Source organism: Neopsephotus bourkii, unplaced genomic scaffold (assembly GCF_033783945.1).
Source record: "Neopsephotus bourkii isolate Nb327-2 ecotype Australia unplaced genomic scaffold, CSIRO-AGI_Nbou_v1 NB_360, whole genome shotgun sequence".
NCBI lineage: Eukaryota > Metazoa > Chordata > Aves > Psittaciformes > Psittacidae > Neopsephotus > Neopsephotus bourkii.
The window spans coordinates 965509-1033439 of record NW_026900866.1 but is presented as its reverse complement, the minus strand read 5'-3'; the positions used below and the strand labels follow the sequence as shown (position 1 = coordinate 1033439).

General features: G+C 42.3%; 1 protein-coding gene and 1 long non-coding RNA gene across 2 annotated transcripts; one reads left to right on the top strand and one right to left on the bottom strand.

The window, feature by feature from the left end:
- Positions 1–17644: 17644 nt before the first annotated feature.
- LOC133209767 (uncharacterized) lies at positions 17645–48364 on the bottom strand. Its single transcript, XR_009724758.1, has 3 exons — positions 48224–48364; positions 25694–25854; positions 17645–18006 (listed from the first exon to the last, which is right to left on the bottom strand). It is a non-coding gene; the product is annotated as an uncharacterized LOC133209767 (long non-coding RNA).
- On the top strand, positions 47466–52355 carry ZFP36L2 (ZFP36 ring finger protein like 2). The gene is made up of 2 exons (XM_061348543.1): positions 47466–47709; positions 48203–52355. Exons 1-2 carry the CDS (start codon positions 47659–47661, stop codon positions 49577–49579), a joined length of 1428 nt encoding a protein of 475 aa, XP_061204527.1. The 5' UTR covers positions 47466–47658; the 3' UTR covers positions 49580–52355.
- Positions 52356–67931: the final 15576 nt, after the last annotated feature.

Genomic DNA, 67931 nt, shown 5'->3' with positions numbered 1-67931 from the left:
TATGTGTAGTAATATGAATATTTTTTGATATCCATATTTGTATTTCTGTGTGGAAGAGCCTTAAATATGAGATTCCTAGCCACCTTTAGCTCTAACCTGTTCAGAGCTGCATACAGTTTATCATCTGCAGTGAGGTTATTTTTCCCATTGATATTCAGGTTGGAAGGGAAATGAACTAAATCTGGGGTGTTGAACAAAAAAGGGAACACTGTTCCAGATGCTCTCCAGAGATGGAGCTCTCACCCTTTCTACTGCTGCGACTTTCTTGTTTGGAGACAGATTTCCCCAAAACTTGTTTATGAGAACATCACTTTATCTGTCTTACAAAAAAGACGTGTCGTACTCTTCATTGTTAAAGTTCTGTACAGATCATCTTAAATACTGTGCAGTAAATAATTTGAAATGTTCAGCATGTGATTTTTGGCTGTCAGGTCTGTTATGCAAATCACAGTTTGATTTTCTATGCAAATCACAGTTTGATTGTCTTGAAGACAGAGCTTTCTGCTACAGTCTGAATAACACTGAAATCTCTTGGTTTTGGAAAACTGCATTTCCTGTTATGTCTGCCTTGCACATAGAGCTGAGAATTCATGAGCATCATCAGTGCAATGGAGCCAGCCAAGAACAAATTTGGCATGTTTTATGCTAGAAAAGCCTCATTACAAAAGGAAAACATTCATATGCTCATACTCATAATGAAGAGGGAAATGCTTAAAAGCTGGACCAGAATATTGTCAGTATTGCTGTCACTTCTTCAAGGCACGGTTTGTATACCAGATATCTTGTTTTCAGTGAAATGACTGAATAGTAAGTGGGTCTTCCATTTTTTAAGGGAGCTTAAGTGCAGTCTGCCCATTATGTTCCTCATCTTCATTGAAATTTCTCATGGCTATTTCCATTCATTCCATGAGTACTTGTGAGATTTCTCTTGTTTTCTTTGTCTTCTAATTCTTTGGTTGACATGTTGCTCTGTTTTCTCATGGATTGAGCTCCTTACCTTATGTGTGTTTCTTGCTGAGGTTTTCACATAGGCTTGTGAAGAACAACTTGGGCAACAACTGTGGGCCAAGGATACCGAAGGGAGGCATGCTTAGGGTGGATAGAAATAAGTATTCCTAAAACAGCTTTTCAGAAATAGACTGAATTATCATAGAATCATCATAGAATCATAGAATACTTAGGGTTGGAAAGGACCTTATGATCATAGAATTGTTAGGGTTGGAAAGGACCTTAAGACCATCTAGTTCCAATGCCGCTGCCATGGGCAGTGACATCTCACACTAAACCATGTCACCCTATACTCTGTCCAACCTGGCCTTGAACACTGCCAGGGATGGAGCATTCCCAAATTCCTTGGGCAGCCCATTCCAGTGCTTCACTGCCATCACAGTAAAGAACTTTTTCCTTATATTTAATCTAAACTTCTCCTGTTTAACTTTGAACCCATCACTTCTTGTCCTATTGCTACAGTCCCTAATGAAGAGTCCCTTTCCAGCATCCTTACAGGCCTCCTTCAGATACTGGAAGGCTGCTCTGAGGTCTCCATGCAGCCTTCTCTTCTCCAGGCTGAACAGCCACAGTGTTCTCAGCCTGGCTCCAGACGGGAGGTGCTCCAGTCCCTTAATCATCCTCGTGTTCTCCTCTGGGCTTGCTTCAACAGCTCCATATCTTTTTTGTGTTAAGGACACCAGAACTATCAGTTCTTACTGATACACAACTCTTGAGGAAAGCTTTTAGCTCTTGTGCTTTAAGGCAAGTGGTAAGAAGCAAGCGTGGGCAAGTTTTGAGAGGTTCATTACTACTTCACTGATAAGAAAATGCCTAAAAGTCTCTGTTTATGCCAAAGGAGGAAAAAAACTTTTCAAAAGAGAGATCCTTGTAGCATGTAGTCTGCTCTATGTTATATGGGTGCCTAATATTTTAGGCTATATATGAAAGCAGAAATAATTTAGGCTTCCTACAGAATTTATTACTTGAGCATAAGAGCAATTTTTCTGGTTAAAAGTTGTCTTTTTTGACAGGACCATAGTGTAACTCTCCATAGGCAAATATAACTTCCAAAGTTCCATGCAAGCATCTCAAACCTTTCATCTTTATGTTGTGATCACGTATCTCATTTGAGCCTTTTTGTTTTAGTGCAAGTCCCATTGGACTCATCAGAATGGTTCCTGTGCTTTGAAGTGGATTACCTGTTGGTTCAGATATTTAGTTAGATTTTAGGATATTTTTTTTCCTGGCTGAAACATACAGTGATAACAATCTAAAGAAAAATGAAGATGTTAAGTTTACTTTTCTAATTGGAGAGAAAACATCAATCACTTGCTACTTGAAGAGGTACAACAGATGCAGCTTACTGCCAATCTGCATTATACTCAAAATCCCGTGTTATCTGGGGAAAAAAATACCCAGGTATGCCTCTGTGGTCATCATCAGAACAGTAAGAGAGCTGTGGCCACTAAAAAGGTGTAGTAGGTACCTTTCATGGGGAATTTTCTCTTTTAGGAACAGTAACAGTAAGACCTGAAGACTTATTTTTGTTAATGCATTTGGTTATACACATACTAATAGCCAGGGCAAGCTGACTCTTCCAATAGTAATGAAATGTAGAAACTGTGATTTGGTGGAATGGATGGAGGATGGGTGTAGCCATTCTGCTAGGGAGACTCATTCAGAATGGACCAGGAAGTGTAGCTTAGATAACAAAGCCAAATTGGTATGTATATGCAGCCTAATTTGATCTGTAGTTGATCTTCATTAATTAAGTAAAATAGACACACCAAGCTGGTGTGTTTCACTGCTGTTCCTGAGCCTGTATGTTATAAGGATTTAATCTTCAGTAATAGGATTTTTCCTGGACAAATCCTTGTTTGGTGACTAGAGCTGGCTATCTTGATGTCCTTGTGAGGCTGAGCACTCACCTGTGGAAGCTGCAAAACCAAGGTAAGGCAAATGTACTGTTCTATAAATCAGATTGAATATCTGTGGGAAAATTTATGAGCTCTGTTGAATCTGGAGAAATGACATGTACTTGTACTCCTGGTATCTACCAAATGCTGGAGATGCTTTGTATAAAAGGGCCCTTTATTCTGCCTTCTGTAGATCTAGTCCTGGTGATTGTTGATGAGAAGAATGAGGTGAATGAGGTATGGCTTCCTATCAAAGCCTGAAGTCATGAACTTGCAGTATTCCTAATCCTAAAACAGTGTAACAGCAAAAAAGATTCCCCCCCCCCCCCCCCCCCGGTATTCCAAAGTGTATTTCTGATCCAAGGTTGTAAATACAAACAAAATCCAAACCCCAGAAAGTTGCTACTTTAACCTTTCCTGAAAGCCACAGTGCTGTTCTCTCATGAGATACACATAAAATCATAGAAACATAGAATAGTTAGGTTTGGAAAAGATCTTAAGATCATCCAGTTCCAACCCCCTGCCATGGGCAGGTACATCTCACACTAAACCATGTCATCCAAGAGTCCATCCAACTAAGAGCTTCTTTAAATTTCTTTCTTTACGTTGGTTCTTTATTACTATGACCTCTTTGAAGAACCAGTAAGAACTATCAGTGGTTTTAATGGTGCAAAGTACAACAGTACAAGATATACCCTAACCCTAACCCTGTCCAACCTGGCCTTGAACACCGCCAGAAATGGAGCATTCACAAATTCCTTGGGCAACCCACTCCAGTGCTTCACCACCCTTATGGTAAACAACATCCTCTTTATATCCAATCTAAACTTCCCCATTACCCCTTGTCCTATCACTACAGTCCGTAGCGAAGAGTCCCTCTCGAAGTGAGGTCTCACGAGAGCAGACTAGAGAGGCAGGATCACCTCCTTCGACCTGGTGGTCACGCTGCTTTTGGTGCAGCCCAGGGTATGGCTGGCATTCTGGGCTGAGAGCGCACACTGCCAGCTCATGTTCATTTTCTTATCGACCAACACCCCCAAGTCCTTCTCTGCAGGGCTGCTCTGTCTGAATCTCTTCTCTGCCCATCCTGTAGCTGTGCCTGGGATTGATCCAACCCAGGTGTAGGACCTTGCACTTGGCATGGTTAAACTTCATGAGGTTGACATGAGCCCACCTCACAAGTGTGTCAAGGTCCCTCTGGATGGCATCCCTTCCTTCCAATATATCAACTGAAACCACACAGCTTGGTGTCATCAGCAAACTTGCTGAGGGTGCACTCAATCCCACTGTCCGTGTCACCGACAAAGATGTTGAACAAGACCAGTCCCAACACCGACCCCTGAGGGACACCAGTCATTACTGGTCTCCAGCCGAACATTGAGCCATTGACCACAATTCTTTGTGTGTCGCCATCCAGCCAGTTCTTTATCCACCGAGTGGTCCATCTATCAAATTGATGTCTCTGCAGTTTACAGACAAGGATGTCATGCAGGACAGCGTCAAATGTTTTGCACAAGATTAGGTAAATGACGTCAACTGCTCTATCCCTGTCCATCAGTTCCATAGCCCCATCATAGAAGGCCACCAAATTGGTCAGGCAGGATTTCCCCTTAGTGAAGCCATGCTGGCTGTCACCAAACACCTTGCTGTTTTTCATATGCTTTAGCATGCCTTCCAGGAGAATCTGCTCCACGATTTTGCCAGCCACAGAGGTGGGACTGACTGGTCTGTAGTTCCCTGGGTCATCCATTTTCCCTTCTTGAAAATGGGGGTTATATTTCCCTTTTTCCAGTTGTCGGGAACTTCACCTGACTGCCGTGATTTTTCAAATATGATGGACAGTTGCTTAGGAACTTCATTTGCCAGCTCCTTCAGGACCCCATGGATGGATTTCATCAGGTCCCATGGACCTGTGTACTTTCAGGTTCTTAAGATGATCTCGAACCAGATCCTCTCCTACAGTGGGCCTAAGGTCTTCATTCTCACAGTCCTTGTGTCTGCCTTCCAAGACTTGGGTGATGTGGTAGGAGCATTTGCCAGTGAAGCCTCCAAATCCCAGGTAGCCAGTTCTCCCGATATCTTCCAGAGGGGGCCTACATTGTCCCTAGTCTGTCTTTTATTTGCTACGTACCTGTAGAATTCCTTCCTCTTATCCTTAACTTCCCTAGCTAAGTTTAATTCTAACTGGGCCTTAGCTTTCCTAACCTGGTCCCCAGCTTTCTGGACAACATCCCTGTATTTTCTCCAGGCTGCCTTTCCTTGCTTCCACCTTTTCTAAGCCTCTTTTTTTTCTCTAAGTTTCCTCAGCAGCTCCTTATCCATCCAAGAAGGTGTCCTGGCCTCCTGCTGCACTTCCTGGGATGCAACACTCCTGAGCTTGTAGCAGGTGATCCTTGAATATCAACCAACAGCCTTTGTCCCCCCTGCCCTCTAGAACTGTATCCCACAGAACCTTACTTAGCAGTTTCCTGGAGAGGCCAAAGTCTGCTCTCTTGAAGTCCAGGGCAGTGAGCTTGTTGCACGCTCTTCCCACTGTCCCGAGGATCTCAAATCCGTCCATTTCATGATTGCTACAACCAAGGCTGCCCTGGAGCGTCAGATTTCCAACCAGCCCTTCCTTGTTGGTGAGCATGAGGTCAGGCATGGCACCTCTCCTTCTCAGCTCCTCTATTACTTGCAGAAGGAAATTGTCTTCCACACAATCGAGGAACCTCCTGGATTCCTTGTGCCAGGCTGTACTGCCCCTCCAACAGATATCAGGGTGGCTGAAATACCCCATGAGGACAAGGGCCTGTGAGCGTGAGGCTGGTCCTATCTGTCTATAGAGTGCTTCATCCACAGATTCCTCTTGGTCAGGCAGTCTGTAACAGATCCCCACAGTAATGTCTCCCATCACTGTTCTCCCTTTAACAACTCCCTTTAACAACTCTCTGTTAACTGCTCACCTGTCCCCAGACAGAGTTCCATACTCTCCAGCCTATCCCTAACATAAAGGGAAGCTTCCTCTCCCTCACTGCTGGGCCTGTCTTTTCTAAAAAGCCTGTAACCTTCCATTCCAACACTCCAGTCATAGGAGCCATCCCACCATGTTTCTGTGATGTCTGTTATGTCATACCCCCATAGACATGCACACATCTCTAATTCCTCTTGTTTGTTCCCCATACTACAGGCGTTTGTATAGAGGCATCTGAGCTGAGCTCCAAATGAATCCAGCTCATTGGCTGGAGTGGCTGAAATGTATCTACATTGCTCCGAGCATTTATTGTATGTGCTGGCAACTGACTGGGAGTGTTGGGATCGAATGATGTCCCCCTTCCCCAACACATCTAATTTAAAGCTTTCTTGACCAGCCTGGTAAACCTCCTACAAAAACCGCGCTCAAGACCAGCTCCACCAGCTTCCAGTAAGACCTGGCCTCCTAAATTGCGTCACTTCTAAATACCCAAACCCCTTGCCACCTGTAGGCCCCTTTGGCAGGGAAAATGCCCGTGCCCCGATAAGAATGTGTCCAGTCTTAAATGTGTTTCTAATTTACAAATTCATAAGTCATGATCAGCATGATTTAGAAGGACACCTCTATCAAGCTGCAGAGCTGCAGATCCATGTGTGTGTCCGAAGGTATGCGCTTTCCTCCTCACTGAGAGATGAGCTTCCCAAAAGACAGAATACCAGGCTCCAGACAAGCTATGCTGGGGTGCAGTGTTTCAGTAGATACAGTTCTTCTGTTGAATATGTGGACTTTTGACAGACCTGCCATATCCATTCTTGGCTTTCAGATCTTCTCCTGCAGAATCCTTAAGCTAAATGGTGGAAATATTACTGCAGTACTATGGTGCTGGTGATGCAGGAGCCATAGTGGTGTGCTGTAGTGAAAGCTCAGATCTGGGATGCTTTGTCTCTGTTACAGAGGAATTCCACAAGACAAAGTAGTCACATTTGCTTTCTTGCTTATGTCTCAGAACAGTTTTCTGATAGTATTTTATCAGTTCATAAAGTGGAAAATGGATGCAACTTGCTAAAACGTACTTGACTTGCTAAAACATAACGGTGTATTTTACTCTGTTATGTTCAAAACAAGAAGAGGCACTTGCTGATAAAGTGTGTGTGGAGTCCATAAAGCACATCAACATAAGCCAAAGTCGAAAGAAGATGAAAGGAAGATTGCTAAAGGTAATCATTCTGAGTTGTTCTTTTATCTTATATATATGCATGCTGTCAGTCTCTGGTCTGGTTTGGCCTTTTACTGAGTACAGTTTCTTCAAAAGTTTGATTAGAAAGAGAAACCATTTAACCAGGATGTCAAATAGGATGAGCCTGTGATTTAGAAGAAGCTGCCACTTTCATTTTTCCTTTCTGCATTTGAGGTGGAAGGATTTATGCAAGTCCTTGAGATTAATGAAACTGCACTGTTGTCATCAATGGGAAGTTACTCAGTGTTTAAATAATGAATCCTGCTCATAAATAGATTGTTTTGGTATTGGAATGGAGCAGCAAGTATCCTGTTCTCACTAAGATATTCTTTCCTTGAGTTTTGCGAAACCTGACTTTTATTTTCTTACTGTTTTTCAAGCAGCAAAAATTTTTGTAGATGGAGCTGACTGAAGATGCTTAAATTCTGCTCATGAACAAAATAAACAATACCAAAAAATACTGTACATGAGATCAGGAACACAGGCAATAATGTACAACTGTCTGCAGTTTTTTTTCTTTTTTCTTAAATATGATCAAATAATTGTGTTTTATATAACATAGATTGCAAATATAATTCTCTTATTTATATTTTTCCCTCTTAATCCAAAGTTACAAAATGTATTGGTAAAAATAGTATGCATTTATCAAACTTCTAGACGTTTTGCAATGAAAGCACTGATATTTTTTAAGTAGGAATCTCTCATATATTTTGCTTCAATTATGTGATTTGTAGGACTTCTAAGTAGTATTTGAAAGCTGTGCTCACTTTTTTTATATATATTGTACTTTCTAGTCTTTCTTATAGTGTAAAGGAGCTCATTGGTAACTATATCAAGTTTTTCTGCAGTCTAGCTTAAAAATTATAATGTTTAAATGGTAAAGATTTGACAGGAGTAACTGGGTTAATTATTTTAGCCTTACTTGAACTTTCTTTACCTCAGTCGCTAAGAAGTGTGGCGAAACAGTTATTTGAACAAAAGCACTTGCAGCTTGTCAGTGTATGTTTTAGTTAGTTGGTTATTTGGTGTAATTACCTTAGACTTAAGAAATTCCATCTGAACAAATTGAAAGCAACTTGCCTTTGTTATGTTGGAAATGACATAAACTGTGTGCCAGTTTATTGACTGTGGTTCTTGGTCATTGTTGTTATTTTGACTCAAGAAAGGTAGAGTGAAAACATTTATAGAATCATCTAAATGGCCTATACCTACTAACGTTAAATTGGACAAATCTAAAGGAATTGTAGTTGAGTACCCAATATTCTAATTCACTGGAAGCAGGAGAATTAAGAAGTTAAGATTGTTGGAGGTCCAAAAGACGGGGGGTGGCTGTGAGTTACAGACAGTAGAATGCTAGAGGCAGATCAAGTGAGGGATGTGCTATGTTAAGGTGGCCTAAAGACAGTGCAAAAGCATGAGACAGAAGGACAATGCAAATGGAATAAGGATGAAAGGAATAAATAAAATTTGGGATAAAGGAGGTGGACGTGTGAAGCACCAATGAGAGGTCAAGTAAATGCTGGAGGCAGAACTTGCAGCACAAACATGGGAGGAGGGAAGGAAAAGTGTTCAGAAAGGTCTCAGGGACACAGTGAAAGGAGGAGTGTAGTGGAGGTAGAATATGATATTGCTGGAATCCTGTGTTGAACAATGAATATAAAAAGGTTCCCTTTGCACTAGGGAAGGATGGAGTTGCTTGTGTTTATTAATGTCAGTAGTTATAACTCTGTCCCCAAGTGAAGACAGAGTCTGCTCATCCTCCTGAAATCTTGTTTCAGGTTCTCTGTAGATTCCAGCATGTAATACTGACTGACTTGCTCTGTCTCCATGGTGTTTTATGGTTCTCCATGAATGCAAATGAAGTTGAAAACTTGGTGCTGTGCCAGGGAGAAGCTGTAAGAAAACAGCAGTCTCGGTATCCAGGTCAAACACCTTTTATCTTCTCCCTTTTTTTTCCCTTTGAAAACTTGCTCTTATATTACAAAACGTGCAATGGGATGCTTCTGTCCTCAGCAATGTATCATCTGTGGATTCAGTTAATCACTCCTGTTTGTAGTTTTGAATTTTATCATGAGTATTGCTGCATAGTCTCTGATGTTGCAGATGCTGCAAATGCCTTATAATATGCCCTTTTCCTGATCATCACAAGTTCCACATTGTAGTAAAATGTGCTTTTCTGTTCTCTTTGATTTTGGAGTTTATTTTTCTTTTTTTTCCATTTACCAGTGACTTTGCCTAATCCACTTTTAATAAAAAGGGAAAATATAAAAGAAAGTACTTTTCCTTAATATTTGTCTAGGAAAATCTCTTCTTGGCACTGATTACCTTTCTCTTATATGAAATCTTCAGATATCCTTGGATAGATGGTAGTTTGTGAACGCAAAGGATTTTAACCTCTTCTCAGTCCTAAATAATTATAAGTTCTTTCAGGTTTTGGTGAATAATGATGAATATTTAGATTTCTAATGTTCAGGCTCCTTTGCCATATACATTGTACTGCAGAAGCAGTAGCACTTTGTTGCTGCTTTTAAAAGTTTTAACTGACTTTGTGGAGTGTCAGTAAGCTTTCTGATGTCGGTAATAGTTTCTCCCTTTCTCTTCTTCTTTGTTTTTCTTTTATGGAGTCTCTAGTAGGAGCATGGAAGATGGGATTGGATGCTCGAGGGGCTGCATACAGGATTTGATATCAATATTTATCTAGAAGTGTGAAAATACTTAGTTGTATCATAATCACAGATGCAGAAAAGAAGTCCCTCACACAACATACACTGGTGGTAGGGAGAGTTGTCCAATTGGCAGTAACCTAGACAGCCACTGCCAAATAGCAAGGCTAGGTTTTAAATATGGAAGGAATTCAGATGACTTCTGTCCATTTTGGACATATTGTAGAATCACTGAGATGAAAGATCAGCAAAACTGCCTATTAACTGACAGCTTAGTGATCCCTGAGCAGGGAAGTTTTACTGTCCTTACTGTATGTATCTACTTATTCTGGGAACAGGCTATAGGGTAGCACCTGCCTGCCACTGCAGAGAAGAGCAAACAGGCAGGGAATAGGTTTTGGAGCTGGCTAAGCTTGAGGGAGTTTGTAGCTAGAGAATCATTGGATCTGCTAATTCCATTCTGCTCCTTTTTCTTTCCTCTTTATTTTCAGATGATGACTGTTTAACTTCGTAAAAGTGCCTGTGAACATCAGTTGATCACAAAGGGATTAAAAAAACCTAACCCCTCAAACCTAGATGATGTAACGGAGACATATTCATATCTCGATGTAGTGGATATAAAGCAATTGAGGAAGACTGGGATGTTCGTGCACTGTGTTGAGGAGAACCAAGCTGTATATAAGACGGATCCTTTCCTAGAAGAGAGCCTTTCTGTAATCACAAATGAAGCAATCCTTAGGGGAAAAAGTAAAAATCAATTCACTTGGTTCTTGCTTGATTTTTTGCATGTGTCTGTGGTCAGAAAAATTTCTTTTTCCTTCTCACAGCAGCTGGTCATTCAAAGTGTACAATGATTTTTGTTGGTAAGTAAAAGTACGTCTTTATTGTGCCTTAACAACAGAGACAGACACTGACTTTGAGAACCAGTGTGTTGTTTTAATTTATTTGGATAAAAAAGAGTTCCTTGAAATTAAGCAGAAAAGAAAACATTTATGTGAAAGCCAGGGAAGATTTCATAATGATGAAGTTGAATAGCGGGAATATTTTCACTCATTGTAATAATACAGGGGTTTTCTTTCCTCCTGTACGTATCTGTGTGGGGGAAAAGAAGTGGTGGAGAGCATGTGGAGCACAAGATGAATGCAGAAGGATTTGCTCTATAGTGTGCTGAGGCTGAGCAAATATGCACATGGTCTTATTCTGTTGACAGCCTTCTCCAATTTTAAAGAGACTCTCTGTAAAATAAGTGAACCACGGTATCCAGTCTTTCATAATTACATGGGAAAAACAAGTCATCCAGAAGGCTTCCAAACCAGAAGAAGTATCCCATATGGAAGTGTATCTTCTTCCTCTTGTATCATGGTCTCTGCAAAGTAGTATTTCTAGGAGCTTTGACCCTTCCATCCTATTAGTTTACATGTTAGTGCTTGCACGTATGATAGTTATACCTCAATGTAAAGCAATGTTGATGGGAAATAAAAGCACTTCTCTTAGTATATACTCAGAAATACCTACTTGAACAACCGAGCTACTGCAGTCATGTACTGCTGAAATGCATCTGAGGAGGGAAGCGCATAGGAAGCTGAGGGGGTGCAGGGCTCCAAAACTGAAGCTATTTTTCTTCTCAAACTGAGGCATTTGAACTTGAAACCTTTTCATTCAACTGCTTGGGATTATTTCTGTTGTTGAACTGGTGTCTGTGGAGTCAGGCTGTGCAATAACTAGGATGAAGGCCCAATCCATCTCCAAGGCAACCAGATGGTTAGAAATTAAGGAATTCTGGCAGTTGGGTACCTATCGTGTGATTCAGACATTAGTGCTCGTTTATGCTCCGATGCCAGGATGTAATACCAGTCTGTTTGGAGGGGGTTTAGAAAAGGTAGCAATTAAAATATACAAGTTCGCATGTTAGAAGATGGAAACCATCTGTGTCATCTAGAGGATTCTGCTGTGACACATATTCACAGGGATACTGCAGTTTCTTTGACTACATCAAGCCCATTCAACAAGCAACTGTAGTGAAAATATGAATGAGAGAATTAATGGGGAGGTGGAATGTCTGAAACTCTTTTTCAGACACCAGATTTCTTGGAAGCTTGTCCAGAATTACTCAGAAAATGCTTCTGCCCCATGAGCTTGGCAGTGTACAACCCTGTCAAGTGTCTGTGTAAATGTCAAACAAATTAAGATGACCTTGGAAGAACTCAGATATGAAGGGGCAGGACATTTAATTGTAAATAGGAGGCTTAAGGAAGTGTCTTCACAGGCAACAAAATAAATCCATATTTGTGTTGTGGCTTCCTGTCATATTCAGCAATTTAATAGTAACATTTGGACAGGCTTTTAGTAGAACTCAGTGCTTACTTAATTATAAAAAGCAAAGTTATATGGCAATGAATTATTTTATTTCAGATACCGAACAAATCTAAGTATGTTTACTTTCATCTTTGTATTTACCTTTAATGCATTTTGACATTTTACAGAATCTAAACTGCTAACATCTCTTAACACCAGTGGCAGTGGTGTTCTTTTCTGTGTTTCTTCGTGATTTTTCTTTTCTTGTATTGGAATTCTGTGGGTTACAGCATGTTCATTTCCTTGCAGTACAAGCCGTACAGACATCTGAACAGGGCAAAAATCTTGGTTTCAATACTATAAAATGCTGTTAGATATAAGGAAGAAGTTCTTCACTGTGAGGATGGTGAGGCACTGGAATGAGTTGCCCAAGGAAATTGTGAATGCTCCGTCCCTGGCAGTGTTCAAGGCAAGGTTGGATGGAGTCTTGGATGACACAGTTTAGAGTGAGGTGTTCCTGCCTGTGGCAGGGGGTTCAAACTAGATGATCTTAAGGTCCTTTCCGACCCTAACTATTCTATGATTCTATGATGATGAAGGTTGAACTCAAAACATGTGAGGATTTCAGTCAATGTCTGTGTTAGAAAATACTATTAATTTGTATTTGGTTTTCTTTCATTTTATGTCACTATTGTCAGCTTTGCTAAAGCCCAAAACCCTCTGGCATCACAGGCAGCAGTAACCTTTTTATTCACTTCAGGAGGTGGCTAAGCACTAAAGGAGGTTTTCTGGCTGTGCTGTGCCATGTGGGCAGAGTGCAGCAGTGTAAATGGCTTAAGTGTCACAGTGCCTGTGCTGCTGATACATAATGTGTTTTTCTATGAGAAGTATGTTGATAGAAAATAAACACAACAGAGGTGAAGGTAAGAGCATATTTTACTTTCATAACAACTAAAACTTAACTAACATAAAGATCTGAAACTGAAAACTCAGCTTGCACTACCCCCACTGGTGGTCATCAGAAATGATTAAGAGGGGGCTGTTTTATTTTCCAGATATCAAATGATGTCAGAAATAGCTGCTTTTTCTGATATGTCCTTTGCCTTGTTTTCTCAGCACTGAAGTACAAAGCATAGCTCTCAAATTTGCCTCCAAGTTGGTTCTCCATCTTCTGCAGAGCCATCAACAGGTAAGGGAAACAAAGCTGTTTAACAGTTTCGCAGTTCTGGAGATTCTGGTGATTGGAGTAATATGGTTTCTTTGAGACAGAAGCCTTAAACTTGTGTTTTCTTGTGTCGTTGCACCTTTTCTGGTATTATGTCTTAGTTTTTGAATACACTGCCACGTTCTCAAATGATATGGACATGAGTATCATTAGTATATTCCTCTCTAGCATCCTGGCCTGTATCAGCACCAGTGTGGCGGCAGGGCCAGGGCAGTGACTGTTCCCCTGTACCGGGCACTGGTGAGGCTGCACCTCGAATCCTGTGTTCAGTTCTGGGCCCCTCACTGCAAGAGAAACATTGAGGTGCTGGAGCGGGGCCGGAGAAGGGCAATGGAGCTGGTGCAGGGCCTGGAGCACAAGTGTGATAGGGAACCGCTGAGGGACCTGGGGCGTTTAGTCTGGAGAAGCCTCGGGGGGACCTTATCACTCACTACAACTGCCTGACAGGAGGATGGAGCCAGGAGGAGGCTGGTCTCTGCTCCCAAGGAGAAAGGGATGGGACAAGGGCTTCAAGCTGCACCAGGGGAGGTTTAGATTGAGACGAGGAACAATACCTTCACCAAAAGGGTTGTCAAGCTGCCCAAGTAAGTCACATTCCCTGGAGGTGTTTTAAAAAGGTGTAGATGAGGCATTTAGGGATTTGGTTTAGTGGTGCACTTGGCCGTGTTGGCTTAATGATCAGACTCGATAATCTTAAAGGTCTTTTCCAATGATTCTATGTTTTGACTTGTGTGGTCATTGGTGAGTCTGCTGTGAAGGGACAGAATGAGAGAATTGCCTGTTGTCCTGGGTTCAGAACACTGCTTTGACTAAAAACCATATCTGCCATCTTAACAACCTATGACACAGCAAGCCAACATTTGAATGGACATGTGGTGTTCACCACCTTGAAAAAACCCTGCATTTACTAATGAGTAGTATCCGTTTGGCAGTTCATAATCTGATGTAAGTGCTAACACCCAATTCTATAGCACGTGTCTCATACGTTCTGTGCCTTCAGATACCAAAAGTCCCCAAAAAATGTGTTCAGCTCATAGTTTGTTTTTGTGGAGATAGACAACAGACAGAGATGCTGTTAAAAGGCTAACATCAGTCCTTCTGATCAGTGAGAAACTCATGCTTGGTTAGTGGTTTAAACATGAATTATCTGGACCTTTTTAGATGAAACCCATTAATTCAGGACTTAAAATGTATATTGTGTATGTATATATGTACACACAGTCAAAACACATAATTCCACCACATTTTCCTAAATTTTAATAGGATTTAATTACTAAAGAGATAGAACTGTTTAAATTCTGGTACAAAATTTAACACAGCCTCTTGCAATAACTCTGCAGAAAGGGGACATGAGATGCTCTTGTATCTCCAGGCCACTCTACATTGCTGTACAGGTTTACTGGCTTGCAATTGCTTTCTGACTTCAGTCATTCTGAAATATTCTATCGATGAGGTGATGCAGACATACTTTTAGTTAACCACTGAGTGTTAACAAGGCTGTGCTGGTCTTGGCTGAATGTTGAAATTCAAGGGTTCAATCTAGAAATGAGGGACATGTTCTACTGTGAGGATGATCAATGACTGGATCACATTATACCTTCCAGATAGAATTATTGCTTTGTTAAATGTTAACATTAGACTGTAGAAAGCAAATAAACAAAACCCTACACATTTATTCAGTGCTACACTACCGACTGGGAGCAAAGCCAAGGGAAATTCTCTGGTCTGCTGTGCAGAAGCTATTGGGTTTTTTCCTTTTAGCTTCCCTCCTGCCATGCCCACCTTCTGTGAACAGAGAATAAGGGGATTTTGTGACTGAAGCACCAGGAGATATGCAAAAATATGTAGTGATAGATGATAAAGAAGACAGGCAGCTTTAAATACTTCTGGTGTCTGTGATGCTTTATTCCAATGTAGTTATTTAGATGTTTTTAGTTTGAGTAGCATAAGTCCATATGTATGGGCTGCATACAAATTCTTGTTAGACAAGAAGAATGGTATATTTCTTAAATTGTAGTTAGTGCTGCCTTTAAAAAATCTGCTGTTTACTTTGAGATGTGTCTTTTAAGAAGAATTGGTAACATTTAACAGAGCTATACCTGTTATTTGAGGTGAACGTACAATTAAATGTTCTTAATATCAACTCTGTAAATCTTGACCTCTACCATCTAGTTAAAGCTCTTTGTAGGACAGACATTACCGTTTTATATCAAACGAAGACAATGGAAGTATTGGAGTGAAACACTTCCAAATGCTGTGCTTTTCGTCTGTCGTCATTTGGATCTGGTCTGTAGCTGATGGAGAACAGATCTTCCTCTTAGATCTTGTTGGAACTGTTGCTGGTTTCCATGTGTTCCATTTGGGTAGATGTGAATGTCTGATGTTAAAAAACAGCAGCAGTTTGCATTCTGCACAAAATCTTAACAAAGAGGAAAGCAACAGCAACAACAAAAACAAACGAAAAACCAACCAAACAAAAATTCCCCCCAAAAACAGCCCAGAGAAGAAAGCCCCAAGACCTCAGTGTTGAAGCCATCTAAATTAGCCATTTGCTTTGAAAATGGGGTCAGGGGATGGTAAAATCAGAGCCAAGCCTACATGCTACCTAGAATTGGCAATCTGAGGTTCTTCATAACTGTGAAACTCTCAGAACTGTGAAACTGTCAGAACTGCTGTAAGAAGATTTTAGTTGTAGTGATATAAAACCAGAATCATTCCCTTAAAGTTAAAGGGATTATGCACATATAAATAGTTCTGATTTTTATGCCTTGTTCTCAATCACTTTGCTTGACCACACACAGTAGAAAATAGAATCTAAAGAAAATAGTGGTTGTGTGAAATGGCATGTCAGTCACAAAAGCTCCCACTAAGTATTTCTACAGGAAGAAGAGGCTAAATGCCAATCAGCATGTTCTGGAACACCCCATCTTCTGCCCAACATGTTGCTTTAGGGTTCAGAAAGTCTTTTTGGAAAATTCATTTGCAGATTTCCACCCTTCCTGGAGGTGCAGCAGAAACTCATCTAGGTGGCAAAGCTAGTCATTGTAGCTAGAAGGGAATAGTAATTCTGCCCTAGCTGTGCCAGCATAACATTATTGGGTGTGTTATGCTAGGAAAATGCAACTTCTTTCTGAAACAATTATACTCCATGCTATAACATATAACATAGGGAAGTTATATGAAATACAGAAATGCTTCTTCTGCCTTTGTTGTAAAACTTGAAGCAATTAATTTTGGCCAAGTGGTGAAATACAATTAATTGTCTGGCTAGCCTCGTAATACAAAACTCTGATAGACCTGTTGATAACGTGCTTGAAGTAAACCTGTGCAACAATGAAGCACCAATTCCATTGTTCTCTGTGATCACCAGAAAGTAGTATCTAACAACTGGCTGAGTCTAAAAGACACCTTCCAGTGGATTCCTTTAATGAGAATGTTAAACAAGAGCTGAAAAGCAGTTGAAAAGTACCCCAGAAACCTGTAAGTACAGCCTCGAGACTTGAGCCAATCATCCTTAGTGTACACGCACAAAGGTTTGCAAGTGGAGTACGGCTCATGTGATGTAAATTGCCCCTGGGGTGGTGTGTGGAGTCTGCCTTTTGGAGTTTGTCAGATGAATATGTACCTCTTGGCAGCTATCTCTGATTAGTCTTAACTGTGTGCCGATGACTGTTGCATGAATTAAACCTGCCTTGCTTCCAACAGATACTCAGTATAAAGATGATGGGATGAGGTGGATATGGGGAAAGTAGGTGACAGGTAGATTCCTGGGAAGTGGGATCATATTTCCAGTTGTCTTCCCAGTGGTTTGCCACTGCATTTTTCCTGCCCATATTTCAGTGTTTCACTACATTTGTTGTGTTTATGTGTGGAAACAGAGCTCTGTAACTTCTTTGAATGCATGTAAGAAATAGAATCCTAATTTTTCTCCCTAAATAATGACAGGATACCCTTGCTATGTGGAAACATGTGGTTCTACTGCTGCAGAATGAAGATTTGGTATTAAGAAATGCTTAGAGCCAAAAGTATTTCTCCTCTTATCACAAACTTGTTGCTAACTGTAAAGTGATCTCTTATAAACACATACCATGGAAAATATCAGCAAGTTATGGTGTTTGACACCCACCTCGCCTTATTTTGTTTTTACTGTTCTTGGTATAATCTGTGTACGGTTACATGGGTATGTAAAAAAGACAACATCAGTATTCAGCTTTATGGCTCTTGCTGTGATGAGTCGACTGCCACACAATTCCACATTCTGAAAGTTGTTTAATATCAGCTTTTGTCTAATATAATGTAGTGGAAGAAACTATTGAATCCCATGTCATTAATATAGCCTGATCACAGAGAGATAGGAATATGGAAAACAGTGTTCAACTTATTTATTTATTATTAGACCTTGAATTCCATTTAGATCCAGATCAACAAAGACGATCCTAAGCATATCCACAACGTGCTTTCAAGGATGTCGGCAGTTTTGTATGCATGTGCTAGTTTACTCAACTCTAATTTTAAAATAGCCACAAAACTTGCATACGCTTTAACTAATGAACCTGCTTTGAGAGTCTTTGCTGATGCATTCTTCCATATGTTGTGAATATGCTACCAAGCTCATCTCTCTCTGTTGGTCTATGCTACTCATTAATGCCTATACTTGTTTGCAGCCAGTTCACATTAGTTGGCCATATCCATGTGAAATTCTGCTGGACTGGAGCTAAAGCAGCTCTCTGGTGGGGTAAAAAAAAAAAAAAAAAAAACCAAAAAAAACCAGAAGAAAAGGCAGTAAATGTCTGTTTGCCACTACTGTAGATAGAAATAGCCTGGAATGTGCTCATGTGGCAGATGTGGTTTTGAGCTGGTACTATTTGGGCACAGTGCTATAATACAGGAGAAGTTAAAAGGAACCCAACACTGGCCTATGAGGGGCATCCTGAAATGCCTCGAGATGATACTTTCTCTGAAAATAATACAATGCTGCTTTTTCTCTCTGTCTCCTTGTATCTTTTCCCTTCTTCCTTGTAAACCTGTGCCAAAGAATATTGTCCTGTTACTGAATGAGGACTCTGTTCTACCAATTAATACTAAGGTCATGTCAGGGCTCACTGTTGTAACTTACCACTTGGTATAGCAGAAGTGGCCGTAATCAAGGAAATAACATCATAATTGCTTTTTATTTGCTACAATCCTAATTAGGACAGGGACTCCTTCCGTACCTATACTTATGTTAACTCTTAGTTACACTTGATAGTGCCTTCCTGTTCTTTCACTCGAAACTGCTTTTACTGAAATCAGCATCTTTTGTCTGTGACTGGCAAAGAACACTGCTTTTGGAAGGATGATAGAATCCACTTTCTTTCCGCCTCCATTTTACATTATTATGGTTCCTTTCTGTGATCTCTTTCCCCCCCACCCAGTAAATCCTTCAGATTTTTTGTGCTTTGCTTTCTAGCTTTTAGGGGAGCAGGATAAGGAGTTTGGCACATGAGGCTTTTGTTTATAACCAGATTAAAACAAGGTTTCCTCTGAATGTTGTTTGTTACTTCCATTTACCCCCTTTCTTTTTGTGTGCACATGACAGTCTGCAATAGTTTTGGGTTCGGGTTTAGGTATTGCATGGATCAGCAGTGCTCTCTCTCCTGGCAACTATTATGTTACATTCAGATATCTACTTGTTTTTTCTCAGTTTTCATGCCATGAAAGTCTGCTCTTTCATCACAGCACTGATTTAAAATATCTAAGCTGATACCCTGAAGTTCATTACGAGCCATACAACAGCTCTCTTTAAATATTTTATTTGATAACAAATTGCTGGTTATCTTACATTGACTGACTTTTCATTTCCATTATATGATGACAATAAGGATAGTGGCCCAGCAGTTTTATCATGAGATCAGAAATAAGGATGACTCAAGATTAGAAAGAGGAATGGATGTTTAAAAACCCATTTTCCTATGTATTTTTTCTGTAAATTCTGTAATTTTTTCAGTTCCATTTCATTGCCATTACCACTCGCTAAAGTGAGGCAGTAAACAGGCTACAATTTCAGCTTCATTTGTGCATCAAAAATGTTGATGTCCTAGTAGCAGTTACATTTCCAGAAATAGGTTACTGTGTGTTTCACCTTTTCCTGCTGTTAATTTTCTGTACCGAGTGGGAATGCTGCTCCCAAAATCTGGAGCACTGGATTTGCCAGCAATTTTGGACTGGACTACTCCCAGAATCCCAAGCACTGGACCTGCCAGCAATTTTGACACTAGTGTAACTATATCCACTCTTCACAAAATTCTCTTTCTTGCTGTGTACACAGTGTCTAAGGTAGGAGGATGTAGCTGCCTACAGAAGAACTGTATTGCTGGCATTGGGAATCAACTGAAGTGTTTCATTTATATGTGAGATCCAACGGAATCCCTGATTATAGCCTGATAACTGCCTCTGCTCTTCATGAATGATACCAGCTGACATCTGTGAAAGAATAGAGTATGAAAGGGTATATAGTTGTATGTAACAGCTGGACGAAGACTCAATTTGAATTCTGCCTCAGCAGAGTAAGATGTGTGAACTTGGACTGTTGTTGGTAATAACAAGTTGTTTGCATAGATTGTTCATATAGTTGTTATAGGACATTTTTCCTTTGCATATGTATTGCTTGAATAACAGTACAAATGTGAAGCAGTATGACGGTGTCAAATAGGTATTCTCAGGTCACTTATAGATTGTGACACTGGAGGCAAATGATCCCATCTATTAGTGTGATTTCATTTCCAGAAACAGCTCCTATCTTGTGTAATTCTTTCAAATGTTATGTGAGCATCTGGAAGAAAATATTAACTTGGTTTTTGCTATTCCCTTACTGCTTTTAGTGAGGGCAAACTCCCCAGTTTCCTGGGGGAATCCATGCAGTTTTCACTCACTCAGATTATGACAGCAGTAACCTTGCACAGTCTGAAATGCAGGGTAACAAATGTGACACAAGAACTGTGTGAAAATTGCAACCCCCATTCTCATTTAAAAGGAGAAAAGCTCAAAAGACCAAACACTGACCCACAGCAGGGCTTCTGTCCTCACTCTGTCCTACTCTTCACCCCCAGGAGAACCCCTACAAAATATACTATTGGTAATATAAGGCAAAGGCTCCTACTGTTACCAGTAACATTCATTTTTATATTCTTAATTCATGCAGAGAAGCTTAATTAAATTGTGTAGTATGTGTAAAATCTCAGGGTTAGAAGGGGAAGCTTCTGGGGTTGGCTGGCTCAGTCATTTTCTGAGCAGAGCAGGTCAGACAGAATTCTCTCTCACTATGAAGGAGAAAACCCCTTGTCTTCCTTGCTAAAAATACCAACTTAACAGATAGTTAAGGTTTTCCTAATAACTTGAACAAAGTAAACCCCATCTGTAACTCGAGGTATTGTATGGTACACTTTGTTGTTGTTTCCTCATGCGTTGAGATGCAAACTTTTGGGGGATTGTTTTACTCCTTTTAGTATGAAGGAGGGTACCGGAATTATTGTATTAGGTGTAAAGGTAAAATAGCTGCTTTGAAATCTAATTTAAATTAGTGATCCATGGCTGTGTAAAGTCTAGACCTATTCACAGCAGCATTTCTTATCCAAGAGGGTTATTCCCTACAAGAAAGATCATTTAGGTCAGGGAAATAGGAGTTTTCTTTTGCTTCTGATGGTCACTTTACTGAATATCCTGAAAAATGAACTCATTGCTAGAACAAAAACTGTGTTGTCATTTTCCTCCATGGCTTTTTTTATCTAGAGAAGGGTTACCTTAAGGTATGAGCTTGTCAGTATTAGCAAAGTTTGAATAAACTATTTTTTACTATTATAGCTGAGCCAGTGCAATTCTATACAATTCTATGTTAAAAAATACCTTGGTCAGCTTAACCTTAAGCTTAACTAATCTGAATCAAGCTTAGATAAGCAATTAGATTTGGGAAATTGAGTAAGTCTTTTAAAAGTGCCTGAATGATTTAGCAGCTTTAGATGTTCTTCTTGAATGTAATTTAGGCCCTTCAGGAGCCTTCTGCTCCATTTATTGTGAAATAGCAGTATTGGATAGGGATGCTCAGGCACTGGAAGCTGTGTGACTGCAGCTGCTGTGGAGCTTTGCTCAACGCAAGTCAGGTAAATGGCCCGCTCTGAACACCACCATCCTGGGGCGTGCTGTAAACATCATTGAAAATCAGTTCAAAGCTGCTGTTGTTAGTTCCCTTAGTTCTTGAGTAACTGTGAGAATAAGATTTGGGCTGTAAATGATGGAGCCATTACTGCTGATTTGATCCACTGGCCAAACCTTCAGGTATATTAACCCTATTCCTGCTGTTTCTGTTTCAAATGCTTAGGAAAATAAGCAATAGACAGTGCTCTTGTGCCAGGAGTTTCTGAACAAAAGAAAGTGAAAAGCTCTCTTGATGGTTGTTCACTTCCCACTTTTTGGTTTGCCAGCAAAAAATCCCATTATTAGCTGACTGACTCCCCCTTCTGAAGGACATCCTCTTGGGAAAAGGGTGGCACTGTTCTACAGAGCAGATCTGGCTGAGATTCTTGTGGAAATCTTCATTGCTGAGTATTGACCTGTGTTTTAGTGGCCCATAAAATCTCACCCCTATCTTACTGTATCAGACTAAATACATTTAGGTGCCTTTTAGCAACTTTTATTTTGCTTATTGACTACAGAGTATGAATCAGAGCAAAAGGGAGAAGTTAAAGCATGGGGGAAGGGAATGCAGGAGAAAAAATATCATTTAATTAGATTAAAGAATTAAAACATTTTCCAGGTGACTTGGAATTCCTTTCTAGACTTCAGCATTTCTCTGAGTAGAACCTTTCTCTGTGAACCACACTGTCTTATTGGCATGAACAAAAGATGAGCTAATTCTTTCTTGTGCCTCTATTTGTTCACACATCTTGAGTATAAAAGGTAAAATGGAAATAAACTTTATCACAAATTGAGAGTAGGTGTCTTTCTATCATGAAGGTGTGTGCAAGAAGGCTTAGTTATTTTTTTTTGGGGGGTGGAGGGTGTAAATAAGCCTTACCAGGGGCAGCAAAGGAGAAGAAAGAAGTTGAGAAGATCACAAGATCTTAACATTTGTAAGAGATGAGAAGAAATCCTACTCAGATTTATGTTTCTTGTTTCTATCCTCTAAAAATCTTCCTCAGTGAACCTAAAGCTGTACAGAAATTTTCATACGTATGTGCTGTAGACAACCTACTAAATCACTTGAGTGGAAGATAAGAGATAATGTGTGATGCTAATGCAGCACCATGGTCTGGCACTCATCATCAACACCACAGGTGCTAGCAGTAGATCATTGGTGACTGGTGTGATGCCAAAGCTTGCATCCCAAATGTCCTTTACAGCTGATCCATGAAGTATTTCAGGACATGTGACTTGGATTTGATCTGGTCCGGTTGCTAAGTGAAGCAGTTAAGAGCTGGGCAAACCTAAAATGCTAAAAATACCTTTGTCATTGATTTTGTTCAGCTGCATGCTAACAGCATCCCACATATTGCCTGGGAAACAGTAAAGGAAGATAATTAACTGTTGCCTCAAGTGCTTGTTGTCATTTGAAACTCTGTCTTCAAATTATTCCTTAAAGTACATGCAAACTTCGGCTGCACCAAAAGGAGTTTTTCTTCCACATGTTTACCATTGGGTAAATAAGTTAAATAGACTTCTTAAAATTCTTCAGCATGTTGAGTTAACCCTTCTTTCCCCACACCTTTGGTAAGTAAACTTTGTAATTTAACTTACAAAGTGCTAAGTCAGTGCTGTGGGTTTGGAAATGGAAAATAACTCGGGGTTAGGACCTGCGCACCATTGCTGTGTGCAATACACAGGTGCTCAAGAGTTAAGTCACTTTGAGTCTCTTGATGAAGCATACAAAGAGATGCTAACAAGCTATTCAGAATCTCCTTTTTATATGACTATTGTGTTCGTCCTCTCACCAAACTTGGGGACAGGTTCACCACTTTATGCTCTACTCCTGTGGTGCTCTGCTTCTAGTGGGGCAAATGAGAGGGCTGCGGTAAGGCTACTCTGATGTGGTGATCAGAGATTACTCTGATCCTGGACAAAGATTAATGTGTAGGGTTCAACTTCCCTCATGCACTGGATGACTTGACCTGGTGTTCAGGTTAGGCTAATAGACCTCTGAGGCTCCAGACATCTCTTTTAGTTGTGGGGTTTAAAACCAGTTCTGGCAGCTGCCTGACTTCAAAGAATAAGTGGTAATTACCTGTACATAAACAAGGGAACTGCATGAATACAAACTGGTTTGAAGAGACGTTGACTGGAGTCTGTGGCAGGTTCATAGGTGATAGATTTCTTTTTCTTGATTTAAGTCAGACTCATGCGTTTTCTTCTCTATTCTGAAATTAGAGTTTCTTCTCTACTTAGAGGTTTTGATGGAGGGGCTGCAAAAAGGAGAAAGTCAGAACTTGTCTGTAGAAAGAGCTGAAACTGCTGTCTGGAGCTCTTCCACTAGCCAACCTGAAAATGGAGCTTGGTTTACAGTGCTGTGGATAGTTACAGCTGCATACAGAAGACTGAACATCTTCATTCTAGATACAAGACATTAACTGCTATGGTGGGGAAAGTTGAGAGCTTCCTACAACTGGATCAACTTCAGGTCTGTCCTACTTCCCTGCATATGAAACAACAGCAAAGAGCATTGGAAAGAGTATTTAAAAAGTATTTATAGCCATCCATTATTTTCAACCTACCTTGAGGTCTTATAACTTTGGATTTTGTTGGTCAGAAAAATCTCCCAGTCAGATCTTGTGCTATGCCACGTGTGCTTGGGAATGGTCCAGAACTTCTCACAGCATCATCTGGGTTACTAATGGAAAACTGCTGATCATGGTAGCCAAAATATGTTTATGTTCCTTTTGTTGGGGACAAGTGGAAAGAAGGTTAATGAATTTTTTTCTCTGGGATCAGCTCCAGGATTTCCTCTGCCTGGTAACCTCAGTCTTCTTGATATCTGCATTCTAGTAACTAAATGCACAGCTCACTAAGCAGAACTGGATTTCTAAGCCTGCTATGAAAGGAGTCTTTTGAGATGAATATTTAGATTTAAATGGGAGGTGGCATTTATCCAAATGGCCTTTAAGCAGTGGAAAATAGAAAAGGCACAAAGATGAGAACCCTTCCAGGCAGAAGTAGAAGAGAGTATGATAAAGATGATACAGTCAAAAGGAGAAAACAAACCCCACAGCAGAGCAGAGCTGCGCCTGTTGCCAAATGAGATTATTTTCTACAAATTACATTTATTTTCAAAAGATTGTGCATGGAGTCTCTGTAATAACCTATGTTAAAAGCAATGCTTCTTGCAGCCTCAGTGAAGAGGTCTAACGTAGTGGCAGCAGTTTGCGCTTACAAAAACGGTTTAGGACTTTGTGTTCAGAGGCACTGTGAGGTGATGACATTTCTTTGATTATATTAGATGAGGCATGTTGAGAACAGGAGGAAAGGTCAAATAGCTGCATGAGTATTCGGAGTCCTCTGAAGCAGGTCCTAGCAAGGGAGGCAGTGGGTGTGCTGCCGAGAATGACTAGAATACTCCACCATGAAATGCACTGGATGATACTGAAAAGTACCCTAAGCCATGGAAGTCGTAAGCCATCAGTGATAATGTCCTTATGTTATCTGTAATTGTAGGATCATAAGAAGAGTAGGGTTCACAGAGAAGAAGGGCAGCATTCACCTTAAAATGTGAACTGTTCAACCTTCTGCTTATGGGATCATACCTCTGGCTGTCTCTTTTGTTCCCTGTCGGTGGAGAATACTTCCTTACGCACATGCACTGACACATGGTAGAGATTATGAAATATTTACTGTGGCTAGAACCTATAATTTGGGGGTTTTTACATCTGCTGTAAAAGTTCTAAGAAACTAACAATTACAGGTCAGTTGCAAGGATGAAAGAACTGAGGTCTAGGAGTACAAATGATTTCCTCTGGTCTTTCTGCTAGGATAAATTCAGGGCTGTTTCAGTGGCAGATTTGACCTATTGCCTAGTTGTATCGTATAATTTTGCTAATAGGTATATTCAGGGTCTTACTAATAGTATTTCTTTTGTATCTGATGTTCTAATTACATGCCCTAAATATATCTCCTATTAGCATGAAAACTTTTGTAAAATCTGATAGGGAAGTAATCGGGGTCTTTTAGGTTACATTTGTAATACGATTATTTAATGGTGACTCTTGACTAACGTTTACAGAGAAAAAGTTGCCTGAAAACATAGAAAATGGGCTCAAAAAAGAGTTCAGAAAACTCTTTGGTAACTACTATCAATGAATACATTGACTCCCCTTTTTGTCTTTCTGATGCTAGTTCTTTTCTTTTTAGTCACAAAGTAGCACATAGGAAGGCTGTTTGCTACCCACAGCTTACCTACTAAACTGGGAGTCCTTGGGTCTGAGTGAAATATTAATGAAGAACAATTTTCTTGGAGCCAAAGTGAATTCACACCCTCCTGCAGGTTTTTTTTTTTATGCAGCTTCCTAAGCTGATGAAACCAGTTTTTCTGATATATGCTGTAAAAGTGTTGTCCCCTAGAAAAAGTAAAGAGCAGTGTTAATTATCATGGAAAAAACAGTTTGCAAGCCAGGCCAGTAAACTATGCACAATCAGCCTCTACAGGTGTAAATGAAGCCTGAAGGACTGATCCCATTCATCTGAAGAGAGCTATTTTGTGTTTTCTGAGAATGAGCTGGAAGTGCAGAAGAGCCAGTGCTTTGGAACAACAGTTCTCTGTTCACAAGAGTGTGAAAGAATGTCAAGGAATGCCATGTGAAAATTGTCTTAGCCACCCTACATGTACTAGTTTTTACAGCTAGGTCATGAAGAGTTGCTGTGGGTTTCTGTTGTTTTGGATTCTCAATGGCATTCTGCACTCCTAATTATGGGCATGCTACGAATCAATAAAAGTATTCAGCTTTTTAATCATATCTAGACTTCTGAAATAGGATTTAAACAGATCTAGTTAGAGACGTAATAGAGGTTCCATTATAGATGAAGATTGCAGGACCTGGCTTACAATCTGTATGACATTTTGCAACTGTATTCTGCTCTTGTTATACCAAGGTTTAAATATATTATTTGAATAAATGGGCTCCAATTTCATTGGTTAAAAAAAAATGAAATGAAACCTGCAGTAACACTGTTGTAACTTATCCTTCATCCAGCTGGACACAAATTGTACCTTTTTGCTGAGCAGTTGCTGCAGTTCTCTAGTTTTATTACTATTGCTCCTTCTGTTTCAAAGGTAAAGCTGTCCCGAGAGATTTTTTCTTGAAAGACCAATGACTACAGACCTGAGAAATTTAATAGAAGGGATAGTTATTAAAATACATACTTTTCAGCAACATAGTGTTGTAAAATAGTCAGCCAAATAAATTTCATTAGTTGATGTTTAATGACTAGAGTTTGGGAAAAGGGAATTGGGGAAGGAAAAACAGTGGAGGGAGTTGCATACAATTTAAAAACAAATAATTGCTTTTTATAGGGAACTCACTTTCTCAGAACATCTGACCAGGAGCTAAACACACTTGAAAAGTGAGCTACAGAAGTTGATGGTAACTTTATGATCATTCATTACCTGGCACAGATGAAAGCTGGAACAAACAGGGTGCTATTCTAACTGGGACTGTGCACAAAAAAAACTTGAGTTACCCATAACCTTTAACTGCTTCTCTCCTCAGATTGCTTAAGATGCAAAAGTCCAAATAGATAGGGCCTGGCATCTCTGATGGTCTTGGTATTCTGAATATCAGCTTCATGTACAGTGTAGTCAAGTACTGTATTGTAGTTAGATAGCCTAGGGTGGGCACACACAGACACACGTGGCATTCTTTATAAAGGCTATGCTGGGATACCTGCCAAGAGCGCCTGAGGGGCATTTCCATACTCTTTACTATCGCATAGCCCTGAATGCACAAAGCTTTAACAATCTGTCTCAGTGTTGCAGACAGCTGCTTTATAAACTGGTCATATTGAAGATAAACAGATGAAATGTTAACTGAAAAATCTGGATCATACATAGCAAGAATACAAAAATGTATGCTAACAAGTGCATGTATAATGCTATGGGAAATAATAAATTTACCTTGTAAATGTTTGGTTATGGAAAACTAATCAATATCTGTAAAGAATGAAAGTATCTGTGTTTCAGCAGCAGAGACTGAACAGATTATCAATAGTGCAAATTTCCTCTTGTTCTGCCCTTTGCATCATAAGATATCACCTGTGCAAGAATGATACTGAAAACCCATGCAGACCCCTATGCAGATTACATGTCCCATGCAAGGCCCACACCCACCTCAAGGTGTGCTGGTAGGCTATTGATACTGACTGGCAATGTCACCTTGCGCTGACTGGTGTTTCACCAAGAATGAGGAGATGTTGCAAGCAGGTTTTTGCACACAGAATTTCATTTGTATGGGTGGGAGTGAGGTAGGGAATATATATGCCTTTTCAAAGTAACTTAAACCACCAGTTTCTTTTCACATAAGTCAACACTCAGCATTTTTAATGATCAAGATAATACCTACCTGTGCCAGACTCTAAGAGGCACTCCAGAATGAGGGGGGGTTGGAATTAGATGAACTTAAGGTTCTTTCCAACCCTAACTATTCTATTCTATGATTCTGTGAAAGGTGGTGTTATATTACCGATTCCCTGAGCCATAGTCTTCCCACTGATTTGGTTGCTTTAATTCATGGTGTGTTGATGGTGGGGGTAGGAAGCAGTTGTGGGATACAATGGGCTCTACTTCAAAACCTAAGATGTGTAAGACTCAACATCTTTTTTACCCTATAATCAGTTCCAAATGAGCTCTTACAAGAGGAACTTGGAATTGGCTTGGTTGGACAAATCGATTTCTCATGCATGAGAAAGTCAAGCTAAACATCCTTGGGAAGCCTAGAAGTTTAGATGTTGAGAATTAGGCTTTCTATAAAGGGCTTTTGATATGTTAGATTTAGAGCAAGACTGTTGAAATTACCTTAAGGAGCAGATTATTTATGGCAGTTGCTTACGGTACCAGTGAAATGCCACTTTTGCCTGCGTTTAATTTTCTTCCCTCACACAGCCTGTGCTGTGTTTATGATCACCTTGTCATTCGAGCAGTGGAAAATGGTTTTATAAATAATTCCCACAGGTGAGATGAAAGTGTTAACAGAAATACTTTAGTGAAGGTCTTGATTAACTTACACACTTGGCTTGATCACGGTGGAGGTTAGGCTTACAATGTCTTGCTACCAGGACTAATAAAACCCATTCGTTTTTTCACGTACAATGTTAATTACCCTTTTACTTCATGTGAGACACGCGAGCTGATTTCATATTTGTGTTGAAGACCACAATTACACTTTGTAGACTTCTTGCTGTACTTACAAATTCAGTCCCAAACAAAACCAACCTTCCCTAATTCCAGAATACTAATACTAGGACTTCAAGACTGTAGATTGCTACACTTAGGTGCTCAGCTTAACCCACTCTTGCTATAAACAGCAGAAGATAGTACTTACTGAAAGCTGTCTGGTTAGCGTGCATGCATTAAAAAGGACAAATAAGAATTAAATTGTGAGAATATCTTTCCTCTTTAATTCAAATTCCCCAAATGTAAATTATTCAAGTAAATAACCACATAGCATCCCATATTCCATCACCACCACCACCTCTCAGAAGCATCAGGAAAACAGGTATGTGCTATGTTATCTGAAGTCTAGTAGCATTAAAATCAAATAAACTGCTAATGAACAAGTCAAGGGTCATTTGGAAAAGATGTTCCCAATACTGATTTCCTTCTTCTGCTGCATAGATAGTTTTAATTGGGCAAGATTGTACTGAGATGGGAAATAGACTCTTGAGTTACCAAAGTACAGAGGACTTGATTCTTTGTAGCCAATGGCTTCATGGTACCCTAATGCAAGGCTGGCATGGACCTTGGGCTGAAAATACAGTGGAGTGTAAGGAGAGCCTAGGAATAAAGGGATCTCACATGAAATAGTACTTATATATTCTAACTGAATTCTATTTCTGTATGTTATTGTCTGTAGAATAACACATCAGTGACTTCAAATTCATAGAAGTAGTAGAGGCAATACAGGCAGCCATTCCTTGTTAGCTGCTGCCTTTGCAATGTGTCTTCATTTCTGGCATGACCATCTGTGTGACACTGTGGGAGGCTGTCACAGTGTAAAGGTAAATACTCAAAGTTAGAGGATTTTACCTGAATCTCACAGTTAGGGGTGAAAGGTCAGCTAGTGCCATCCATGGCAAGGTGAAGTAGAACATGGCCTTCATTAAGCAAACTCAGTTGAATCATGAAGATGGGAAAATGTTACAGACAGAAAGAGCCTTTATGTTAAAGACATATGTCTATGTTAAAGACATAGGCCAATGTGGAGTGTGACTTCAAATGGCATTATTTATTTAATATTAATTAATATTTATATAAGAAAAGGAAAAGGAAAAAGGTTCCCTGAGCAGTGAAATGAAGGGAGCTTAGGGTTTGTTTTTTCTTTTTTTTTTTTTTTTATTTGGTTTTCCCCAAGGATTTGTTTTACAGATAAGTAGATTTTCTCAAGTCTTAAAACGGAAGTTTCAGCCTTTCACTAGGCAGCACAGCAACAGGGTCTCTTTTCTTTACCCAGCTGGCTAGTGTCATAGAACAAGACTTAATATTTTGGATTATTTTATCCTCTTTGTCGGCCTCGATTGAAATTGTACAGCTGTTTCGCAGGTTGCGGTGGGAAACATTTGGACAGAAACATGCCTACTGATTTCCTCAGTTTGTTAAAATTAGGACAAAAATCCCTTTGATGTTGTTTATTCTTGTATATCGCCAGTCTTACTGAATAAAGTATACCAGAGCTGTTACACTGTTCTGTACAGTGCTCTTTCATCTCTACCTGCCCTCCTACTTGAGCCTCTAATTCTTGCACCTTTTCAACAAATCTTGAATTTACTCCTGTAACTTACTGCCTTCTGATTTTCTGTATCTATCTTCTCCTTATCATTCGTTTTGCAAATTAAATTAATTATGTACACTGTATATTTTTATAAGGAGGGTTGATGATCTGTTGTTAGGGTTGCCTCACACTTGTCATTATAAAATCCTGGTTTTCAGCTACTGGTGTTCATCTTTACTAGTTGGTACTGAGGTTTTTTCATAATGTGAAGTTTTGTATTGTGTTTTTTCTTCTTTTCTTCCTTTATTTTTATATAGATATTATTTTTTTTTACTTGGATTTTTTACATGATCCTACATAGGAAATTAGGGGGAAATCTGTAGGGGTAAATTATCTCTACATAGGCTACCAAAAAAACCCTTGAAGACCTTCTCTTTGAATGCTGTTATAGATGTACGTTTTGGAGAAAGATATTTTTGTTAAAAATATGTACAAATGTGTCTGAGAAATAGGACTATAAAATGCTATACTTATACATTGCCATCTTCCCCCCTGCACTCTTTTTCACATTAAGAATATTTGTAAGATTCCAAATGTTAGGAAATGCAACCTTAATTTAACCTTGTTGTGCTGCACATATTAAGAAGCAAGGATAAACTACACTATCACTTTTGGGTTTTTTACAGAAGCTCTTTTATAATTCAATAGATGGGCAGATTTGTTCTGATGAAGAACCAGGACCACACAGCATAGGAAACTATCATCTCCAAGAGTACTATACCTCAGCTGCAAAATGGAAAGTAATAATGAGTAAGATCTCAAGAAGGGACATGCCAAAACCATTTAGTGTTGCTCTTGTGATTTGCATTCTATCCCTGCCTCTCCCAGAGAGCTGTTTAGTGCAGGTAAGCAAGTCACTCTGAGCAGAATTACACAGTGGCATTTCTTGCTTTTGAATATAGCTGATTTGCGAAGCACTCCATCTCATGATGCATTACTGACAGTCACAAGTTACTTCGGCATTCTGTCTTCCTTGTCTATTTAGAATATTTTGGAATATTGTTTACTAATAAACAAGAAAGGACCAGTTGGTGATGCGAAAGTTGGAGGCAGCCTGGGCTCAAGTGATCGTGAGATCCATATCATGCTAGGAGGAAACAGGGAAGTAAGTAACATTGTGACTCTGGACTTCAGGAAAGCTAACTTTGGCCTCTTCATGGACCTTCTTGGAAGACTCCCATGGGAATGAGTCCTCAAGAGAAGAGGGGTACCAGAGAGCTGGTTATTATTCAAGGATCACTTTCTCCAGGCTCAAGAATGGTGCATTCCCATGGACAAGGAATTAAGCAAAGGTGGCAGGAGACCTGCATGGATGAACAAGGAACTCCTGTCAAAACTCAAAGGTAAGCAGAACACTGAGGGAGCTGGTGGACATCATTGCTAGGCCACTCTCAATCATCTTTGAAAGGTCTTGTAGAACAGGAGAGGTGCCTGAGGACTGGAAGAAAGCAAATGTCACTCCAGTCTTCAAAAAGGGCAAGGAGGACCCTGGGAATTACAGTGCAGTCAGCCTCACCTCAAAGGTGATGGAACACCTCATCCTGGGTGTCATTTCCAAGCATGTGGAAGACAAGAAAGGAATTAGGAGCAGTCAGCCTGGAGAAGAGAAGGCTGCGTGGAGACCTCATAGCAGCCTTCCAGTATCTGAAGGGGGCCTATAGGGATGCTGGGGTGGACTCTTAATTAGGGACTGTAGTGACAGGACAAGGGGTAAAGGGTTAAAACTTAAAGAGGGGAAGTTTAGATTAGATATAAGGAAGAAATTCTTTACTGGTAGGGTGGTGAGGCACTGGAATGGGTGGCCCAGGGAAGTTGTGAATGCTCCATCCCTGGTGGTGTTCAAGGCCAGGTTGGACAGAGCCTTGGGTGGCATGGTTTAGTGCTAGGTGTCCCTGCCCATGGCAGGGGGGTTGGAACTAGATGATCTTAAGGTCGTTTCCAACCCTACCTATTCTATGATTCACCAAAGGGTGACTCTTAACTAACAAGGGTGAATTAACTACCTTAACAAGGGTGAATCATGCTTAACTAACTTGATTGCCTTCTACAGTACTGGCTGGATAAATAAGGGGAGGGCAGTGAATGTTGTCTACCTGGACTTCAGCAAGGCTTTTGATACTGTCTGCCATAATATCCTCATAGGCAAGCTCAGGAAGTGCAGGCTGGATGAGTGGATAGTGAGGTGGATTTAGACCTGGCTGAATGGCAGGTCTCAGAGGGTTGAGATCAGTGGCACAGAGCCTAGTGTCCCCCAGGGGTCAGTACTGGGTCTAGTCTCATTTAACTTTCTCATCAGGGACTTCTATGGAGGTACAGAGTGACTCCTCAGCAGGTTTGCTGACTATACAAAACTGGGAATAATGGCTGGTTCCCCAGAGTGCTGTGCTGTTACTCAGAAGGATCTGGACAGGCTGGAGAGATGGGCAGAGAACCTTTTGAACTTCAGCAAAGGCAAGTGTGGGGTCCTGCATCTAGGGAGGAATAGCCCCATGCACCAGTACAGGTTCGGGTTTGGCCTGCTGGAAAGTAGCTCTGCAGAGAAGGACCTTGGGGTCATGATGGACAACAAGCTGTCCGTGAGCCAGCAATATGCCCTTGTGGCCAAGAAGTCCAATGATGTCCTGGGCTGCATTAGGAAGAGCATTGCAGCAGGTCAGGGAGGTAATCCTGCCTCTCTGCTCAGCCCTGGTGGGGCCTAACCTGGAGTACTGAGTCCAGCTCTGGGCTCTCCAGTACAAGAGAGATGTGTACTTATTGGTGATAGAACAGATAGGAAGACTGAGCTGCTGAGGTTCCCAAGTTGCCTTGTGCTATTCTGCTCAAAATACTTGCGTTCAGTAAGTCGCACATAGACCTTGAATAGTTGTTTTATAGTAACTTAAAAAACTGTCTTCTCTACTCAGATGTGCTCAATAGCCGTGGTTTGCACAAATCTGTAGCTCTGCATTGTCCCAGCCTTCCAAGCAGAACTGCTGGAAGAAGGATGAGACATACTAAGCTAGTGTTCAGGAGAAAATGTAGAACAAGATCTTATAACCTAAGTGGCCTTCAATTAGTTTAAATTTGTGTCTGCTTATTAGAAAATTGTCCACTAATCTAAAATTATTCTAAATTTCAGTAATTCAAACATGAAGAGTTTGTTTAGCAGTTGTCACCAGCTGTGACAAGCATGTACCTAGAACAAGGGTTATAGTACCAAAAAAGTACAGTCTTGCATCAGTACATATGTAGCCTTTTATGCATGGCTTTGTGTCTTGCAGAAAATTCCATCAACATACCCATAGTGACTCAGATCAATTGGTTTAATTAAAGATAAAAGAAGAAAGGAGAGAGAACGACTGCACTGAAACTCATAATTTTCTTAGCAAGATTTATGGGTGTGTATGGTATTTGTTGAAATCAGTGGCTTTGCAATGGGAACCTTATTTATTTCTTGTTAAATAATTATATTATATAGGAATGTGTAATCACTGTGACTATTCAATTTGTATTCCTAGATGTATTTGAACACCTTACAAGGTATTCTCAGCCCACTCACACAATGTTGGATCATCACACGAATAAAGGATCAATTTATTTTGTAGAATACAATGCCACCAATTAAAGTTGAGAGTGAACGGGCTGAATTAGAATCAGCTCATCCATCAAAAGCTGGCTACTGATAATTTACTTGGCAGTGCTTCATTTAGCTCTATTAATAACACAGTGGCACCATTATGTAAAGGTTATGAGCTGTTATACTCTTGAAAATTAAGAAAGAATACATGAAAAATAATGGTATGTGCTCAGAGTCTGGAAGTGGTAAATGTTACATGGAGTGTCCATAGGAATAATCTATTCGTTTTTTTCTCATCAGCATTTTAATTGCAAGTGAGTAAGCAGAACAGCAGCATACAGACCTTGATAAGCACACTGTGCTGGATGTGGCTATGACTTCATAGCAGTGAAGGAAAGCCTGCCTTTCTATTGCTGCTTTTAAAAGAACTTTTACATATTTGAGTGTTCTGCTCAAATTATATCGGTTTATATAGCATTAGATAGCATACTGCCTTCTATATTGCTTACCCACCTCTTCCTTATTCCTTTATCTCTTTAATAACAAACCTTTCACCACTGTTCTCCAGATAGTACTCTAAAATTCCGGCTGTGATATGGAGATAAATTGGCTTCCTGTGTTTGTATAGCAGAGCTGTAACATGCATCTCATTCCCGTTTGGTTGTCTTCATCAGTGTCAAGCAAAAGGTTCCATGACATAGGGATGCTGGGGATGGACTCTTCATTAGGGACTGCAGTGATAGGACAAGGGGTAATGGGTTAAAACTTAAACAGGGGAAGTTTAGATTGGATATAAGGAGGAAATTCTTTCCCGTTAGGGTGGTGAGGCACTGGAATAGGTTGCCCAAGGAGGTTGTGAATGCTCCATCCCTGGCAGTGTTCAAGGCCAGGTTGGACGAGGCCTTGGGTGATATGGTTTAGAGCGAGGTGTCCCTGCCCATGGCAGGGGGGTTGGAACTTGATGATCTTAAGGTCCTTTCCAACCCTAACTATTCTATGATTCTATGATTGGAACATGCCAGTAACAAGAGTCTTCACTCATATATTTAGCTCTAGTGATATGCATTTTGAAACCGTAATTATTTATCTTAATTTTTTCCCAATAAATAACTAACTGGAGTTAAAACACACACTCACATTCTCGTTGGTGGTGTTTTAAACAATTAGGTGAGTAGTATCTATTGCCTTTTCAAAAGGAAAAGCATGAGTTCTGTGGGTTATACAGTGGGGCATTGTTGTGGGGTTTTTTTGCTGTTTAAATTAGAAGATGGCTTTGCAGGGGAGGTTCTGCAAAAGCTGTAGTGTAAGTACTGAAGTGAAAATGCTCTTTTCCTCTAACCGATCTGTAATGAAAGCCTTCATGTACAGGAGGCATGGCTTGCACGGGAAAAGCTTGTGTATGCATATATATAGATGAGAATATAGATTTTTAAAAAGGAAAAAAACCTAACAAACCTGACCTTGTTATTGAGCTGAAAAACATTGTTCTGTTCACATGCCAAAAAAAGGTCTTTAAAGGATGATCAATATATGTGTGCTTTTCGGTTCAAGAAGGAACATTTTTTGCTTAATCCTGAGCTGAAAGTTTCAATCATAATCAGATATTATTAACTCAGATCTGTTTATAATCAAAGTCAGAGCTGACGGCAGCATTGCTGCCACTCTACTGAGAGACTGCAATTATTAAGAAATTAGTTTCAATGAGTTTGTTTTGTAATAGTGTTGTGTTTTGACATCATGTTGTGTTTTGACATCATGTTGTGTGATGTCAGGAAGTGCTGCTTTGTCAAGTCATCCTGAAGAAGCACAGCTACAAAACAGACTCTGTCAGGGAAATGGAAAATGGATGAAGTAGTTGTACGTCATCAAGGGAATGATATTTCTCAAGAGGATAGAAATTATCTAATTGCCTTTGATTTTAAGAAATGCTATAAAAAGGATTCTGTTTATATATTAGATTTTACATTTTGAAAAGTGGAAAGTTTGATGTTTGTAAGTTAAATTGACACAGTGCAATGAACAATCACCCTTCCAAGAGCCATCTGCCAACTCTCCAGGTGCAACAGTCTCCATTTCTGCATTTTCAGTTGTCCTTTTAATCTTAGTGCCCATAAGGGTTATAGCACTGTAACATCATTTGTGGAGACAGAGTGGGTATGAATATATAAAGTAGATATATTATATCTACTGCTAAGGCTTTTCTTCCATCCTGTTGTTTTTTAAGTGTCAAGATACCTGTGTGTTACCTTGCTGTACAGTTGCACAATTCCTGTCTAGCTCAAAGTAGAACATTTAAGGAGGTTATTTCAACATCAGTGTCTAACCTTGCTTTTTTTACCCGCATATGCAGCTCTCGGGTTGGGCCTTTTCTTCTTTACGTTCAAAGGCATTTTAGGTTTTGCAAAGCATATGCACACATAAACATAGTATTTTAAGTAAAAGATACATGCACCAAAGCCTAACTAAGTTCTCTAAGATCTGATATGTCAAGAATAGGGGCAAACTTAACACCAACAAGAAGAAAGCCTTCAATGCAACAAGAAGTGATTAGTGATTCAGTAGGTGAAATTTTCCATTCGCAAATCTCATATTACACATATTAGTGACTGGGGTGCTGTATCTGCCATCATTTGGTTGTGAACCTGATCTCTTGCTTGATGTTCGTCATCTTGTTAAGGTGATGTGTCAGGAAACTTGAGAGATATCTCCAGTTCTGTCAAGCAATCATTCAGTGAGATTTCTTGATGTAAATGTCCATGCTGGTCTCTTAAGCAAGACTACTACCTTGTTTTACCAGGCTGTTTTGAGATACTCTATTGACAATGATGTCAATGTTTATACCATGTTTATACAATGTTTGTACCATGTTTATGGTTATGGTAAGCAGCACTTTGTGCAGAAAAAGTAAATAATATTGTACAAATTTAGCCTATACCTAGCCTACCTAAAACACTTCCTGTAATTTCACATATACCCTATATGTTCCTCTTGAAAACATCCTTGCTGTTGGTACACTGTTCTTTGCGAGGCTTTCTCTCAGGATTGTTACAACTAAGATTCCTTGCAGTTTTAATTCTCTCTGTTTGTTCTGAACATGGTATTTATTTACAACAATTGCATTGCTCTTTGATCTTCAGATGAACTTTAGCTAACAATTTCCAGCACAAAACCAATGCTTCATTAGGCAAAAAATATGGTCTGCTTTTCTATTTTGCCTGTATTTTATCATGGCTGTCCTTAAAATCTGTAGATATGCTCTTAGCATATTCTTTCAGTTCCCCATAATATCACCAAGGCTTTAACAGAGAACAATTGTATATTTGGAGGATGTGCAATAGGCTACTATTTACATCTGGCATGATCAAAGCTTTGGAGCATATGAATGTGTATGTGGGAGGTCTAATTTTTATGTGGGTGGATTAACAAAGACTCAACTCTGCAGTACTTAACCCCTTTTCCTTTATGAAAATTCCATTCCACAAAATGATAAAGCATGTAATACCTGATTCTTATCTTTTGTTTTTCATTTCAAGGAGCAGTATTAATTCTTCTGCTTGTAACTACTTGTTTAAGGTATAGAGAATTCGTTGTATGTCATCTCCTGTACTGGCTTACTTAGTAAGATGCTTATCTTGCTTGTGATGTTTTTTGCATGTTGGAATATATATGTGTTTTAGAACCTAAAAATCAGATTATCTTAACACAGTTTTGATAGCCTGTACAAATGCTGTGGTAGGCACACTACTCTATTGTTAGTGTTTGTAATAGCTACATCTTCAGGTTCAATTTCTGCTGGTTTAGCTCCTGTGGCAGTAACCATCTGTGAGTGGCCTCTAGAAATCTGTCGCTTGAAAGTTTTTATTCAATGACTCTAAATACTTAGATTATGAAGGCTGTTAACACTCAGCCGTTCGAATAATCTCTGTTAGGAGTTTGTTTACATGGCTTTGATGAGGAAGTTTTGGATTATAGGTGACCTGAGCTAGCAGCTTGCTGAACAGGGAGGTCTTGCTTTCCCTTTTGGCCTGTTTCCTTCTCCCCACTGCCCTGTGATCTTCCCTTCCCTGGCTCCCAGCTGCACCAATTCTGGCTGCTGGGTAACCAGCTCATCTTGCCAGCCCAGCAGAGGAGCCCACAAGCCAAGCTGTGCGCCAAATTCATCTGCTATTCTGGGCTTTCATTTACCAGGGGATCAGCAGAGGACCTGAGCTGGCTGGAGGAGCCATCAGGAGCCATGGCCTGGGGGCTACGGGGAGAGCAAAGCCCCTTTGTGCCTCTGGGGAACTTCCAGCTTGCTCAGACCACTTTCTGAAGTCATAGCTTGAATCATGAACAGAGCATCATGTGTAATGTGTATATGGCTTCTTGAAAACAAGCCCTTTTTTTTGCAGGCAAATGATGATGTGAGCAGTAATTCAACAGTTAATACATCAGTGAACACATGTACATTTATTTTTAGAAGACATACTCCTTTTGTGGGTATCTTAGAAGATTCTGTATATACTTATAGCATTCATTGCTGTTGCTTTTAGAGCTGGCAGTCATCAAAGTAATAGAACATTTTCCCTTCTAAAAGTGTTTTTTGCCTATTAAATCATGGGTATGTATGTAACTTTGCTTGCTGTTATCTGTCTTACCTTAGCACACTGAGCTTAGGGAGCTGATATACCTTTTTTAGATAATTTTTCTATCTCCTTGTTGTCCCTGTGGTAATGGTAGTCCACAAATATGATCTTGAACAATTTCAGTATCAGATTTGTGTGAATTAGTATCAAAGTCAGTTAATGTTAGTGTGGTCTGTAAGTAACAGCAGCTGAGGAAGTGATTCAGAAACAAGTAAGCCATTCCTGATGCTCTGCAATAGAGGGATGTGATGGGATAAGATGGAATGGCAAGATGGAAGTGAATATTCTTCATCTGCCAGAATTTGAGCTGTTGTTGAATCTGTGTCAACACCTGAAGGAGGCCACAGGAGGCCACTGTACCAGCTTCTCTAGTGCAACCCCCAAGGTAGGCAGGCTCTTCCCACATTTTTGTAGCTGAAGTTTCAGGATTATCAAATTGATGTTGCTTTGTTTTTCTGTGGTGTCAGTGTCAAAACTGATGCACATGAGTTTGGTTGCTAGTTAAATGGTGTCTGCAGTTCACAGGTGGGTGGTTGGCAGCTTTCGGGTCAGTAACAGCGTTCAGGGTCTTCGTGTTTATCCTCCGTGTGTGACCTCCTTTGTAGGTTTTACTTCTAAAACACCCCCTCACCAATTTTTTTGTGGCAACACAACAATTCACTGCAGGATTGCTGTGCTATGGGACCACAAAACTGACTTTTCCTCTGTGTCACGCTGTTGAAAACCTGCAAGTCAGCAAGTTCAGTCTAAGGAGTACCTCAGCATGACTTGTTCTGCTGCCTCATGCTTTCAGCATGTTCACATAACAACAGAATTAGAGGCCTCAGTATCATTTTGGTGCATATCTCAGTAGTCTGGTGTTCTCATTCACAATATCACTGCATTTATACTTAAGCAGTCTAAATCTTAGAAGTCAAAAAAGGCCCCAGAAAATGGTATTTTAAAGATCTGCAGTTTTAAGTATAATCAGTCATCTGGAACAGCAGCTAACTTCAGGAAGACAGCAGTGAGAAAAAAACATGTTTGGTGTTAACTCTCAGCATCACTAAATTTGCTATATATTCAAATACAAATAAAGTAACACAAGAGATGTTATATAAATATTGACCATCATAGGCACTCAGTAATCATCGGTAAGACTCCAAAGGATCACCAGATTTCAAAAGAGCTGGGTGTAAAATGCTGTATTTTGTAAGCATTTGTAACCAGAATGATAGCTCAGAAACCCATCCTCTATTTTGATTTCTGCTCTTCCAGCTCTGAGGATTGACAGTATTCCTGAGGTCCCCATGGATCTTGAATGAAACCTTGTTTTCTACCTGAGCTGAAGCGAATAAAAACAGAGAGGACAACCATTGCACCCATTCTTTAGAGCATCACACTACCAAATAGGGCACAGCAACAGAGAAAGCAAGTTAAAAAAAAAAAAACCCTAAAACTCCCAACAGCTAAAATAAATGGTGTGAGAATGTCACACTGCAATCCTTCAAGCTCTCCCACACAGACAAAGCTGAGAGATATCCTGATACTGTGATAAGTCCTGACATGAAAACAGATTTGAACATTTGATTTTACTGTCTAGCAGAGACAAATGTAACATTATTAGTGTCACTCAGAGATCGACGGCCTGCCTTCCTGTTGCTTGTTCAAGGAGATTTCCATTTACCCTCATCTAACTCCAAGATAAAGAAGGGACCATCTGTTCTTTCTCCTTCACTCCCTTCATTATTACAGTCCTTTGTTCTCATGGTCTCATACTAATTCATCCTCCCCACTGTCCTCGGTACATTGCTTGGTCTGTTGGATACCATGTACCCATCTTTCTGGCAGTCTGTTTTGACCTTGGTTGTTTTATTCACTGGCATATTATTTGCCTAGACCTGGTGTTTTACTGTACATTACTCTGCTGTGCCAGTGTCCTCTAGAGAACCTGCAGCTGGTGTGAGGCCTCAGGAAGGTATTACAGAGCAGAAGTTGTGCTGCAGGGGTTGTGAAAGACAGGTCTTGGCTATACTTCTATGCCTCTTTCAAATCAGTAATCATATTCTTTTGTCAGAAATGGTTAAATACACTCAGACATAAAAAGCAGGGTCTGTATGAATTGTATGAATGCATATGTATATATATCTGTATGAATATTTGTAGGAATTCTTACCAAATCAATTTGACCCTGTGGTGTTGTCTGCTTGCAAAAGACAGCCTTCAGAAAAGTCATGTCCTTATGATACCACTATTTAGAAGACAGAGCATTTAGTAAACAGTTGTTTGTTTGCTGGTGACTATGGGCAAGGATTAATTTTGCCAAAATTCATTTTACAGTAATAGGGGTTTTACAGGGGCTTGTTTGTTTGCTCTCCTCATCTGCTCCGCTTTCTGCATCCCCACTGAAAATAAAGACAAACTACATTAGTGTTACCCATACCTGTGAATGCTGCTGTTGGGGTTCTCATGCAAACAGGACTTAGGTATTCTGTTATTGAGGGCAGTCCTAGGAACCACACAGTTAAAACAGCATCTGACCAAGTGAGAGCAGTGGGGAAGTACAGGGAAGAAAAATGGTGTGGATGGTTCTGGCATGACAGCTAAACCTGTATAGCTATAGCCCTCTGGTGTTATTCTAAACAGTGTCTGCCTTTAACAGCTTCTCTAAGTCTGTTTGCATACTTGATCTTTCTTACATATATGTGCATGTGTGCGTGTGTGTGTGTGTGTGTATGCTCCAGTGGCCTTGGATTTAGCAATTGTCATCTGTGTGAGCTGCACCGGCTAGGGTAGGAGATCTGTGCCCATGTGTCTATCCTTTGGAGCGGCTGCTAGGAGACAGCGAGCTGGACAAGAGGCTCAGAGACCTCAGCCCAAGGTCATTTTAACAACCAGTTGCTACCTGTTAGGATTCTGTGGCAGGAATATAATGCAATATCTCATCTGGTGAAGCCTAATGAGCACTATTCTAGTATTAAGTCATTTACAACTTAGAAATAATAACTAGACAAAATAAAATTCAGGGTCAGTATTTAGAATAAAAATTGGAGTTTGGTGTCTGTTTCCCGAGAATATCAGTGTATAATTAGAGAGCAATAAGCAAACATTGACATAAAGAGTTACTTAAGGAGTCATTGTTGACAAACATTTTGAGACTGTAACTTATTCCACCCAGTATCATTGCAGATCATAGAATCATAGAATGGTTTAGGTTGGAAGGGACCTTAAGGTCATCTAGTTCCAACCCCCTGCCATGGGCAGGGACACCTCACACTAAACCACATCACCCAAGGCTCTGTCCAACCTGGCCTTGAACACCGCCAGGGATAGAGCATTCACAACTTCCTTGGGCAAACCATTGCAGTGCCTGACCACACTCACAGTGAAGAACTTCCTTACATCTAACCTGAACTTCTCCTGTTTCAGTTTGAACCCATTATGGTCACTTGCTTTGAATTTAAACTGCTGCTGTGGGTGCTGGCACAACTGGCATTCAAGAGCAGCGCTTGAACCCACTCCTAGCTTTTCCAGACATCTCATTTAAATATTAGGTAGCTTTGTGCTATCTTCCATATGATTGGTTCCAGCTCCTGGAACAGCTTTGCTCACATCAGTCATTGTCTTCAGAAGGATTATTTATGTAAAGAGAAACATTGCCATGCTGGTTCTGTAAACCTTAATGCTGTGTAATACACTGTGCTCTCTGTATCTTGGAAAGACTGTAAGAACCCCAAAAATGATGGAAGGTAAACAGGAAGGAGTGGGACCGGCTCCATCTTTGAGAAGTTTGTTGACAATATGACCCATGAAATATATTATTAACTTTCCTTAAGCCCATGCTTTAGGTATTTCCCTTCTGATATTTCACTGACTGATACAATTTTCCTTTTTCATTTAATCCACTCAAAAAGCTCCATTATACAGTACATAACCATACTGCTTACAGAGAGGTCTCTGTGAAATATAAGACAGTTTCACAAGGGAAGGCAAGCACATGTTAAGGATTAGGACTAGTATTCATTTCTACTGTTTCCCGAGTTACACCATAAATGCTTGATTTCTGAAAGTTGGTTTTTTTTTTTTGCAAAGTAGGAACCTTTTTTATTGCATTTTCCCAAACCTTTGAAAAATGATGCATATAATTTTTTACCTTCTTTCTTTGATTAATGCAAAGAAGCTATTCAAACAGCTTCTATCATCATTACTTCTCTCTAGATCTTATGTCCTTTATAATTTTCTTGTTATTATCAAGACCATCATCCATTTTCTCATCACTGTTGGTTTTCTTTTTGTTGAGGAAGATGATGATTTAGCTGTAAATTTCTGGGCAAAGAAATTGACTGATGTCAGACAACTTAGTAAGCATCTAGCTTACTAAGCTATATACATATATGACACAAGATATATCATATATAAATTCAAAGTAAGTCACCATAATGGGTTCAAACTTAAACAGAGGAAGTTCAGCTTAGATATACAGAAGAAGTTCCTCTCTGTGAGGGTGGTGAGGCACTGGAATGTGTTGCCCAAGGAAGTTGTGAATGCTCCATCTCTGGCAGTATTCAAGGGCAGGTTGGCCACATATATATCTTATATCCATAACTGATGTAACTTTACCAGATATATATATATGTTTGTATACATATACAAGGTATATAACTGATATATAATTATACATAATTATATAGACTGTAGAATTATATATTATACATATAATTGATAAAATTTTATATATATCCAATTTATATAATATATATAATTTTATATATATAGATATATCTTATATCAATGACTGACCTAACTTTACCAGATCATGGCAAACTTAAATCGACAATGAAGAGTAGCACTGGACCAACCACAGTTCCTTTGACACCTTGGAGCACTAACCCCGACTCCAGAGTTTTCCAAAACTACAGAAGGCACAAGATGGTCTATTCAAAACAAGAGAATATAGATCTGCCTTAAAGGAACAAATCTGCTGCAGTCTGATGGTACTTTACTGGGTGGGCAGGGAGGCTGAATTCTAATTGTGGGGAATAAGTGATTGCTGTAATGACTCCTGTAAACCTGCAACAACCTGTTCAGTATTCCAGCTAAACCCACATTCTTTATATCTAAATCCACTGATTTGTGTGTGTGTGTCAGATGTGCTGTGGGGAGACTTCTCCTTTGAAATGCATTTGCTAATTTCATTCAGCTGAGCAAGATTTATTATAGCTACTCTAGGAAGTCAAGCATCTACACCTAGTATTTTACATTCATCCAGGTGCAGGCCACCTGTAGCTGTGTTATGTTTTATCTCACGTTTTTACCTCCTGGATTTTAATAGCAAGAAAAAGTGTTGGGATTATTTCCCCCTCTCATTTCAAGATGTAGAAAGGTAAATTTTAATGTGTTGTGGTTGGTTTTTTTTTTATTTTGAAGTGTTTTGAAAAGGATGGACACAAACCTCAGCTCCTTTGCCCATGACAAGTTGTGTATTTTACTGCATTTCCTCTGAAGGAAGGCAAGAATTCTCCCTTTTGGTAAAAACCTCGTCTTGCACATGGAAACAGTGTTATTCAGACTTTTTCATGCCTTTTTTCCTGTAAATAAAATACTTTTATAAAGCTGCTCTAAACTGAACAGCATGCTGTTCAAAACAAAGCAGTTTCAAACACCTTGCCCTGCAATCAGTGTTGGAAACTCAGGTCCTGCTTGATAGCGTAGTGCAGAGACACCCTGCTATGTGCTCCCGGTCTCCCAACGCCGCTGCCCCGGATCAGCCACGAACTCCGACGGGTGATGCCGGTAATGGGCTCTCTCCCACGACCGGTGCCACCGCGGGAGCGCGGCCGGGAGGTGGTGCTGCAGCACCGCCGCATACACCCGCGCACTCGTGCCGGTGTCTGGGTTAACCTGAGCAGGATCGGGCCCGCCTCCGGGTTAACTTCACTGGGGAAGGGCCTGGGCCCCCACCGCCGGCACTAGCTGGGTGCTGCGTTGCCTCACGGCCTGTTGCTTCCTGCTTCTCCAGCTGAGATAAGCTTCTGTATTGGGTTTACTGGGCACCTGGAAACTGCACAAGTCACTGCTGGAGAAATAGATAATTTGGGAGGAACAGTTTAAATGCTTTCTGTAAGTTTCTGGGATTCAGGGCTACTCCTATAACTGATTTATCATGAAATGGGACCTCAGCAGGAAAAGGGAAACGCTGGAGTCTGAGATGAACAGACAAAGAATCACAGAATAGTTGGGGTTGGAAAGGATCTTAAGATTGTGTAGTTTCAATGCCTGCCATGCGCAGGGGCACCTCACACTAAACCATGTCACCTAAGACTCCATTCAGCCTGGCCTTGAACACTGCCAGGGATCGAGTATTCACAACTTCCCTGTGCAACCCATTCCAGTGTCTCACCACCCAGCTCTGCAAGCTGCGTTGTGAGTTAGATATCTGTTTTTAGCTCCTGGGGAAAGAACAGCCCAGATTATGGCTGGAAGTCACTCCCAAAACCTACACAATTCCCAGCTCCTAGGCTTGCCACACCTTTCCAGTATTTTTCAACCAGTGTAGCAACAAGTTTATAGTAGAAAACAACCAGAACTTTGATTTGTAGTATCAGAACTGCAGTGTGGCTGTGTGACCCTGCTCAATAAGACTATCAGTAAGAACATCGCCCTTTTCATTTTATTGGGTGGAATTTAAAAGCACGTGCAGATATGTTCAACAACTGGATAAACGCAGAGGGGTAACAGGTCTACAGTGAACACAAAATTGTGAAGCAGAGAACCCTGGTTAATCAGTAAACCAAATAAACCTCCTTTACCTTGGGTTTGAAATGCCACCGCAACCTTCTTGTCCTGCCTCGGTTTACAGAGAGCAAATAAAACTGTATTGGTGCATATATATTTAACTACGCACCGCTGGTGACCTGAGTTACTATGTAACTACTCAAACCAAGAGCCTTTAAACCCTAAGCAGCAATCGCAGAAGAAGTTTAGCAAAATCTTTCAGTGGAGTACTTATCAGCTATGTGGGATCAAAGTCGATTTATGGAAGCATTCCCCCAGATGACGATGACACGCTGCTCCCTGCATTAGTGTCAGCAGTCTATGCTGTTTCCTCCATTCAGGAGCGGGCAAGATCAGCACTGAAGGGGCTGTTTTCATCACAAGGATGATGAAACAAGGGTGGAGTGATGCGGGGTTGCTGGGAAACTTACTGTCGTTCCCGGCCCCGCTTCCAGGTGCTTCCCCGTCGGGAGGCAGCGCTTTGCGTTCGGCCGGGAATTGCGGCCCGCCCCCCGGGCTGAGGGAAGTACCGGAAGCGTCAATCCATCGCTCCGCGGTCTAGCAGCCCCTTGGGAAGGCAGAGAAGGGTACCGCGGCGCGGGCACTAGGGGGAGGCAGAGCTCTGCTCCGCCGCCCTCTCAGCCGGGAATGGGGGAGGAGGGAAACGGATGGGGACTAGGAAAAGGAGGAAGTTGGACTGGTGAGAGGTGGTGTGGCCGAAGTGGCAGGATACGCGAAAAGGCGAGGTTTGGCCTTGTTATTCGCCACCTCCTCGTCTGTCCCGGGTGGATTTTCCGTTTGTTGCAAAGCTCAGTCCTAACGTCGCGGCCAGGCTTGTTGCTCCGTGGCGGTTCCCCGGGCAGAGCAGCAGCAGGGTCCGGTTGCTGCCTCCGGGTAAAAGGACTGTGCGGTGACACGGATGAAGGGGAACCAAATGGGAACGTGCACTCCCCGGCGGCGAGGTGGCGAGTGAGCACCCGATGTGTCTTAACACACCTCCTCCCTCCCCCCCCCCCCCCCAGCAGTTCTTAAATGTGCTTTCAAAGCGCAGGGCTTTTTGCTTACGTGGTCACGTTTGCACCCTTGGATTTCCATGGCTCAGAAGCCAGAGGATCAAAGGCGTCTGCGGGCTTTTACAGCAATAAAACTTTACACGCCCGTCCGTTTTTTCTTTACCATTTGTCCCGGGACTGAGCAAACACGGTGGGGGGGGGGGGGGGGGAAGGGAAGGGAAGAGGCCAAAGGTTCAGATCCGTCGCCTCCACCGCCTTCCTCTCCGCATTTGACCGGCCTTATCTCAGCGGAGGGGCGGAGCGGGCTGTTTTGCCTTGGCCGGCAGCCTGCTCGCTCCCGCCCGGAAACAGCCCCGCCGGCACAGGCCTGCCACTGCCGCTGCCTTCCCCCCCGGCCTCGCGACGGTGGGTCGAGGGCCGCGGCGGTGATCGGCGGGAGGCGGGCACAGCGTCGGCAGGTCAAATCGGTGTGGGAGGGGGCTTCCGTAGACGGCGCCGGGCCATACGATGACGGGCCCAGCCGGTGTGGCGTTAACGCCGCATTGCTTCCGCGCCTGTCTGGCAACCTCTCCCGAACTCGGAACAAAAACCAAACCAAACAGAATCTTCGCCCACGGGGGGGCCCCCCAAAAAAAAAAAAAAAAACAAACCAAACCAACAAGAAGAAACACCAACCCTAAAAGAAACAGCCACAGGGTGCGAACGCGCAGCCGGAGGCCAGTAGCCGTCCCGCCGGTTGCATCGTTGGACTCCGGGCCCGACCTTTCTTTCAAACCAGTTACGTGGCAAAAATTTTCGGCGGGGTGGGACGAAGAAGTGTCCGCTCCGCACCGCGCACCGGCTTCCGCTCGGCGGCAGCCTCTACCCGCCCGGGGAGGCATCGCGGACGACTCCCGTCCCCGGGAGGAAGGGGGCTATGGCAGCAGCAACCGTGCCGGTGTCTGGGAAAGGGCACGAAGGGCCCGAGCCCTTTCGTTCCATGCCTTGCGTGGACCCCCCTCCGGCCCCTCTTGCCCTCGTTGTGGGCTCACTCAACTCAGGGTTACCGCGGTGTAGCAGGGGGCAGCACTGCTCGCACACGGCTCCAACACAACCCACCACTGCAAGCGCGGTCCCCTACACGACTTGGGCGGTCCCGCCGGGCGGTGCGGGGCCGGCCGGGCGGGGCGGGGCGGAAAGGAGAACCGCCCCGCGGGCCTTGGCGGCGGTGTTTATATGGAGGAGGCGCGAAAAGCAGCGGAGTTTCCTTAGTCTGCTTGCTGTTGCGTAGTTATTGTCGCCGTTCTTGGCCCGGCACCCGCCGGGAAGAAGACGGGACCATTTCAGATCTCAAGCGAACGGCCACTTCCTGTCTAGTCGTGGCTTTTCCAAACCCTCCGAGGACAGCGGGATCTTTTGGTCCTTCCTGTATTTCCGACCATTACAGGATCTAGAAATGTCGACGACACTTCTGTCTGCTTTCTACGACATTGACTTCTTGTGCAAGGTAGGGAGAAGGAGTGTGATCCCCAGGCGCGACCCTGCCCGGTGCCGCGGTTTGGCGGGAGTTGCTCGGGCCGGGGTTGGACCTGCGCGGGACGGGACTGGACGGGGCGGTTGGCGGGCTCTGCGGGGCGGTCTGCCTCCTGAAAACTGCCGGGCTACGGTAGCGCGGACCCCGCTGCAAGGCGGTTGATGTAAGGCTGCGAGCCCCAGAGCTACGGGGGCTTCTGGGGTGTTTTTTTACGCTGGAGCCGCTCGCCGCCGGCCGTGCGCTGCCGAGAGAAACTTTGTGAGAATTGCGTGTGCGGTAAAGCCTGCGAAGGGCCTCTTCGCTGCTCTGCCCGCCTTCCCGGCGCTTGCCGCGGGCCCACGTTGGGGCCAGAGGGCGGTGCGACCCCCACCCGCCCCCTCCCCCCGGGGTGCTGCGGAGGTCAGCGTGCAACCTCTTCTCTCTCCCCTGCTGTCTTCCTCTCCTTCCCTTTCCCCCACCCTGGCAGACGGAGAAGTCCCTGACCAACCTCAGCAGCATGCTGAACAAGAAGGCCGTGGGGACCTCGGTGACCTCCCCCAGCTCCAGCTTCGCGCCAGGTTTCCTGCGGCGGCATTCCACCAGTAACCTGCCGGCGGTGGCCGGCGGGTCCAAATTTCCCAGTCCTGCCGGCTCCACATCTTCCTCCTCTTCCTCTTCCTCCTCCTCGTTCGGTAGCCTGAAGGAGACGGGCTGCGGCGGAGGTGGCAGCAGCAGCAGTCCCACGGCCCTACTTAACAAGGAGAACAAGTTCCGGGACCGCTCCTTCAGCGAGAATGGTGAGCGCAGCCAGCACCTCATGCAGCAGCTCCAGCAGCAGCAGGTGGCGGCGGCCGGTAAGGGGGCCGGTTCAGGTGGCGGCGGCGGTGCCCCCATCAACTCGACGCGCTACAAGACGGAGCTTTGCCGCCCCTTCGAGGAAAGCGGCGCCTGCAAGTACGGCGAGAAGTGCCAGTTCGCCCACGGCTTCCACGAGCTGCGCAGCCTCACTCGCCACCCCAAATACAAGACCGAGCTCTGCCGGACCTTCCACACCATCGGCTTCTGCCCCTATGGCCCGCGCTGCCACTTCATCCACAACGCCGACGAGCGCCGCCCGGCGCCCGGCGGGGGCACGACCGCCTCTCCTCCCGCCGCCGGCGCGGGGCCCCACCACCTTCACCATACACCTCCGCACCCCGCCGGCAGTACCGGGGACCTCCGCGCGTTTGCGCCCCGCGACCACACTTTGGGCGGTGGTGGGTTCGGGCACCCGCGCGGCGGAGAGCGGCCTAAGCTGCACCACAGCCTGAGCTTCTCCGGGTTCTCCGCCCATCACCACCACCACCAACCGCCGCACCCCCACGGCGCCGCCCCGCCGCCGCCCGGGGGTCGCCTTGATGCCGCTCTGCTGGAGAGCCCCGGCGGGTCGCGCACGCCGCCGCCCTCCGCTTCTGCGTCCTACTGTGAGGAGCTGCTGTCGCCGACCTGTGCTAACAACGCCTTCGCTTTCTCGGGGCAGGAGCTAGGCAGTCTCATTGCCCCGCTCTCCCTCCACACACAGAACTTCGCTGCGGCCGCCGCTGCTGCCGCCGCCTATTACCGCTGCCAGCAGCAGCCGCCGCCGCCCGGTGGGGGCTGCCCGCCACCCCCTGCATCGCCGCCTTTCAGCTTCCAGCCCCTTCGACGCCTCTCTGAGTCGCCTGTGTTCGACGCGCCGCCCAGTCCCCCGGACTCTCTCTCCGACCGGGAGAGCTACTTGAGCGGCTCCCTCAGCTCCGGCTCCCTCAGCGGCTCCGAGTCGCCCAGCCTGGACTCGGGCCGCCGTCTGCCCATCTTCAGCCGGCTCTCTATCTCCGACGACTAAGGGAAAGGGAGTACCGCGGGGGGCCGGCCCAGCGGCTGCCGAGCAAGTGAATTAAAGAGCGAAGAAAGTGAATACTTCTCTTATTCCTTTTTTTTTTTTTTTTTAATATATATATATTTGTATATCTATATATACACCGAGAGCTGAACAAAGGTAAAAAAAGCGTTTTGCAAAAGGGGCAAATGACACGAACTAAACAAACCTATTTTTATAGAGAGACCTTGGAAGAAGGGGATTCTTTTGTTCTTCGGAGCCAAATTCTGATCCGCACCAGCAGCAGCCATTCCATCTGTGTTCAGAAAGAGGAGAGAAGAAAACAAAGATAAGAGCATTAGAAAACACACCACCATAAAGCAACAAATAATCCGGGGAGCTCTGGCTCTGCCTGCCCAGTGCCTCCAAACCTTCGGGCGCACACAGGTTACAAATTGGTTCCTTTCAATGCAGTTCAGATAAAACGCAGAAACATGAAACCTATAAAACCTGTCAGCTTTTTTTAAGGAAAAGAGGAAAAAAAATCCCAGCATCCTGCCAAGAATATGCCTTGATAACAACCTTTTTTTATATATCTATGTATAATTATTATAACATGCTAAAACGTTCATTCCAAAGTTTAATATTGGTTCCATTGCCACCACTTAGTGGATGTTTGGCTTAGAACAATTTCTGTTGTTGTTGCTTTATTTGGAAGCACTCAACTGAGTTTAGTTGTAGTTGTTGGAGAATAACTGCTGATTATTTTTTTGTTTATTTTTTTTAGCTGGTTTGAGTTGATTTTGCATGAATGAGTCATTGCACAACAACTCAAATCTGAAACTATTTAACTTATTTATTATCTTGTGAAAAGTATGCATTGGTAATTTGTTCATACTGTATTTATCAGGTATGAGAAAAGCAATAGATATATATTCTTTTATGTTTAAATTATGATTGCCATTATTAATCGGCGAAATGTGAAGTGTGTTCTTTTCACAGTAATATATGCCTTTTTTTGTAACTTCACTTGGTTATTTTATTGTAAATGAGTAAAATTCTTAATTTAAGAGATTGTAATATTTATTTCATTAATTTCTTTCCTTGTTTACGTAAATCTGAACGATTGCATGGTTTCTGTATAGAAACCGGTCTTGATGCTGTGGAAGTAGTTTGAGGGATTTCTATGGGGTTTTTGTAGAATGTAAAATGGTTGTAGCCTATCTGAGGTGAAAAAACGAATAAGAGAAAACAAGCCAGCAGCAAAAAGAGGACTGACTTCAAAAGCAGAGTGGCAAATTGAATACAGACTTTTTTAAAGTAACCAAAAAGTATTTTTTGTTGCCTGACTCCACCAATCACACTGTGATAAGAGTCTCAGTATGTAGCAATAATTGGGGGTTCCAGTGTTAGGATGTCTCACAGTGCCTTCTCAAGGGTCCATGCTTGCCTTAAATCTTTTCTCTCAACCAAATAAGTATTTTATTCTTAATGCTTGATACGATTTGAATGTAGGGTGGGTTTTAACTGCAGCAAAATTTTGCCACTCTTGGTAAGAATGGAGGCCATCTTTGGATCTGAAACTTCCTATATACCTGAACATATCTTGTTTAAACTGAATTCCAAAACTTTGGCATTTTATTATTTTTCCTTATGTAGAAAGTCAGGAGTTTCCTAAAACTTTCCTGGATGGTGGATGAATGAGTGGTAGCTTAGTTTTTGTTTGTACATAGGTACAGATTGAGCACTATGTACTCTCTTTGGACTACTTTAACAAGTATGTTTTGAATGTAACTAAAGGATAAGTCAACTTGAGTTGTAATATATTTTTCAGGAGTCAGTTCACTACAGATTGTGTGAGACTGTAAACTTTGTACTGTAAATGTTTTGTAGTTCTCCTAATAAAGTCTTTTTTTGGAAAAAAAAAACAGTAAAAAGAGAAGTAACCCTTCCACTGTTGGAAGGCACTGAGTGTGTCGTGTGAGCTAGCACCTCACCCTAACCCCAGTCACCAGTGGATTTAGCTACAGATGAACCCATCGTCAGTGCACTCCTGCAGCAATCCCTGGTCACTGTCCAAAGTTAATAAATGCTTCCAGAAGTTTTGGGAGTCCGTGTGTTAGTGGTGTGCTGGATCCTGCTATTTGAGCTGCTGGGTTTTGCTTCCAGAGGGTGAAGTATGGGCCTTTGTGGCTTAACAGGTGGAGCGGGTGAAGAAATCTAGTAATGGTGTTTATCAGATTGCATTGTTTATGGGGATATATGAGTGTGCTTGTTAAGGAAGAGGTGGCAGTTTGGGTAATAAAAAGGTGTAACTAAAGTTCACCCTCTGTCCCAAAAGCTTTGTTCCTCTTGCAGGAATGGGGACTTCTGCCTGGGCACTCTCATCACCCTGCTGAGGGCATATCTCTTAATTGGGCTGGCATTAAATGTGTTAATCAGTTTTCAAGGCTTGGGGTTTAAACATCTTTGTAAGGGTGTATAACAAAATACTTAGTGGATTTGGCTCAGTGTATTCATTAATGCTGGAGGAGTTTTAGCCAATAACTGCATGCTCAGGTCCCTTACTCTAGTTAGTTGCTTAAAACTGAAGTTGTGATTTCTACTGGCTTATTTTGTTCTTTTGTCATGCTACTGATAAATGTTGTTAACATTATGACATCTCTGCACTGCCTGGACTGCCACAGGGCTTTCTATAAATACAAGGTAGAATGTAATACCAGTGCCATATGTTTGTGTAACGAACCTTAGACTGACTCTCAGTTTAAAATTAAAACAAATGTAAGCAGTGTATGACAGCACAGCCTGGCTGCAGCAATCACCGTTTCTTTTTTTAATAGCTCGGTCTGACATTCTGGCTCAGAATCACTCCCTTATATTCCCAAACAGATTTTTGAAGGAACTTCTTCCTGGTGCTGCCTGCAGAGTAGCACTGAGCACTGCCAGGTTCTTCCCTGGGCATCCCTGGTACAGGTACCATGGCTGCAAGAAGATGTTCACCAGTATTTTGCAGAAGCGGAGAGTAGCTGTTAGTTTGACAGGTGTCTAAGCTGATGTCTTAACTAATTTTGGGGATTTTGAATCTAATTGTCAAAGCTGTTCATTAAGAGTTTTGGAGCAACCTGATCTGGTGGAAGGTGTCCCTGCCTGTGTTGGGGGCTTGGAATTAGATGAGCTTTAAGGTCCCTTGCAACCCAACCCATTCTATGACTTACTTTCAGATTTTGTTTCATCCCTAGGTATGCTTTTTGCTTATCTCCCTTGCTCACTTCTCCCCCTAAGCATGCCCTTTTTTTGCAACAGTAAATAAGGACCTTATTTATTGCTCCACCAGAACAGTACTGGTTTTCTGTTGGTTGAACAGGATCTTGGTCTGAGTGCCAGGGTTGGCTTTGGTGCTCATGGCTGGAAGAAGGGCTTTACAGCAGCTGCCCCATGTGAAACACAGCTGCGCTGGTGTCAGTGCCAGTGTTCTGAGCCCTGAAGAGGCTGCCAGGACAGGATGGATGACAGCCCACGAGTGTCTTCACCAGGCTAGTGGCATGCCCTGCTCCAAGTGAATGATGCTCTGAGGCCACCCATCCTGCCCCCTGTGTTGTCTGTATATGCAAAAGCCTACTGCAAAGCAATCTGTTGGAGCATTATGTGTTCAGAAAACTGGAAGTCCTTGAACTGGGTCAATAAATGTCTGCTTCCCGTGCTGCACAATCAAGGGTTAACCTTTAAGCTGATGATTTATATTGTTGATTTAAGCAAATGCTCTCTTGCTTTCATTTCAGAATTCAAGGAAGCATGTAAAGCTGGTCAGACCATTCAGAAATGTCCTGATATTTTACAATAAGTTGATAAACTGCATTAAAAGAACCTGTTTTTCTTTGAGAACTTTGGGTTGAGGAGCAATAAGGTCTCTGCTATTGCCCATTAGAAATGTGGTATTTCTCTTAATAGTTGGGGCACTGAAAATGAATTTGATGATCTGGAAAATGGGATTTTATTAGTTATTGGTGAGGCCTGAGTCTTGCATGCTTGTTTCAGTTGATAACCTGACAGAAACTGGAGAAAAAAAAAGTGTAGGAATAAGGTGCAGTGGTACAGACCTTGAAACAGGAATTGATTTAACATGACTAGGTATGATCATTAGGGGGTTTTCAAAGGTATCGAATCAGCAGTTTGATTTTTTGACCTAGTGCTCTTAATTTCTTCTTATTTGTGCCGGGATTCTTGGTTTGCCTTCTTTGTGTAGTGTGGGTGTGCTTTTAACTGGTGCTTTTGCTTTCTCTGGGCTTTGGGGGTTTGCTGCTAACCCAAGTTAATTCAGAACCTAAACCTGATTCAGCACACAGATAGATGGGATTGACTCACCGAAAATACTCCCAGCAATGTGCCGCAGAGTGCAGCAATGCTTTTCTTTGCTTAGCACATCATGGGTGAAGTGAGAGCTGTTTTTGCTGTACCCCCGGGCCAAGCACAGGAGCTGGAATTAGCACAGTCTGTACACTGGTGGAAGAGGGCCCACCACCACCAGAGGAACTGGTAGGCTGCCGGATCCTCTCCCTGCTGTATTGCTAAATGCAGAATGAAGGAAACCAAGGTTAAATACATGGGCAGGTGATGAGCCCTTTTTCAGAATCTCAGTGCAGTGCAGCTCTTACACTGCTTTGAAAAAGAAATTAGTCTCCTGTTCATGTTTTTATCCCATCCTATCCCATCAATTAGGTGGGCACCTAATTTTCAAAGAAGGCCCAGGATTTTCGTTTTGGTCATTTTTTGTTCATGGTTGAGATGTACTTTTGATTTGCTGTCATAGCATTAAAGCTAAGGGGTCTGTACTATATAGTTTTAATTGTGTGGTCTGTCTTTTCTTGCTGACCTTGAGTGTAAATCTTGCTTGGAGCTTCAGGCAGTGGTGCTCCATCATTGGGAAGACAAGGGCATGTTGGGTTTTGCTTGTTTAACCTACAGAGCTCTGTAAAATGGAAACTTTATTTTTTGACCCTTCAGCTCAGTTCCCCAGTGGTTTAAGGCAAAGGTACTAGTTTTCCCACATTCTTGCATCTGAAGGATATTGTCCCTTTTGCCAACCCTGCATCTGGTTGGTACCTGCCCAGAGAGGGGCAGGAATATCCTGAATGACCACAGCCAGACCTGCCTGTAAGTGTTTTATCTGCTCAAGAAGTAAGTGGAGGGTTGGGATGGAAATCAGACACTCGAGGTGATGCAGCATACTGCCTCCACCAGAAGAGACCAGTTTGTTGGCTCAGCTCTTCCCCCATCCCTTTCTGACCCACTCACTGGGCCAGTTTGGGTCACTGATCCAGATAGCATCCTGTACCCAGCTTGCTCCACATGGCCCAGGGTGGGTGCTTGGTCCAGGGCCACTGAAAGGTCCTCTCACCCCCAGCCAGCTCTGGCACTCATCACATCTACCTAGGGGCTCATGCACTGTGTTAACCAGGCAGAATGGAGGAAAATGGTGTTTTCTGCTGGGGTGGGTGAGTGAGGAGTCTGATGGGTTTCATTGCAGGTAGGGGGAGGAGGAGGATGTAGAGCCCTGCATCCTGGTGAGGAGGCAGGTATGATAGGATGGAGGACAAGTGGTCTCCCCACCAAGATGCTAGATTGGCTTACCCCTCCTGTATGGGTTTTGCTCCACATTGTTTCTTCCACAGTTCGAGAAATTCTTGGTATGCCCATTTTAAAACTGCATTTCTATATTCTAATAATTTTGTATACAATACAATATATTGTATATTGATTGTAAGTGACTCATGTGGACCTTTAGTATTCCTTGAAAAGATACTGACATTTAAGGGAAGGCTCAAAATCAAAATAGGGCCTAATGAAGGTAAATGAATGTGACCATACCCCTGAACAGTTATTTTGTCTACTTTACTAGCTATCAAATAATGATCATGTGGCAAAGTTCTGCATCTTCAGAGAAGTTCTGAATGTGAAAGGAAACACTTGTTCTCAGCTGGCTTAGATTTAGAAGGTTGTGTCATTTTTGCAGCATATGTACTGAAGGATATTAACTTGTAAGTCTAATTTCTTTATTGATATTAAGAATTTAATATTGGAGGGGAGGGTGGAGGATGAAGATTCCTCCCTAGAGGTCTGAAGAACTTTGTCTCTGAAAAGAACTTTTTGTCTCAAAGCTTAAGTCAAGCAGACACAAGTCATTTTGTATCTCCTTTCAGAGAGGGATGGTGTTAACAGAAGCATTTTGGGGTGAACCCCCTCCCCCCCAGATTTGTATTCCTGTGGGAAGCAGGCAAAATTACCCTGACAGATCTCTGCTTCTGAAGAGGGATAGATGACATCTGAGTAATTCCTGTTCTGTACGCTATCTGAGACGGGGTAATTTAACCTTCATTTTTCTACCATGGTTAATAACATAAACTGGGAGCTGGATATGTTGAAATCTAAATACAAGGGCCCTATATCAATGAGTTATTACCTTATCTTCTCTGAATGATGTTCACTTGAATAGCTGGAATTATAATAGCCACTCAAGAAATTGAGGGAAATTCAATAATAGTAAGAGGCCTGGTAACTTACGAGATCTTGATTAGCCTTCAACTGTGCCCAAATGTTGGAGAAGGATTCCCTGTACTGTACGCAAAAGGAGCTGAATAGCTATGTGGAAAACATTCCCTCATTGCAGAGGAGCACAAACAACTGGCTTTTGTGGTTATTAAGTCTTGTATCCACATATATGTATATATGTGAACTTCCTGACTCTTCCATGGATGACCATTTGTGCTGTGAATGGCAGGTAGCTCTGCCCTGTGCTGGTGGTCTCAGGGCTCTTGATGGCAGTGCAGTGGGAAGAGAGGGCATGTGTCAAAGGGAAGGCCCAGATACTACCCTCCTCCTGGGGCAGCAGAGCCCTGGGTGAGTTCATGTGTGCCCTGGGCCTGCACCTGGTTTTGAATGCCATTTGGCTCTGCTGCAGAAGTGGCACAGCAGCGCAGACAAGGAGTGTTCCATACAGGGTGCTGTTGTTCCATCCAGGGGACTGAGCAGTATGCTGTAAATCTTAGATGAGTTCAGTGTTAACAAGTACTTGATTTTAAAAGTCAGATGAGGAATGCAGTGATTTGCCAATCCAAATGGAAGCTAACTCTAAAAAGACAGGAATTTGTTTTCTGCTAGATTAGTGCTCTGATCTGGACTCATTTCATGGCCTTGTGGCTATAGAACAAAAGCATGAGCGAGGGCAGAAGTTTGCAAGTACTGCAAGGCTGAGATCTCTGCTTTCAGCATCAGTGCAAGTTTAAATTGACTTTTAACTGCCTGTGAAACCACAGCCTAAGTTCTGTTCTGTGGGTTCTTTTCTACATACATGGTTCGAATCTTAGGATGTATGAAATGATGTCCAGAGGACAGGGTAAGACAAAGCCTCATGCAGCAAACTGTGTTGAGTTTTTGAAAGCTGAACTGGAACATTTTGCTTCAGTTTGGCTGTGTTGTGTTTGGGGAAGTGTGGCTGGGGAGATGATGTTGAGGAAAGGGAAGCCTGGCAGCCTGGAAAAGCCATCTGCCCTGGAAGTGGTGCAGAGCTCTGGGCTAGTGTCAATGTGAACATCAAGTCATGACCTCTCCTGTCTACTCAAAATATTTCTTATGGTAACCTGCATCTTAAAAATGAAATTCAAGATGAAATTCAGAATTCATAGCAAAAAAGGTAATGCTAAACTGTTTGCTGCAGAAGCATTGCAAAGCAAGAAACAAGCATCTCATTTTTGGGGTCTATCTCCAAATTGGTGGAAATCATCCTATCCTGAGTTCAGCAGTAGCAGTCATTTTTTTCCTTCTTGGTAGCTAGTGCAGTGCTGTGTTTTGACTTTCGGCCTGGGAACAGAGCTGATAACAATGATGTTTTGGTTTGGCCAAGGACTTTGTGAGCCTCAAGCTCTGCCAGGGAGGAGGGGAAGCCGAGAGGAAGCAGAGACAGGACACCTGACCCAAACTGACCAAAGAGGTATTCCATAACACAGCATGTCATGCCCAGGGTGTAACTGGGAGTTACCCGGAAGGACTAGGGGGACTGGAGGGTTGGAGGAGATACGGGTCGGTGCTTGGTCGGGCTGGGGGGGGGGGGGGGCAAGTTATCGGTCACCTGGTGCTGAGGTGTTGTATTCTCTTCCCTTGTTATTTCCTTTATCATTACTATTATTGGTGGTAGCAGTAGTGATTTGTGTTATACCTTAGTTACTAAACTGTTCTTAACCAGTGGGAGTTGCATTCTTTTTGATTCTCCTCTCCGTCCCTCTGGGAGTAAGGGGAGGGCAAGAAGGGGGGGAGTGAGTGAAAAAGCTGTCTGGCTGGGTTTAAACCACGACACATCCTTAAGGTAATTTCAGAAAAGCACCCTGACTGGTGTGTGCAATCTACTGGTGCAAGACTGATGAGAGATTTAGAAGAGGATCTTTTCAAACCATTGGTAAATACCATCTCAAAGAGGTAACATGAGTACCATGGACAGTGGTGTATATAATGTATATATGATGGTATGTTTTATGTCCTGAACACCAGTGCGTAGGTATGTATCATCATACCCTTAAGAAGCCCTTTCAGTCACAGACATACAGCCCATAGTTGGAGGACCTCCAGCACTTGCTGAAGAGTGGTGGTAGGCAGCAGAATGGGTCTGTTCTCCCAGCTTTCTTTCACCAGGGTTTGACTCAAGAGTATGGCTGTGATTCAGTCTGGAACAGTAAAGCCGAGGGGTGCAGAATCCTGCTCAGTCCCTTGCAGGAGATGTGTGAGTGTTCTCTAGCATATCAGAGACATTACTTGTTCCTTGCTTCACTGATTTCAGTCGTTTTATTCAGAAATACTCTTTAGCCTTGCAGAGACTGCTCCTGCAGTGATTGACATGGGGAGTCATTACTATTATTATTAATACTATTATATTCTATTACTATTTCATTATCAATTGCCTCAGGTGGCAGGGCTCTGGGAGCTGAGCTGGCCAGAGTTCTTACCATGATGTGTGCAGAACTCCCCAGTAAGCCTCTTAAAGTCTGGGAAAGCTGGTAACCTGCCAAGTGCAGGTGGCTGTCCTGCTTAGACCTCTGCCCTCAAAAAAGGAACCATTTGTTCCAGGTGTGATGCTCCCCTTGTGTCAATTTGTTTCCTGGGCTGTAATGTGGTACTGAAACAGGTATATGCATATTGAGAAAATAGGCAAAAACATCAGTGAGGTAAAGGTCTTGCAGAAGACTTGAAGGGGGAATGACCTGCCTGGATTTCTTTACTTTTTTGTTAAGTAGCACTTTATAATGTGGAGTCTTTTCACCTTACAACTCTAAGAACTGATTGTAAAGAGCAGTTGTGGCATTCAGAGATACTGAACAGAGAGTGGTATCCAGATGGAAAAGTAAATGGTAAATGTCTTGGAAAAGCTTCCTTGAAATTTCAGGAAATGTACTTACTATAACTCCAGAACTAGTAGTAGAAAAGAAAAAAGAGTGAGGGTGAAAATCAGCCAGTTAGGATTACTGTAACATAGAAACAGGCAGAACTTAATATTTCATGGTTGTTTCAGCATTACATAAGCAAAGGACCGCATCTTATAAGTTAGAAATCACAGCATGAAAGTAGCCTTGTTGCCTTGGCTGCGTTCAGAGAAGTAAATTGTAAATAATACTGTATGCAACTTCCTCTTCCCTTTGTACCACATCCAGCATAAAAGAAATAATTCATGAAAGCATTCCATATCCCACAAGCTCTTAGTATAGTTAACTCGTATGATGCAAATGGTCCATCATTTTATGAACTGGACAATTCCCAGGGATTAAAATGTTCCAACAGAACCCAATCTTGTTGAATTTGTTTGTTCTCAGTTCTCCCAGTGAGCTAAATTAAGCTCAGGTGGAAATGCTTGTGCTTCAGAATGACTTTTTTTGGCCTCTTCAGGAGCCTGCTCAGTTAGGTTCCATGGGATAAAGCCCTAGAGGGCAGGTTGACATTCAAGGATCACTTGCTCCAAGCTCAGGAGTGTTACATCCTGACTAGAAGGAAACGCGGCAGGAAGGCCAGGGGACCTCTATGTGTGGATAAAGAGCTACTGAGGAAACTTAGAAGGGAAAAGGAAGCTTTCTAAGAGGTGGAAGTGAGGACAAGCAGCCTAGGAAGAATACAGGGATGTTGTACAGGAACCTAGGGACCAGGTCAGGAAAGCTAAGGCCTAGTTAGAATTGGGTTTGGCCAGGCATGTGAAAGATAACTGGAAGGGCTTCTGTAGGTATGTCACAAACAAAAGACAGACCAGGGACAACGTGGGCCCTATCCAAAAGCTATCAGGAGAACTGGCTACCCTGGATTTGGAGAAGGCTGAGGTTCTTAATGACTTCTTTGCCTCAGTCTTCACTGGCAAATGATCTGAACACACTGCCCAAGTCTTGGAAGGCAGATGCAGGGACTGCAGGAATCAAGACCTTAGGCCCACTGCAGGAAAGGATCAGGTTTGAGATCATCTTAAGAACCCGAAGGTTCACAAGTCCATGGGACTTGATGAAATTCATCTGTGGGTCCTGAAGGGGCCACTGTCCATCATATTCGAAAGATCATGGCAGTCACGTGAAGTTCCCGATGACTGGAAAAAGGGAAATAGAACCCCCATTTTCAAGAAAGAGAATATGGAAGACCCAGGGATCTACAGACCAGTCAGTCTCATGGAGCAGATTCTCCTGGAAACCGTGCTAAGGCAGATGAAAAATACATAAGTATATGATTTTTAGTAGCTCTTTTTGAAGGAATTTTATTAATTCTGAGGAATGGAAGTTTTGATTATTTTTTTTTAACAATTCCTTGTAGTAATTGGGATGAGAGGCGTGCTCAGGGGAGAGTGTTGGTGCCTGTGATGATGGAGCTTGCTTATTCTCACTGCCAGTGTTTCGTAATATTGTGTCCTGGGTTTAGCAGTAGCAGTCATTTTTCTCTTTCTTGGCAGCTGGTGCAGTGCTGTGTTTTGACTTTCAGCTGGGAACAGAGCTGAAAAACAATGATGTTTTGGTTTGGCCAAGGACTTTGTGGGCCTCATGCTCTGCCAGGGAGGAGGGAAGCCGGGAGGAAGCAGAGACAGGACACCTGACCCACACTGACCAAAGAGGTATTCCATACCACAGCACGTCATGCCCAGGAGGTAACTGGGAGTTACCTGGAAGGGCTAGAAGGGACTGCAGGGTTGGAGGAGGTATCGGTTGGTGCTTGATCGGGCTGGTCAGTCGCCTGGTGATGGGGTGTTGTATTCTCTTCCCTTGTTATTTCCTTTATCATTACTATTATTGGTGGTAGCAGTAGTGATTTGTGTTATACCTTAGTTACTAAACTGTTCTTATCTCAACCCATGGGAGTTGCATTCTTTTTGATTCTCCTCTCTGTCCCTCCAGGAACAGGGGGAGGGCAAGAAGGGGGGGAGTGGGTAACAAGCTGTCTGGGTGGGTTTAAACCATGACATATTGTCTGCACATCTGTCTTGAATTTATGTTTGAATGATGGTGTGGGAGACAAAGAGTGACCAAAGCTGTGCTGCAGTGGTGGATTTGAGTTTATAGAAAAGTCTTCTCCTTCAGCCTGAAGCCCTCTTGTGAAGGACTCTCTGCATTCACTCAGCACGAGAGGTATGCAGCTGGTATTTGGAGAGGGCTAAGAAAAGTAAAAAAGATAAATCCTAATTTATTAGGTAAATATCATGACCCCTGATAAATACAATTGCTTCAGTGAAATGAGAGGGGAAACCACTTTCAAAGAGTAAGCTCTTGAATAGGGAGAGCTAGGAGTTGTGTTAAAGTCACTGAGAGCACTGGCAGGGACTTGGACCCAGCCCTGAGAGAGCCCAAACCTTTAAAGTTGAGTGTTTTGTGCCCCCCCCCCCCCCCGCCTAGATTGAGTGAAATTAATTTCTATTTGACATGTACCTGGATGGGAGGGTCAGGGCGGGTTGTGCTGGGTTAGGAGCTGAAAGATTCTGGAAATCCTGGAGAAAGATTTGATTCTTGTGAGTAGTTTGGTTGGTTGGTTGTGGTTGGTTTTTTTCCCCAACTAGATTGGAGCAAATGGGAAAGGCTGGGGAAAGAGTACCTTTCTGTCTAAGGGCAGCCTCGGGTTCTGTATGTCCTACCTCCTTTGCTGAGTTTGTACTTGTTGCCCATTTCTAGTATCATCCTTCTTCTACATGTGTCATCCCTGAACACTACCTGTGTTCAGAAATTGTCAATCCTGGAAAAAACACCAGTTCTGCCTTGCTATTGTCCCGTTGCTGGCTGTGCTGGTGGTTGCTTGGAAAGCTGTAACTTCTGTGGGCCTGGGAAGAAATTCTGTCTTCTAGGGCAGCACCAAAGCAGAAAGCAATATGGAGAAATGTGCATCATCCCTTCTCTTGCATTCAGTTCATATCCCAGTAGATAGTACAGCCTGTAGCTGCTGCTTCTCATGGCTGGGAGTTCTCTATTCCTGCATATTACTGTTGTCTAGCCAACTCTGATTCAGGCCTGATTATGGGAATCATAGGATCATAGAATGGATGGGGTTGGAAAGGACTTTAATCGTGTCTTCACTGAAGCTGTTGAACATCCAGTTGGCTACTTCTAATCCACCACTGAATACATTGAACTATGACCTTCATATTTCCAAATATGTGGTTTCCATAGGGCTTTGTAAATCTCCCTGCGTTACAACAAAGCTGCTTTAACAATGTTAAGCTGGCTAATGGCTGTAATATATAGCCATACACGAGATGCCTTGTATCTCCATTGTGTATGTTCTAATTAAAAAAGCTCATCTGAAGGACCATGTCAGGAGCATTTGTTTTATTTATCTTTTTTTTCCTCTTTATTTGACTGAAGACCTTCAGAAGTGCACTGACACTTATTTGCTGCATGTCTCTGTGTGTACTGACTGAACGTTCCCATGCCAGACTTAGATTTGGTTGCTAAAAAACAGTGTGCGGTTGCTGCGGTTTGCAGGTCTGGCCTTCCATTTAAAACTTATCAACTTCCTCAATATGTTATTCTTAGCATTAACCTTACATTTTGTCTTGCTGCTATTCCCTCATGGCAAACACACAGCCCAGCATTAGTCACAGGAACAGCAGATTTTGGTAGTAGGCAATCTGCTCCCTCTTCTGAGTTGTGCAAAGCTGTTTATTGATCTTGTGGTTGTAGAAATGAAAGGGTAGCCTGTTTTTTAGCTAAGCTAAGTGTGTAGTATGTGTGGCAGAATACATTTACGTGTGCATATGTGTTTTATTTATTTATAGTTTATATATTCAAATAAATACAGGTGTATATTTGTTCAGTGTATATTTGTTCAATGTATATTTATAAATATATATGCATTTAATGATAGCAACATGAAAATCCTGCTGTCTGTTTGGCCTCAGTCTGGGCATATACATCATGATGTGCAAGATACCCATACAGGTAAAATTTCTTGTGTGAGGAGAAACACTGAGGCTGCTTAATAATACTTAGACAAGTCAGTCAATTGTGGTAGCCTGTTTCATTATCTATCAGCTCTGTTTCCTGAACAGTTTGATATAAAGTCATTGGAGTTTCTTTCCTAATAGAGCATTGCTTCTGCAGTGTGATGCTCTCCCTCTGTGTGTAGTGTGCAACATATATGACAGGTCTATGAATGTGGCAGTTGTGACTGCTTTAGTCATCAATATAGTGAGTGATGTTCAGCACTTTGCTGTATTCTGCTCTGCTGGGAGAATTGCCAGCAGGTGCTGGGGTACCATTTAAGGTGAACATGTCTCATTTGTGAAGGAGGAGGAAAGAGGTTCTGCAGATCCAAGGCAAACTTTCCATGACTGAAAAGTGTTTGTGTGTATTTGCCTTATGTACCTTGGATTTTCATAAAGAAGAGAACATAATTATTGGGGAATTGCTAGTCATCTGATTCTGCTACATACCGTTATATCCATTTGTCTAGATGTCATTTAGAGTGGCAGTTTTGCCATTGAGATAACTTATTCCTGGGTTAGTTAAACTTATGTATGTCATGGCTCAAAATGATTAATTTCCTCATCTCCTAATTACTTAACCTGGGGTGTTGGGATTTGCCTGGCATTGCACAGCTTTCAAGGAATCTGTTTTCTGTCTTGTTCTGGCTCAGGTCAGCACAGTCTGAGGGTTTCAGTCCTGACTTCTTTCTTTCCCTCGTCAGTGCGGGAAGCTGAAAACTATTTCATACAAATATGAAGACTTCCTTGATAAGAAGGCTGCTTCACATATAAGTTTATATCAGGACAGAGTTTTAACGGCAGGGTTTTTTTCCTGTTAGACACCAGATAGACTATATCCTGATTTTTTTCACTGACCTCTATTGAAAGAAATGACAATAGTAGGTGTAGGCTTAGACATAGGTGTGTTTGTATTTGGACAAGCTGCGGTGGTTGTCATGGTTAATATTCACGTGCTCCTGAGTCATTACTGAGATGGGATGACATGGTAGTGTCTCTTCTATGGCATTTTCTAGATGGATGTGATGGATCCTGTATCCCCTGGCAGGGTTACAATATTCACCTATTGGTCTGAAGTGCTAGACTGAAAACAAGGTTAGTTTAAGAAGACATTACACTGCTTCCCCTGTTCTTCTCCCGTTCCATCTACCCAAAATGACTCATCTCTGGTACCTGAGGCTGGTTATTGTTTCTTGTATGTGTAACGCTTTGGTCATAATTGGTGCATGGTTTGTCAAGAATTATTTACTTAATTATGGAGGGACTTCCAGGTGTTGTTACTGATGCTGATGCTAATCAGGGGTTATTTAGTTAGTGTATGTTTTGGGAGAATACTCCCTTATTAGGATATACAGATGTCAGCACCAAGAAAAGGCGTTCATTTCTGCCTTTTCTTCACACGTTTGAGAAGCTGCTGTTAGAGGAAGCCTGACTTTCTGATTGAGTCGCATCTGCAGCCTGTGCGCCAGTGCTTGGTTTGGGCTGGGTGGCTCTGGGAGATGCAGGTTACCTGAGGGAAAAGTCTTCATTTTGTTTTCATTTGGGCTCTTAGAGATGTAAATCAGGCCTTAGCATAAAGGGTGCACTTACCTGTGTTAGAATTGCACCAGAAGTTGCCTTTTGGCCTGTGGCTATGACGGACATTGCCTGATGCACTGGCTGTGTTAGAAGGGGGCATCCTTTTAAAAAGCAGTGGATTTCATTAGATGTTGGAGTGGGAAAACAGTAGCTCATGTTTTCGTTTGCTGCCTCAATATTTCTAATGCCGGTTCTGGTGAGAATCTGCACTTGCTCAGGATTTATACCCTGTGCCTTGTCTAGTGGAGAGGATGATGCTGGTAAAACTAGGGTGCTCTCAGTCTAAGCTACTATATATTTATTTCTGGTTTTTCGTCGTCTTGCACAGACTTACCCTTTGTGTTTATTTCCCTTTGGTATAGATGGCTTAGTCTTCTCAACTAAACCTTGTCAACTGCATTTCCAGGTACAAATAGACAACTGCTGCTAGCGGCGACTGTGCCACAACTCTGATGAGAGAGAATGTAGGGAGATAAAGCCTTGTGTAGACCTGTATTGGCTGCACTCCAATGTCAAGGCTGTAGAAGAATCTCTCTAACAGATTCTGTCCCTTCCCTTTCCACCCCCAACCCCCCCAGCCACCTTGGCATTAGTAAACTGGTCTACAGATGCACCCAAGTCAGAAAGTAAACGCAGTCTGTAAAGCCTTGGTAAGAGTCTTTGAAACCTCTGGGGAACAGAAGGCAGGGATCAAGCTGTGTCTTGCACATTTCGGATGTAAAACCATTCTGTTTGTGTCTGAAATGGAAGTGACTCACTGAGTTTTGGGCTTTTATTACCACTGTGTTTAGTGACTGTAGATCTTTGCTTCCTAATGACCTTATGTCCCAGAGATTAAGCCTTCATCATGTTGACAATCTATTAATCTCAATATTTATCCTCACAATACATCAAAAGGAATTATGACCTTGGCATAAGAAATGCAAATATGTAAGGGAAGCTATTATTTATTTTTTAAACATTTGCATTCTGTGCATGGCTTCACAAAGTGCTTTTTCTAACAAGAATTCATCTTTCCTAACACTCGGGTACCCCACTGATTTGTTCTGAAAATTGTCCTTTCTGCACAGCAAGCGTAGTCCTTTGGAGACCACCCAGAACACTTGTACTCAAACTGCAAATCACATTTAGCGCTTGGGCCTTTTTAAGGTTTCAAATAATATTTTGCCTTCCTTCCTTGGTTTTTTTTTTTTTTTGTTTTTTTTTTTTTTAATTAAAGCTTATATTTTATACTTGAGATTTTTGAGGATTAAGAAAGGGAGTGGCTGTTCTTCTCGTGTTTGCTAAACCCACAGGGGGTATTTAGCTTGATCTCATTTGATCTTGTGTTTGTTTGACAGAGCTTACTCTCATGTCAAGGAGGAATAATTGCAGCTATGCAATTAATAGATGTATTTGCCCAAGTGTGCATCCATGTCATGTGTGTAGACATGTCCTCTGTCTTTCCAGGCTGTTTCTAATCTGTGGGCTGTTCCCGCAGCAAAACACTTCCTTTGAATGAATTCTCAGAGTCTCTCCAGTGTAAATTTAGTTTTAATGTATATACTACTGGAATAAGTTCTTGTGCCTGCACCTCAAGGAGGTAGAGGTGAGGTTCAGTAGGTAGTGAAATGGTAGTCAGACCAAACCAAACTTGGAGTAGGAGCCCACCTACACTGAAGATGCCCTGCTCAGCAGCCACATATCCCTGTCACAGCTCTTCCACCCAGACGTGGCCAGAGATTCAGGAGCTATTGGGATGCTTGGGTAAGGTCTGCCAGGAGAAGTACCAGTTTTCCATGTTACTTTGGTCACAGCCATGCAGCTCAGTGATAGCATGTTCCTCATTTTCTGGGAAAAAGAAAAAGACACCGAAACAAACAAGCCAATTGTACCAGCTCAGCCCCACTAGGAGTTAAGTGATGTGGTGCATAGCCCTGCACTGGGGGGAACACAGCCCAGAGTGCATGCATGTGGGAGAAGGCTGCTTAAACTGAAACTGCAAAAATTGTCAACTCCTCATGTAGTAATTTTGCTTTTAGCTGGGGTTACCTAATTGTGCAGGGCTTCCTCATTTCTCACTAGAGAAGAATCTTCAGTTTAGGGAAAATATGTATTTAGTAGGTATGGGGGGTCCACAGTCTTGGGGATAATTTTTCTCTTGGAGTACACCTATCTGTGTTTTTTTAATTTCACTCTTAGTAGAGAGTTCTGGACTTTTGGAGATGTGTCCTGTGTTACACTTTGAGATTGATTGAATGCTAAAGCCTACTTCACATTTTCTGTCGTTTCTTGCTCTGTTTACAATATTTTAGTTGTTTACTAAACTCGGAAGACAAGTAATAACTTGACCTTCCTCCCACAAAGCTGATCTACAGTAAATATTGCTTTGCAACCACCAATTTGGAACAACAAAAATGATGTTTTCAAATGCAAAAATTGTACTGCCAAAGCATCCGCTAAAGAATTGGGGCTCAAGGCCTGAAAAGGGTTGTCTGATACAGCAGCCCCTTAACAGTGCCTGTTAAGAGCAGCTTCACAAGTTATTTTGGAAATCCATACTCTGTAGGATTTCTTAAGGGGCTTCTCACCAAATATATGGCACACCAGTGAGAAACTGCTAACAGTGGACAAGAGAAAATCATCTTAGCAGTTGCCTGTAGAGCCATCTTGGATTTCCACAGAGGCAAATGAGGAAGACACAGCCTGTTTTCAGTGAAGGAGTTCTGGAAGTGCTGAACAAGAGCAGGACCAAGTGGAAAGCAGAACTGGGTTGCAGACAGGGAAGGGGAAGTCCATTCTTGCATTGCTAGGTAAAAGACCAACGAGTTTTGAACAGGGGCATATGTTGGGCTTGGTTTCTGCTGTCTTTTACTGGTTATGGTGCTGTTGATGTGTGCACAGATCAACTAGAAATGTGGCTGCTGGAGTGTGTGTTGGGTAGCTCAAGGTGTAACCTAGTCCACGTCTGTCCTGGGGAGCATTTAGCTACAAAAAGGCACATGAGCCACTTCAGTGTGCACTTGAGCCCTTAAACCACCTGTGTGCTGGGCTGCATCAAAAAGAGTGTGACAGCAGGTTGAAGGAGGTGATCCTGCCCCTCTACTCTGATCTCATGAGACCTCACATGGAGTATTGTGTGCAGTTCTGGTGTCCTCAACATAAAAAGGACATGGAGCTGTTGGAACAAGTCCAGAGGAGGGCACAAGGATGATCAGGAGACTGGAGCAGCTCCCGTATGAAGACAGGCTGAGAACACTGGGGCTGTTCAGCCTGGATAAGGCTGTGTGGAGATCTCATAGCAGCCTTCCAGTGTCTGAAGGGGGCCTACAAGGATGCTGGAGAGGG

Bases quoted from the DNA above. Each gene is read 5' to 3' on its own strand.
- ZFP36L2 (XM_061348543.1), top strand. From the start codon at position 47,659: ATGTCGACGACACTTCTGTCTGCTTTCTACGACATTGACTTCTTGTGC. The intron at 47,710-48,202 runs GTAGGGAGAAGG...CCACCCTGGCAG, and splicing joins ACATTGACTTCTTGTGCAAG to ACGGAGAAGTCCCTGACCAA.